Source organism: Triticum aestivum, chromosome 3A, assembly GCF_018294505.1.
Source record: "Triticum aestivum cultivar Chinese Spring chromosome 3A, IWGSC CS RefSeq v2.1, whole genome shotgun sequence".
NCBI lineage: Eukaryota > Viridiplantae > Streptophyta > Magnoliopsida > Poales > Poaceae > Triticum > Triticum aestivum.
The window spans coordinates 725,307,421-725,379,509 of NC_057800.1; the positions used below are offsets into that span (position 1 = coordinate 725,307,421).

At 44.9% G+C, this 72,089-nt stretch overlaps 2 protein-coding genes and 1 pseudogene across 2 annotated transcripts; 2 read left to right on the forward strand and 1 right to left on the reverse strand.

Moving 5' to 3' along the window:
• Positions 1–5,289: 5,289 nt before the first annotated feature.
• LOC123063901 (uncharacterized) lies at positions 5,290–5,392 on the reverse strand (annotated as a pseudogene).
• A 242-nt stretch (positions 5,393–5,634) lies between these two features.
• Positions 5,635–8,376, forward strand: LOC123057271 (uncharacterized). The gene has a single exon (XM_044480340.1). The coding sequence runs from the start codon at positions 5,635–5,637 to the stop codon at positions 8,374–8,376; it is 2,742 nt and encodes a 913-aa protein (XP_044336275.1).
• A 27,708-nt stretch (positions 8,377–36,084) lies between these two features.
• Positions 36,085–43,687, forward strand: LOC123059473 (protein DETOXIFICATION 40). Its single transcript, XM_044482039.1, has 7 exons — positions 36,085–36,450; positions 39,858–40,489; positions 40,588–40,644; positions 40,745–40,983; positions 42,652–42,770; positions 42,874–42,960; positions 43,268–43,687. Exons 1-7 carry the CDS (start codon positions 36,175–36,177, stop codon positions 43,346–43,348), a joined length of 1,491 nt encoding a protein of 496 aa, XP_044337974.1. The 5' UTR covers positions 36,085–36,174; the 3' UTR covers positions 43,349–43,687.
• Positions 43,688–72,089: the final 28,402 nt, after the last annotated feature.

A 72,089-nucleotide genomic window follows, 5' to 3' on the forward strand; every position in this document is an offset into this window, starting at 1 on the left:
ATGTACGGTTAATCATATTTGTATGATATTGACACGGGACTGTTGTTTTTTTCAATTACAGTCACAGACACGGCGTGATGCCTGACGAACGAGCGGCTAGTGCAGATAGGATTAGTGCACTGGAATTAGCATTTAGAGGATTCGCTTAGAGGAAAGGAGATGCAATTGTTGTGGCTTCTTTGGGCTTGACATTTGATTCGCTAGGAGAGGCTTACGACTACTACAACATGTATTCATGGGAGTGCGGTTTCGGAATCAGGTACGGTAAGAGCCGTACAAATGTCAAAGGTGCTAAAAGCATGCAAGAGCTGCTTTGCAACTGCGGGGTAATCAAACAAACTATATAATCCCTGTTTATCTACACCTTTCCAGACATTTTGATGGTTATTGAATTTAGTTTTCTTTCTCATTAGGGGAAACCAAAGAAGGCGAACTCTACCTCTTCGAGAACAGAGTGTCCAGCGATGATTAGATTGCTGAGAACTGAAGATGATGGCTAGTACATATGTGAGTAAAGAGTCTATCACAACCATGAGATGTTACACACATGCGCAAAGAAACTGCACTTCCCTTCACACCGGCACATTGACAAATACACCAGAGAGCTGGTATCTCAACTGCGTCAGAATAATGTCAACCTCAGCAAAGTTTACAGCATAATTGACACTTTTTTTGGTCGCATAGAGAATGTTTCTTTCACCAAGAGATGCCCGAGGACCTTGTGCGCGAAACTAAGCAGATACAAGGCAGATGAGGATGTTAAGAAGACAATGGATTATTTTGCTGAGCTGAAGCAGTCTAACCCTGAATTCACTTATACAGTTCGTGTAGACAGTGAGAGTAGAGTTAGAACACTGATATGGACAACTGGGAAGAGCAAATTACAGTACCACTACTTTGGTGATGTTGTTATGTTTGATACTACCTACAGGACAAATCTATACAACATGCCATTCGGACTATTCGTTTGTGTCAACAACCATTTCCAGAGTGTCATATACGTAGGCGTACTTATGCGTGATGAGAAAGTAGAGAGCTTTAACTGGGTTTTTTGGTAATACATTTCTTTGAATTAAAATTGCTTGGATCTGATAGTTTCCCATATTAATGTATTATCCACAGACCAAGCAAGAGCCATGGAGCTAGCTATTGAGCAAGTTTACTCAGATGCAACACATCGTTGGTGTAAGTGGCACGTTTTAAAGAAAGCAAAAGAATCACTCGGGACTTTGTACAACAAGCGGAGTGAATTCAGGGTTGAATTTCACAAATTAATACATGAAATGTTGACTGAAGAAGAGTTTGAAAAACAATGGAAAGAGTTGATTGAAAAGTATTCACTGCAGAAGAATACTTTCCTTATACAGACTTATGAAAAACGACATATGTGGGTGAAACCTTATTTTGCAGGGAAGTTCTATGCCAGAATGACTAGCACACAGCGCAGCGAAAGCGCAAATCACATGCTCAAGAACTACATACCTCCAGGCTGCCCTATGAATCTTTTTGTGAAACAATATAGCAAGCTTCAATTCGACAGAGACCAGGAAGAAGGTTTCCAAGAAAAACGGACTAGACTGGTAAAAGTTTCAGTACTGATTTCTGTATTACTCTGCTGTTGAACATAAAATTTATCAAACCAAATTCATTTTATAATAACAATATAACTAAATTTTTCAGGGAGGTGTTGTACCGAAGGCAAACACTCCACTGGAGAAGCACGCAAGCAAAATATACATGAGGACAATGTTTGAAATGTTTGGGTCTTATATGTATGCAACTGGCTCGTACACTGTATCGAATATAACACCGAAGAAATTGTACAAAGAACTCATGTGAATGCAGAGAAAAGGAGAAAGTACTGTAAGACTGATTTTGAAATAGAAATATCCGATGATGGGGAAAAGTATAGATGCCAATGCGGACTATTCGACCACATGAGTATGATATGCTGCCACATAATCAAGGTATTTTCGTTGCAAACTATGAAGTACTGAAAATGTAACAATGTTCTATGATTGCTAATGTTGATTGACATGTTATTCGTTGTATTGTTAGGTGATGATGGTATTGGATGTTAAAATGATCCCGGCACACCATATCATGAAACGATGGACAGTAGATGCACGTGACATCCTACCAGACCATCTTAAACATTACCAGAAAGACATGGGTCCTATTGAATCACCAACATACAGACACTCGGCTTTGTACAATGCCGCACTCCAGCTAGTCAGACTCGACGACACAAATGTCAGACTCGGCTTTGTGCAATGGGTAACAACATTAGTATCTATGGCACCAACACCAAATGAATGGGCCAAAGTTTGGCCGTAACTAAACCTAAGTTGAGTTCCAGCAGAACAAAGGTACCTGCAACTTTTCCTTTCCACAATATGATAAATCGGACATGGTGCATACAGCCTCATGGGATCTTTGAACATAGCATCTTCAGGTGTGCAAGTGCCCTTCAAACATCTCAAACAAAGGAGACATGGCAGACTACCCAAGAAGAGAAGATGGTCCAATTTTAAAAGCTGGAAGTGAATAATCACATTGCATTCAACAAGCTTGATCATAACATATCTTTTACAGTAAACATAAACCAGAAATAAAAAAAATATAGATTAGAAAACAAAGCTACATTCGAATTCCTTGCCAGTGGTGATCGATGGTTGATGGGTTCGCTTGCAACTTATTGATGCAAGGGATGTTATTTCCTTTCCATAAGTCATTTTATAATAGAAAAATACATTTGGTTTCTGCATGCATTCAAATACCTTGCTATTTTGTTAAAAGGATAACCTTGATACTGGCCCATGACCGAGGGTTGCCGTATTGACTTATGTATGATGTTGCTTACTAGTTTGAGCTAATTAAAGCGGAGTTGATTAACCAACGTTTGGGGGTGACAAGAGAAATAGTGGGGGAAGGGAATCAAGGTAAACAAGAATAGTTTGTAAAATAGGGCTAAATTAATTGGAACAGTGATTAGCATCAAATAATGTCGAGAAGCAAGCCCAAAACACTAGATTTCAATTCAACAACAATGCCTTATGATGCAACTAAACAACCCTACATCCATCAAAATCAGATTAACAGCCAGCACATGCTTAATATTTTTTGAAACATAAAATACACTAGACTAGATAAAGTAGGGGTGGCATCTCATATTTTATATGACTAAAATAAGGACTTTGATGTTCTGCATGGAAAGGTTTTCCGTTTGACATTGATTACCTCCGACAGAAACTAGTGATTCTACTATAGTATATGGCCAAAAAGCATTATGGCAGAATAAGAGAAATAGGGAAAATGACCCCCCCCCCCCCTATGTTTTTATAGTATCTCTCCAAACCTCCGCTCTTCTTTCTATCTTCTATCTATATTTAAATGAGAGATTTTATGGTACATCATACTACCTGAAACAATGTGTAGTATATAATAGATCCAATGGTCGGTATGAATTCTTCAAATTTTTGCTATAGGACATTTCGTAATTAACTACTGGTGTTGATTTTTTTTCTTTTTTAATTTTATAATAATGCAATTAATAACAACGCGATGTCATTGCCATCTCGACGACACAGCCATCTCAGTTCGTCTGGCATTCCTCACTCGACGGCTCGACGCAGCCGCCCTGCGGCCGTCTCCTCGGTTGCATAGGGTCGACCGCTCTGCATTGAACGGCCTCCGGTCGCTGCTCCCAGATCTTCCTCCCATGCATCCCAGCAACGACGAAGCCGCCTCGTCCCGCACAGCGGCCTTCTCCCCGTCTGCACGTCCTTCGTTCCGTGGCCTGAAATGGCTTCCCCTCTGGCCCTCTCTCCGTCACGCACGTACATCAGCTGGCGCCCACTAATCTAAGCACGCTGCATGCACGCATGCAACACACGTCGGCACCGGTACGGGACGTGTGGTGGCCTCCGTGTGGTCGTGGGAGGCTCAGGCCGATGAACATGTCATGGGGCAGCGCTTGAATCAGGGTCCGTGGTGACGGACGAAATGGGCACCGTTGCAGCGTCCGTGCGCTCTGGGATGGGAGAGACGGCGCCGGACGAGCTGGGCGTGGGCGATGGCAAAGGGTTGGCTGACAATGGCCGGCTGCAGATAACAAACTCTACTGTACATACAAAGGTGCGGTAGCCGCTGGCAATGGCGATAGAGCAGGATGTGCCAAAGGAACGATGATGACTCCGTGAAATTACAGCTATGCCCTTCACTTGATTTGGAAGGGAATCTGCCCGCGGGATGGATTAGTAGCGAACTACCCAAAACGCCCCTAATTTCTCAATATACTACTGAAAACTTTGTGTAGTACTAGCAAAAAAGACCGTGCGTTGCAATGGGAGAAAAAACATAACACACCCTCTTAACTCAACAACCATCACTCAAGATCACAATAGGTCCATCTCCTTTATTTTTGCGAGGCATCATATTTGCGATGGCCTCGGTGTTCACACTAAACAACAAAAAACGTGTGTTGAATATGGTTAATCCTAAGACGTCTCTCTCTCTTTTTCTCTCTATCGCAATGGGAAATCTGTTGTTTTCCCCTGTGACATTTTTCAGAGGTATGCATGTGTAGTTATCGATATTTTCTTTTCCCTATATGGTTATAGTGGGGTGTTTATTTGCAATCTGCATCGCCGCCGGTATGAAAAAAAAACAGATCTTGCGCTATAAATTATAAGTTTGCTTCCATAACAATATTTTAAAAATATTTAACAGGTAAAATTAACATCATATTTAGATTCCACACATTTTTCTAATAAAATTTCATATACAATATGTTAAAATCGAAGTTACGGTTTAAAAGATACAGATAATTTAGAAAATCATTTGGTTTGCCTCAAATATATTCCAAAATAATATTTAAAAATAATTAAAAGGTAAAAATAATCTCATATTCATATTCTACATATTTTTCTAATCAAATTTTATATATAACATGTTCAAATCGGAGTTACGATTTAAAAGATATGGATGATTTTAAAAAGCATTTGTTTGACTTAAATATGATCCGCGGATGAATTACCTAAAACATTAGAAGGGGTGTAGAAAAATGTAAAATAACTGTTTGGGTGTGCCTTAAATCCGGAAGCCCTCCTCCCCGCCCGCGTCTGTGTCGGCACCGGTGCTGGATACTTAGGTGGTTCCTCCTGACATAGACACAGGGTTGGCTGAAATGAGATGGACACAAGGTCGTTCATCAACAAAATAATTTAATCCTCATTTCACCCAAAGGAATCAAAATAGAGAAAAACACAAAGAAAGAGAATATAATAGAGAATGCATCAGATCTCCAAGGCTAAAAGAGTGACATCTGACATCACAGAAACGCCTCAGACGCAAATTACCCATCTAACTTGTATCTCCTTGTCGGCATGAGCACAGCTCTTCCAAAACTGCTCAACAAGAAATAGTGTCAAGAACAAGGAAAAACTGTAAATTCCAAAAGAAACTGCAACAAGACCAAACGTCGCAGCCGGCCGGCACTGGAGCGTCCAAAATTGCCGGCTAACTATATACTACTAAACACAGGGCCGGCTAAGCAGCTCCACCCCTCTAGGCTGTAGTGTTCTTCTACTAAGTAGCAATACAGGGCCGGCTAAGCAGCTCAACCAACCGAAAATGGAGCCACCAGCGAGGGATCGCAGCATGCTCCACCTCTGCTTCCTTCTTGCGTCCACCGCCACCCTCTCGGCTGCCGTTGCGGCTTCCCCTTACTCCTCTGCCTGCTCCTCCCTGCCACCGGCTCACGACCGCCACACGGACGGCGACGACGCCATTGCGCTCATCCGCTCCTTCCAAATCTCGGCTGGCCAGTTCTCAGGCGGCGCCGACGGCTTGTTTTCCCCCGACGATGACCCCTACGACCCCCGCCCGTTCCACTTCTTTCCACACCGCGCCTCCCGCACGGACGAACCCGCTCTCGTCCACCTCACCGCCACCTTGACCCTCATTGGCCCCCGCAGCTGGCGCAGCGGAGGCCGCCACCATTACAGCGAAGCCGCGTCCATCGCCTTCGTCCTCGACGGTTACCACTCCTCGGCCTCGCTCGAGCTCTGCATGGTCGGGACTGGCACCGAGCACGCCGCCGACGGTTCTCTCAAGTTGTACCCTGACGTCGTCCTCCGCCTCCACGTCCCCAGCCCTCCCAGCCTCGCCGACCCCTTCGTTTCGGGCAGCATGGAGGGCTCCTCCGACCTCGGGACCATGAGCCTCCTCGCGTACGCCGAGGGCGATCACTACAAGTACGACTCCGAGCGTGCGGCCTGCAGCCCCGGAGCATCGAGCCAGCCGGCCGGTGGCTCGCTCCGGGCGCTCGGCGGTGTCAACTCCGTGTGCGCCCACCTGAAAGAACAGCTCACGATCTCCTACAGGCTGGACCATGGTCGCGCCCCGTTTCCGCGGATGCGCATCAACCAGATGCAGTGCGCCGCGGACGGCGCCGCCGTGCGCGCATACGCGGTGCTCTCCAACGACACCGAGCCGGACGAGAGTGGCAGCCGTCGACGCCGCTTCTTGGTCGGCGACGAGGCCTTGGTGGCTGACGGGCACTGGGACCAAGCTCAGCGCATGCTCTGCCTCAGGGCGTGCCGGGTTACGCTACGGGCGCCGCCGTCTGCTCCGGTGGTGGTGCGAGAGGTTGATTGCGGGATCGGGATGAGCTTCTGGTTCCCAGCAGTGTGGACGATGTGGGACCGGAGCGTGGTGGCCGGGATGCTCTGGAACTCCAGCCATGCCGATGCCGAAGCTGAACCGACCCACCGTGTGATAACAGCGTGGAGCATCGACGACCTGAGAAGCACCACCAACCTCTCTGACGTGAAATATAACTACAACGACACGATGCTCGAGGAGGCCAAGAAGCATCATCGGGAGCTCAGCAAAGGGAAGAAGGTCAGGGGGTCGCACTCTTTCCCGGATTTCAACTCTGCTAACGCCGACTCCGAGTTTAGTTTCCACGGCCTGAACTTTGCGGGTGGACGGGCCTACCCAGTCACAATCGGCTCGGCGATGGTCGCCCGCAATATTCTGGCCGCCAACGATTTCTTCTCCGGGCACTGGGCGGTCCACGGGGGTACGCGCGCCGCCGCCGACGCCATCTCGCGGCGTGCAGCGGTTGACGACATGACGCAGACCCTGCTGAATGTCAGCTACGTCATACGCTACTCCTCTCCACGTGACAAGATCAGGGTACGTCCTGCCAATGCGGCCTCCTACTCAAACGACTACTCAGATAGCTTTGAGGAAAGAAAGATCATGGCAGAGGGAATTTATGATCGGAAGAGGGGCATCCTGTGCATGGTCGGCTGCCAGGAGCGCAACGGCCGCTCGACGGACTGCCAGGCGCTGGTAACGGTGCAGTTCGCTTCCCTTGATTCCAAGGCGCAGGCGCACGGAACTGGAGCCATCATCAGCCTCAGAGACAAGACCGATCGCCTCTTCTTCGACAAGATCAACTTCATCTTGCACGGGATGTACTCCAGGCAAGCGGCCATGGCTATATCGAGGATGGACATGGAGAGCATCATGCTTGTGGCCTCCACAACTCTGTCATGTGTCTTCACCATCCTCCAGATCCTCCACACCAAGAGGAACCCGAAGGTGGCTCCGGCGACATCGGTAACCATGCTCGCCGTGCTCAGCATGGGGTACCTTGCCCCTCTCGTGCTCAACTCAGAGGTCCTGTTCGCGAGCAGGAGGAGCCAGTACTATGATTCGTACCCCACGAGACGGAGGCTCGAGATAAACGAGGTCATGATGAGGGCGCCTACACTGATCGCCTTCGTGCTACAGCTGCGCCTTCTTCAGCTGGCGTGGTCTGGCCGCCGCATATCCACCGTGTCGGAGAAGGCCGTTCTGTGGATATGCCTGCCGCTGTACATTCTCGGAGGAGTCGTGGCCGCGGTCGTCCATACGATCAAGGCACGCGCCGCCGCGCGTAGTGACCCATGGGCCATGAACATGGGGGGTGGGCCGGCGGCGATCTGGAAGGACCTTGTGTCGTATGCGGGGCTGATACAGGATGGTTTCCTGCTCCCGCAGGTCATCCTGAACGCATCCTTGGGAGAGACCAGAGCTCGAGCAATCTCACCGTGGTTTTACATCGGGGGCACCATGATCCGCTTGATGCCTCATGTGTATGATGCAGTCAGGTCCCAGATCTACCAGCTGACCATGCGCTCCTCCAACCTATACGCGAGTCCCCGCGGCGACCTCTTTGGTGTGGCTTGGGACGTGGTTATACCGTGCGGGGCGGCCCTGCTGGCCTTGTTGTTGTTCTTGCAGCAGCGACTTCCACGCACCGAGTCGCTTCCGTCGCAGAGGAGGAGATTGGGTGGGTATGAGATGGCCTCTAACAATTAACATAAACCATGAGAGTTCGCCGCAAACAAAGGGTGCAGTTGTGGTTGATTGATAACATGTACTTTCTCTGTCCCAAAAACAATTAGTATAAAGTTGTGTTAAATCAATAACACTTATACTGAGATGGGTAGAGTATTATTGTTGGTTGAAAGAAAAGAATGTATCTTATGTATCATTGAAGGTTTCTACATTTGCATTTCAATATGAGATAGTACTTTTTTTTTATTTTAAGAATACAAGGAATACACGCACATGCAGCCAGATGAAGAAGGCTGGTGCCTACTAAAATAAGGGGGAGTAAATGACGGAGACTGAAATAACGATTTAATGTGACATCGTTCATCAAGAAACCATGGCAAAGCCAAGTCACGGTGGTATGAGGCTAGCTAAGATTGTAATTACTCTTGCTTCCCAAAAGCACATCTGACCCCAAGGTGGTATGTATCCTATAAAAGTTGTCAAAATCATTAGTAGGAATATGATAACTTCGAGAGACCGAGCAAATTCCCTTGGACTGCTATAACTCGCATGATATGGACCATGAAAATTATGAAGCCAGTTAGCCACGTTCTGTGGTGGTCGTCGTCATCTTTGGTGTGAAACCGGACATCTTGGATATGTAAAATGGATTGTTTTCACGTGTGAAACTAATTACTTCAAATATATGACATAACTTTTCAAAGCAAAACAATCTTATGTTTTATGGAAGTGCTTTCAAAGATAACTGAAATATATTAAATAAACTGTAGTTCAAACATATCCATTTTTTAGTGAAACCGATGCTTTGAAATAAGTGAAATTAGTGCTTTTAAGCACTGTTCAAAAAACCGTCTGATTCAACGATTTATCGCTACTCGGCCAATTTTCACTATTTATCGTTTGTGCCAATTTATCGCTCTGACAAGCGATTTATCGGGAATCTACCGATAAATCGGGCCTATTCCTAGCATTATGTTTGGAAAAACTATGTTTATTTGTGTTTTGTGGACCTAGTTATACAATATGTACTATTGTTTTATTTTGTTTGTCATTATACGAGGATTTAAAGGCTAAGGATCAAGGTAACACTTCAGTCTAATGTATTTTTTCGTGTCGAATATAGCATATTGTAGTGTTGGGAGCCTAGGATTTGCAAAAAATAGTTGATTAATAGCAGATCGACAAAAATGATTAGTCGGCCAATTCCTGATTAATCTCTAATTCCCAGCTGGCCGAAACGCTAACGATAAGCGATATCCGCAACATTGCTTTTAAGTAAGTGAAATCAATGAAACATGTTTTAAATTTGAAGTTAAAGAAATCAGTTTTTCTGCATTGACTTAATAAAGTGTTCTTGAAATACGCAAAATAGTTTCTTCGAATGAGTGAAATGTGCTTTTTAAATTATTGAAATATACTGATTTTTGAACGTGTGAAATTGTATTCATTGAAATGAGTGAAACATTAAAAACTAAAACTAGTTCAAATGTATCCTTTATTACGTTTTCTGAAGATCTTCTCCCACCAAATTATTTTTTTTTCAAAAACAGAGTTATGGTTCAAAAGATATGTGTCATCCAAATTTGAGTGAGGTATTTTGGAGGCCGAGCTCCATGGAGTCCTTTATTTTTGAAAAATTCAAATTCAAACTTTTGTGGTTCAAAAAATTGTACGAAAAATATGCATGTATGTAAGGATGTAACCCACGTGTGTGTAAAAATTCATGATGAAATACCTTGAGTTACGACATGTACAAAAAAAGACAAATTCATGGCCTGAGAGGATGAATAGTATCATGTGTTAAATATATTTGTTTCTTTTTGCACAACCCTCATTTCAATGTATTTTGAACCGAAAATTTACACACATGTGTGTTATGCCTGCATGTGTATCTTTATTTTTTCAGAATTTTTTTAAATATACAAATTTGAATTTAGACGAATTTCATATTTGAATTTGGAGGCCTCACCGGAGGCCGAGCTCCAAAAGGGATTTCCGTCCAAATTTTTACTATCAAATTAAAAAGAAGTTATTTGCATGGGGGAAGAGAGAATACTTTAGAATGCATGTTGCGCTGCACATCCATGGTCTCTCTTGTAAAATAGTTGCACACTGATGGGGTCCACATCTGTATTTGTACGATTTGTCAGTCTTATCAGATGTATTCCTCAGGTATAGGAGAGAAAGTTGGCTTACAAGTTTATACTAGATCAGACTGCACGGATCTTGAGAAAACCGACAAACGGTGCATTGCCAACCGGTAGATACCGGTTCCGGTAAATTTACTTATTCGGCTTTGTGTTCCTCTCTTTGTAGGCCGCCCAGCCTCGTTGACGAAAAATGGTCTTAAAAATTTGCTGAAACGGACAAAAATGATTTTAAATTTGCTGCATTTATTTATGTCCGGCTTGTGTTCAAATCTTTGTGGGCCACCCGGCCTCAGTGTGCCGCGCAAAAGGCACAGTCTGCCTTTGTTTCGCTCTGTTTCTACGCAGATCCAGCCGGACTTGGACACGACGAGGATTCTGATTCCTCCATTATATACCTACTAAGCATGGCGGGGATCAGCCTAGCAAGAAGAGAACTTGACTAGATGGCGGCGGCTCTCAAGAACATGACACCGCTGGCGGCGGCGGCTACGGAGTGCCGGCTCAGAGGGCAAGGGGCCGCCAAAATAACGACCAGCCCAGATGCCGGCCGCCCGTGCTCCGTCCGCATCCACGGCGACGTTGTCGTCAGCTACGTGCAGCGCGAGGTGGGGGGCTTCAAGGTGCCCAGGCTCGTGCACGAGGACCCGGCCCAGGCGTTCGACTAGGCGTTCCATCTCCACGACCCGGCCGCCTTCTTCCGGAGCTACTCGTCCTGCCACGAGACCCTCCACCGGATGCTCATGCAGACCCTCGTCGTCCGCGAGTTCGACCTGGCCGCCGACAACTGGGAACACGGGTTCCTGCCCCACGTCATGGCCGGGCTCATCGTTGGTAGGTGCCTGCGCGACATCGACCAGCACGGGAGCGTCGCCCGGGCGGTGCACTGCGACCTCGACATGTCCATCGACGTGTCAGTGATGGCCGTCTACAACGAGCCGAGGGCGTTGTTCCTCGCGTGCGAGGAGGCCGAGAGACGTGATTCAGGATCATGGTTGAGCCGAACCTATGGTTTATGTCGTACGATTTAACATCCTACTACATGTGGATCTGTGACATGCATGCTAACTGCATTTTTAATCAATCATGTATGGATCCTCATCAATAGACATGTATGTCAACTGCATTTTTTAATCAACCATGCATGGATTCTTATGAATAGTATCTAGAAATCAATTGTGTCGAGCTTAGGTTCGGCTGAACCATGGTTTCGTAAAACATTTTCGCGATGAGGCTGCAGCGGTGGCTCAGTGTGCCCAGGCTGTCGAGTGCTGCTGCTGCTGCATATGTATGGAGGATTTTGCGTCGGTTGTGGTGGCAGCCGACACCATGAGCCTGACGTGCTCTCATGCCTTCCACGCCCGGTGCCTCGTACCGTGGTTCTACAAGCCGGCGACGTGCCCAATGTGTCGCCACGATCTGTCCGGGTACCTCACTGCCGCCACCCACACCCCAGGGGGAGCTTTCTAGGTCTCCGTTCATGATCCTTGGTCCATTGTACGTCGTTGGAAGAACACCTACATGTGAAACCAAATCTTATCGCTTTCACAAGACAAAGAAGGCTCAAGATACTGATGCAGAGGCCGACATCAGTGTGTGTGCATCATTCGATGCAGAGGCCGAGGGCGTTTCACCTTTTTTTTCAAAACAAAAACAAGACAAAGGCTCAAGATATTGATGTAGCTTGCCTTACTGCCAAGTTCCTGCGTGTTGTGTGTTTTGCAACTGAAAATCTTCCAATCTCTGTCCTTCCTTGTGGAACCTGTAATGCTCTCTTCTCAAATGATGATGGATTACAAGAGAAACAAGTGATGTTGTATTCTTAATTTGTTATGCTTCCCCCTTCATTATTACATCTTTTGTTCCAAATTAATTAAATACTAGCTCTGTTCTAAATCAAACTTGTACATATTTGATCAAGGCCTTCAACAAATATATCTTAATATCAACAATCATCGAACATATAGTTTTTTGGTTAATCTGAAAACACTAATTTGAAGTTATACATGTTGACATATTTTGTCTATAGGCTTTATCAATTCTAAAGATTGACGTAGGACAGCTATTAATTCAACTGATTCGGATCGGAGTGAGTACCTAACTTTTATGTACTCACCCGTTATCCTCGCGCCACTGCCTCATTCCCCCTTCTCCATTAATGTAGGTTATTGACCAGCCTCTCAAGGTATTGAGTTTATGTGAAAGACCAGTTCCATCGCAATAGACTAATACATGCGCATACAATTTTAGCCAAAGCCCTGCAAAACAAAAACATTATGAAGAGGCACACATCGTGCCTCTATTTTATTTTACATATTTTCACAACTCTCACTATCTGGTTACAGGGTGCATGTGTATAAATACATAATAGCCAGGTTTGCTACATGACTCAGTCCTAGATATGGACTCACCAAAGACTTACGGTCACTGGTTCGATCTCCTCGCTGAGGCATGCAAATAGCCACCTGTCATCTTGTCTTCACGCATGGTCTTCGCCCACGATGACACGCTGCACTGGACAATCCTTCAACAATCCCACACTTCAACTACAGCGGATACTCCACACGCCCATGGAAACATGAGCAAAAAACACGTCTCTTCCCTTTATGCTTCTCTTTAGAGGTAATATCACTATTGATACTCAAACTTATCATCAATGTTCATTTTAGTGTCTAAACTTGAAAAATACGCCGAACTGGTTCTAGAACTTGGTATAAGCGTGCAAATACGGTGGTCATCCAATCTGCAGGCATATAATGCACTGACGTGGCACCATATTTTAGAGTGCTTATCCAATCGGCAGACGTATAATGCGCTGACGTGGAACAATATTATGATTAGCATTAATGTATGTCTCCATGACCAGTGGGCCTTACATGTCAGAATAAAGAGAAATTAAACGATAAAAACAGTCCCAACCAGAAATCGAATTTACAAAGTCAAGCTAACTAACGCCGACCCGTACCAATGAACCACTCATGCTTTCTTGTCATCTAAAGATTATGACGGTTTATAATATAAAGAACACGCTTATGTGGTTTAAATAGGTTGCTGTCTGTGCCGTCCATGTTGCACTTGTTAGATTTTTTTCAGTATTTGTAAAATGTAAGTAAATTATAATGATCGTAATAAAAATAAGGTTCAAATATTCGTGTGTTATAAATATTATACATTCAGAATATAACTTATTTAGCAAAATATTCAAGTACTTTTAAAAAGTATTGACGTCTTATTTTAGAAAAAAATCATATAAATAAAATAGTATTTCTGATTATAAAAATGCTTTTATAATTTACAGTAATACAAATATTTTCAAAATTACAATTTATTATTATTATTTGGACGCCAATAACTACCGAACGTTCGGGCTGGGAGACCCCCAACCCGAACGACTCGTTCGTACTGGAGGGGAGATCGATGCAAACGAATCCGTTCGGCAGGAGAGCCCCCCAACACGAACGCCCCTCCCCATCGACCCTACAGCTCGGTAGCGAAAAAAAAGCCCAACATATTTTTTGCTGTGCCAGATTAAAGCCCATATTTTTCCTGTACTATGAAACAAAAATGTGATCAACTTTACAAGCACAAAAAATGCCATGGGTAAAAAGAATTTTCTTTTCTATGCAATGACCCAGAAGAAAAATAGCCATGGAATTTCCATCATATAAATAAAAAACATTGCCATGGAAGATTCATAGTAAAAAATGCCATGGTATTTTAATTAAATTTTCATATATTGTATGCACAATTTGAACACAAAACTGTGTGCGAGGAATTTGCCATGGTGTGGTAGTATAAATTGCCATCTTTAACAAATACAATTGCCATGTCACTCAAGAATAAAGTTTCCATCATGAAAATTAAAGAAAAGAAAGGAATTTGCTATGGTCCATGATCTCATACATAAATTTCCATGATCTCAAAATATAAGTTTACATTTGTTTTATAAAAATTAGCAAACTATAATGAAATGTTTACACATGGAAAATTTAGTAAGTTTTTCTTCAGAAAAAGATGGCAAATTTAGGAGACTTTTCACTAAACCACATGGCAACTTTTTGGGAAAATGTAAAAGGTACATGGATTATTGTTGGAAAAGATGGCAAAAAAACACTCATGAAAAATAATCTAGGAAACCCGTCCTACACGACAAAAAATTTGCCATGCTATGTAGTGAATGAACTTTTTTTTGCCATGGAAATAAAAGTTAAATATTTTCCATGGCGATTTGGGTAAATTTGCCATGGAAATAAAAGTTAAATATTTGCCATGGCGATTTGGGTAAATTTGCCATGGCAAAAAGAAAAAGAAAAAATTGCCATGGCGATAAAAGTTAAGAGTTGCCATGGCGATTTAGGTAAATTTGACATGTCAATTAAGGTAATTTTGCCATGGCAAAAATAAATAATTAATTTTATTGCCATAATATTTTACTATATGCATGAATAAACAAAAAAATGTGGATTGAAAAATGCCATGGCAAATAAAAAAGTAAAATTTTCCATGGATGTAAAAGTTAATATGCCATGGCAAGTAAAGAATTAAATTTGCCATGAATAAAAGTAAAAGTAAAAAAAGTTTCCATGTATGTAAAAAAGTAAATTACCATGTATGTAAACGTTAAGTTGCCATGGAAAAACAAAAAAAAGTTTAATTAGGCATGGCGCTTTAAAAAAGGCAAAAATTGACATTGAAGAAGGAAGCTAAAATTGCCGTGGCAAAAAGATGGTAAAATTGCCATGGCTATAAAACTAAATTTGCCATGTTGCAAAAAGAAATAATTTCGCCATGCCATTGTTCCAAAAATTTGACATGGTCCATGCACTAGAAATGCCATGATGCATAATAAATAAATTTGCCATCACAATGAACTCTATTTGTCATCGTCCCATGAAAATGTAATTGCCATGGCAAAACATTCTTTGGATGGACTTTGTAAAAGAGAAAAAAACGAACCATGGCAAACATTGCTTTTAGTTGCCATGGCTAAAAACACATCCATAAAAAACTGACTTTAGTTGCCATGGCAAGTTTGCCATGTTTTTGAACATCCTAGATTGCCATGTTTTTGAACATCTTAATTTGCCATGTTTTTTAACATCTTAAAAATAAAGAATTTTGACATGTTTGCCATGGCAAGTTTTCCATGTCAAGTTTTCCATGATTGAAACAGGCCATGATATTAGGACAAAAGAAATCAAAAATATTGTCATGTGAACGAACCAACAAATTATAAAGTTGCCACGGTCTGAGAATTTGTAATAATCTAAGAAATTGCCATGTATTGTAGGACCAAAAAACTAAATTTGTGTACTACTCACATGGCAAAGTTAGTAACTAAATAAATCACAGCAGAAAACTGTGTTCTACTCAGATTTAAGTGTAGCATGGCAAATTTAGGGACTATTTCATATACAAACCGTGGCAAAAAATGTGTTAAAAAAAGCTCATAGTAGCATCTACCAAAAAAATCATCAGACATCAGTAAAAATGGGAGGCAGTACAGGTGTACACACAAAAAATACAGAAGGGAGCGGCAGCGCATCGACCTATCGGATCCCTTCGGCCGTGGTGTTGCTCGAGCTCGATGAGCACCTCCCCGCCGGGCTCCCTTCTTAGAATGGACGCCGAACGCTGTCGGTGAGGAGCCCATTGCCCCCTCCACGGACACATGGCGCTGTCCCAGGGAACTCGTCGCAGGGCACCCGCCTCCGCTCTCCGCCTGGTGCACGCCGGGAACCCGTCGCTGCCTCCCCCAAGTCACCCCTGACGAGAGCGAAGATGGCACGATGCTTCATTGCTCCGCCGCCGTTGCTGCTCCTGTATGGCCTAGCCACCGACACGCCCGCCCTCTCCGTGTGACCGCACCTCGAGCCGGTCGGTGAGTTTGAGGAGGGGAGACGACCTAGATGCCCGCCGCCGCGGCGCAGGCGAGCAGGCAGCGCTCTGCCTCCGCCACAGCCGCACCTCTAGCCGGTGGGCGCGGACCAGTCATGCCGCGCTCCAGTCAGCATCGCCTATGGAGGGGAGACGGCTGTCGCGACAGCGTAGCGAGCGGGCGGAGCTCGCCCTTTGCCACGACCGCGCCTCTACGCCGGCGAGGATCACACGGATGGATACAGTCTCGACCACCCAACGCGGCGGCGCGAGGAGCTGGCGACAGTGACGATCTAGCTCACAGATAAGTTGTGGAGAGGAAGAGTGGGTGAGAGAAAGAAAAGGATAAGGCTGGGAGGGAGGGGTGGGGGCGAAGGAGACGAGGTCGTTCGGTCGTTCGACGGAAAATCCCGAACGAATTTTCTCTGTCACCTGCTCTAAGATTTGTGCAAATCATCTGAAGGCAGTCGAGGCGTTCGGGTCCAAATGCCAAAATCCCTGATGTTCGGGAGTTATTGATCCCATATTATTTTAAGTTCACAAATATTTGAATAATTATATGCACATGTTTATAATTCGGGTGTCACTTCACAGTGCGAGGGCTCCGGGGTGAAAACCCTAGTCCGTCTTCTCGGGCCCGACGACGATGGCGCTTGACGTCATCACCATCTTCAGGGCGTCGTCGTGGAGCCCCGGTCCCTTTCGGTTGTGTGTTCGGTACAATGGAGTCCGGTAGTTTCTCAAGGAGGCGCGGTTCAGTTCTTTCAGTAGTCTTGGTTGTCTCTTGTTAGCTGTGGTGTCTCGTGTTTTCATGGTCAGTGTTGGTTTGCTGCATTGTCACTTGCTCAAATGCCATTCTATTTTTCTTTGACATGTTTGTATGAGGATTTCCTCATCATATTATATTGGTTTGGCAGTTTGTGCTTTATATATAAAGCGAGGCAAAAGCCTGCTTTGAGAAATATAATTACTGTTTGTAGTTGTACAAAAAGGAAAAGAGTGAATTCCACTTTTTACCCCATATTTATACATTTGTGACACTAATTACCCCTTCGAGTGAAAATTCGTCTAGAATACCCCTTTTGAAATCTTTGGACCCTTGTTTTTTGATGCGTGTCCATCAGGTAAGGTGTGAGGTGACGCCCTGTATCCAAAAACATGTGGACGGCCACAAGGAGTGGAATAGATAGACAAGAGAAGCTTGGACAAGATCGTCAATGATGCCCTCCGATCCTTACAGTTTTTTTTACAAATCAATGACGCAACATGTCGATCCTATCGACCATAAACAGACAAAATGTAAAACTGGGGTAAAACCGTGTTAAAAGTCTCCAAAATCTGACATTTCGATAAAAGTTCCGCTAAATAGGGTAATATGTGTCACAAATGTACAACTACAAGGTAAAAAATGGAATTCACTCAAAGGAAAACACCAATCAAGCCAAAAGAAAAAATGATGTGGAAGTGCACGCGTTCCACTCCACGTCAAACAGCGACACCCCTCCATGAGGCCGGTCTGGTACGAGGCTGGTACGCCATGCAACCTATCTGCATTGTGATTTTGCCGCTGAGTATATATATAGGAAGCTAATAAGGTATTTGGCGGAGTTGGAGATCACATCATCACATAGAGTAACTAAGAAGAGCATTGACGAACTCCAACCGCAGATCAACGGTAGAAGAAGCTACCAGGCAACCGTCCATCCATGGTGGCTTTGCTTCGGTTTGCAGCGAGGAAGGTCTGCAGTCGCGCCACCGCCAGCCTTGAGCGATCAACGCAGGCCAGCTTCACTGCGACCATGTCGCTGGCCGTCGTCAAGGAGCTGGAACAACAGCGGACACTGCCCTGGACGATTCTTTTCCATGGCCGGGTGAGCTCGCTTCGCTGGTTCAGCAGCTCCTCTGAATCACCAGCAGGACGATGCGTCGTCGTATGTTTCACCAACTACTTTGATTTTTTCAATGATGAAAAGATTTTAATTGATTAAGAAGTCGCCGGCGAGATTTTAATTGTTGCTCCTGAACGAACTAGTCGAAGTTATATATGCCCTTTTTCTTACATGCTTTTCGTTTGCAGTTCCAATCGTGGGTACCCTGCTTATCATGATCTTGGCAATCCTTGCCACTTTACTTGTGTGTGAGGAGGATTATAGGGCTTCAAAAAAGTGTGGGCAGACACGTCAACGCCCACCTTCTGTGTAAGATGATGAGATCAACACGTCAGATGGTGGAGGCAACATGCAATGGGACTATGCATGGAAGCGTGAGGTGGCTATTTGAACTTGTTTCTAGGTGGTAGCTAGTTTGCGGCATCATCCTGACGGACTTGTGTGTTTCGTTACCCCGTTTGAACTTGTCTTCTTGACTGCATTGGGGAGGAGTACGTAGCTAAACGGTGGAAACAGAAATCTGTGCACATGGTACCGAACATGCAGAATAATTGGTGTTGCATAACATGCAGTGAGCATGATGCTGAACAATGATAATGATGATTGTTTAGTATCTAGAGCCTCTGTATTGCGTATTAAGTATTGACTCATGTCATGACCACACAGAAAAAACCACAATATTTTCCGCTAATTTGTCACCATTCACACAAACAACTTAAGGGTTGTATGCATGAACCGAACGATGCAGACATGGGGGTGATGTTAACCCTCTTCCCGAGAGGAAAACTCACACAAACAACTTGCCGAGCAATGCTACACCTACGTAGGGAGTCTTACGTACCCTACGTAATTTCTGATTTGGCAGTTATTGATTGGACATTAGTTGAGGGCACGGGCCCACCCTAGAAATGGGGGGGGGGGGGGGGGCGGTTTGATTAGCGCTTCAGCAATTTACGTAGGTTACGTAGCAGCTGTTCGTAAGTCTAGCATTTTCGCCAACTTGCCTCAACAGGTCTAAGATAATTGTTGCTCATAACAAGGAAACCTAGCTACGTACGAGTCCCACATGCACATACAGTGTTCATGGCCAAGATAACCAACCCACGTCAGCAACTCGCAGTCTTCTCATTCCACCAATTCATGCTCTCCGTATCAATCTCAGGCCAGCGCCTGCGAGCTATGCCGCTGAGAGGCTGCACGGTATAAAACGCGTTCCTCTTGGCTGCTTATTTGCTGTCCAATCCTCTTTGCAAATAACATAAGCATATATGCTTAAGTGAAATAGCATCTCTTGACGTATAATGTGATGCCTAGTCTTTTCCATCAGATCAGTCTTTTGGTTGCATTGGCTAGAGCATGCACTTCTACATGATATCAGAGCTAGAGCATACCGTCTATCAGATCTACAGAGGGACACCTTGGCCGAAGCCGGGAAGATCACCCGAGAGAGTGACGATGTGGAACAAAACAGCAGGTGTGCAGGACATCACGGGAGATGCAAGCCACAAGATCCCCGCCCAAGGAGCACCAGGCGCTGCGCTGAGGAGCCCCCCCCCCCCCCCCGCCCCGGCCGTCGGCGTCCTCCGGCCGCGCCGCCAGGGGTGGTTGGGACAGAGGAACGTGACCCTAGGTTTTGCGGCTCGCTCGCGAGTTGCCTAGATGTGCTAACTCTTAATCGGCCAAACATTGCAGCCCATACCTAATCTATTGTTTGTTCTCTCACTGCTAATCAGTGTGCAACATCCTATGGTGGACAAATGTGTGTCTAAAAGATGGCACCATGTAGCTGGTGTAACCCATTTGTATTCTGTTGCTAGCTTACTTTTGGATGGGTAGAGACACATTGATTCTTGTATCAATATTGAAGTTTTATTATACTTGTACTATGATACCAATTGCGGATGCACAAATAAACTATTTGCTTGAGCACATACATTTGTTTTGCACTTTAGGATGTGCTATTATTCATTTTATTTTTCCTTTTTAGTTAATCACTTAAATATGCTTTCTACATGAGTTACTAATTATGAGGATAACTAATAATAGTAAAATTATGGGACGCTACAACCTTCCCCGTCACCATGTGCGCATCCCCGCGTACCAGCAGTGAAAACCAAGGCACTGCGTCGTTACTCTTCGTGACCTATGATTGCCATCAACAAAATAGTTCGTGTCTGCTCACGGCAATGCCCATTGCAGTTGGTAGCAGCGTCACTCGGCTCATAAGAAAGCCCGTCACCGCTCACAGTAGCGTCCGTGGCCGCTCGCAGATGCCGTCGCCGTGTTCACAATTGCTTCAAGTGATTCTTGGATATCATTGTAGCAGCTTCAACTTTGGAGGTACTGAGAGAGCTAGTTGTACACGTAATAATAGAAGGGCGATTAGTTCTACTTGTATGAACCAAACAAAACAACAATTAAAGCAAATAAGCAATCAAGCTTCAAGTTACTATACATGATCGTCTACTTCACTTGTAAGTACGTGTGCGTGTGTGGATGAGTGCATTCATACACCCATATTCTTCTCATGTGCTGCCACGCGAGAGACGTACTTGCATCATGCGTCTCTCTATGTGAGATGGCCAGCTACCCCTTCCGTTCCAAATTACTCGTCGTGGTTTTAATTTAAATTTAAACTAAAACCACAACGAGTAATTTGGAACAGAGGGAGTAGTAGCTAGTACTCCTACAAACCAAGCTGGGAAGCATGGCTAACACGGGAGCTGGAAGATAAGGATAACGGAGCTATAGCGATGAGTGAGACAAGTAATAATATCTTGCCATAAACCGTTATTTTGCTTTCTCAAGTCCTTAACATCGAAGCCCCATTTTATTAGAATTGTGTCGAATATTATTTCATAAGGTAGGTTACAGTTGGACTTGGTTTTGGACTGTGTATAGACAGGGTGACATGTATCCTAGGCCTCTCATATATATCGAGGGTAGACACACGATGTAACCTATGCCAACATAATAGCACGGGCACGCGGGGGAGCCGGCGGCGTGTGCCGGCGCCCGGGCGGTCGGGATGCGGTATTGTGACGGTGTCATGCGGAGGAGCGTCCGTAGTCATACCCCGGGGATGTAGCCATATCGGTGAACCTCGTTAACAAATCTCGGTGTCGTGCTCGTGTGATTGCTTGGTCCTCGAATGATCAACGGTATGCCTTGGATTTATTCTAACAAGTGGTATCACGAGAGGCGGCAGATTTTTGATCTAGAGGAGCTACGTCGGAGGCCGGAAATTGATCGGCGTGTGGCTGAGAGATCGAAAGTTGCGGCCATGGATTCCCCCCCTCCCTCGTGTCGCCCCGCTCGGGCGACCCGAGGGGCGAAAGCCTACCCCCGCCGCCTCCCTCCCCTGCTCGCCCTTCCCTCGCCGCCGCCGGAGACTGCTGACGCCGAGCAAGCTTGGCGCGCAGTCGATGAAGGTGGCGGCGGGGCCCTCGCCGCCTCGCCTCGTCCGTGGGGGGCTTCTGGATCTGGGGCGGCGGCCCCGGCTGGTGAGGCGTCGCCGGCTTCGGCATCCGGTGGCACGGGCGCAGGTCGGCGGTTCTCGGCCATGTGGACGGCAAGATCCCCGAAGAATGCGGGCCAGCGCGCGGCGGCTGCGTGTGCTCCGGCTGCGTCAGATCTGGCCGTCCCCACTGCCCTCCCTCTCCAGCAAGCTCCTCCCCTCCCCAGATCCGGCCTGCCTCGTCGAGGGGCCTCGGTCTGCCCGGGTGGGAGTGGGTGTCCGGATGCAGGACCGGGGGAAACCCCAGCCAGCCTTGCCGGCGGCGACGGCGGCGATGCCCGCGGGCGCCGCGCACCTTCCCGGAGGCGCCATTTCAGGTCTTGCTCCCCATCCCCCTCCCCTTTGTCTCCCGGGAGAAATCCTCAATCTTGTTGGGCAGCGGCGGCGCCCTTGGCGCCGTAACCTTCTTAAAGGCGCTGTTTTGGGAACAAAGATGGGTTGTGGGCTTCGCTGTGGTGTAGGTGGAGTGTGTCGGCGGCGGCAGTGTGCGTCCAACGGTGGCGGTGTCTTCCTTGGTGCTGGGTCAAAGTGTTATGGTGCTCTTCGCCGGGCTGCAGTTTATTCCTCCGGTGCCCTTGGATCTTCCAGGACGGGAGGGGATAGGGTTCCCCTCCTACGGTGGCTGAACTTCAGCTCGTCGAGCAAGCCGAAGCTCCCAATTTGGTATTGGCCCTAGCTGTTGCCCAGTTGTGCATTCTGACCGCTCGTCCTCTTCCAAGTCAGAACTTTGGCATTCGGTGTTGCTCTGCTCTAGGTGAGTTCGTCGTCGGCATGTCGGGAATGCCTGGTTCCGCACAAGTGGTTTCTTCGAGGCCATCCATCTAGGCTCTAGGGTGAGCATGTCCATCGCTCAACGGTGCGGCGCCTTCGAGCCAGGCGAGGAGGCAGGGGCCTTCTTTGACGATGGATCTGGATGGATGTGTCTTTCTTCAAGCCCAGGTTTTGGCAACGGCGTGCCTTACATTGTCGTCGGTGCACTCTCCTGACCAGGTCTTCGCTTTCGCCTTGGTTTTCGGCGTGCAAGAGGATAGTGGCATCTCCAAGCTATATGCTTTTCGCCAATCTTTCTTACTAGCTTGCTGTATGTGCATTGTGAGCTGTTCCCTGGCGCCCATGTATCTTTGCTGTTTGTTTTATTTTTCTTTAGTTGGTGATTGGTGTTATTTGGAGTTGTAATCCTGGCCAGTTGATGGCTTTGTTAATTCAAAGCCGGGCTCCTCTTGAGCCTTCGTTCCAAAAAAAAAAAGTTGCGGCCATGATGGATAGCGACTGGTTTGATCAGGATCAGCGTCGTGATCAAGCGATCTGTGCGGATTGGCGGCAAACGAAGAAGCGATCGGGCAGAATTCTGGGCGGATCGCAGGCGAGCGTACAAGCAAGGCGTGTGCGTCAGGCGAGACGTGCGGCAGTCAATGACGTGATCGATCGGGCGAGCGTCAGCGGCGCGTGTGTGTGCTATGACTGCTGGAGACGGCGGCTGGTGCGTGCAGCAGTGGAGGTCCATGGCTGTGCGGCTCATGTGGCTGCAGCAGGGGCAAGGCCGAAGCTGGCCAGAATCGAGTATTGCGCACAGGTGCTGCCCAACAGTATGCGCGCAGGAGGACTCGTGGCGTGAGCGAGTGGCCCACGGCGCTGGTGCAGCCAGGAGCTGTGACTCAGGGTCAAGTACGTATGGGGTGCAGCCGAAGGATGCAAGTGCATGCGAGATTTGTTAAAGGAAAAAAGGCTGTGTGTATATTTCTATCAGAAGCAAAGAAAAAGCAGGAAAGGAGAAGTTTTGGGGCTGCACGTGAGCAAGGATGAACGGGGATTTTTTGATCTTGTGCGCACGAGAAGGCTACTGGAGGGATTCTTCAATTGGCTCTATTTGCTTGGTACATGTGCATGTATGTACGGGATGGTAGAAGTGCACGATACAGAAAATAAAGGCGCGGCCGCATGTCCATGGAAGATGGCGTGTGCGGCAAGGGCGGCGTGCTTACAAGGCTTGTGGAGTCTGGAGCGCGTCGTGGTAGAATCATGCATACACAGAGCGTCAAGCAATGCACGAAGATGTGCGGGGCGGACACGGCGCAGGGTGGAGCATGGTTGCAGTCGGATAATATCGACTGAGTTGGACTAGACAGTCTGACGGATCGACGGGGATGTCGGTCAAAGCAGAAGATGGCAGTGATTTTAGCAACGACGACACAGGAGCGTGATGCTGATAGTGGCCAACTTCTGGGGCGTGAAAACACGTGGTGCAGGCTTGAGGGCTTGTGCGGCTTCGACAAGACAATGGCGCAGGGTTGATTCAAGGCAGTGTACACATAAGAGCTTGAAGTCGACAGGGCGTGGGGGTGGCACGTACAATCACCATGGAGTCATGTTGAAGGTGGAGCTGGAGTCTGGCGGAAGACTTCACTCTGTGCTGATGGAGGGGCTATGGCGTAAGAATTCGGAGAGTCGAAGCCTATTTCATTGGGATAGCGAGAGACACGTGGACCGGACTGGGTACCAGTGGTCTGATGGAGGCGTGATACTCGGCATCGGTCGGTGATGATCGATGGTTCTCTGCAGTGGGGGGGGGGGGTTTGAGGCAGTGTGGGCTAACTACCCGGGAGACTCGACCAGGACAGCAGAGGCTCGACGCAGTGATAGCGGCAAGGCGTGACCGGCCAAGGCACTGGTGGTCAGACATGTGGTCAGACAAAGTGTGCAGGGGTGCTGAAGCAGTGTTGACGAGTACCAGATCCGAGTTGGTGACTGGGTCTATCGGTGCCGGTTGATGGACAAGAGTTGACCATGAAGAATCTGAGAAAGTGGCAGAAAGTCTAAAATTGTCAAAACAGAGAGAGTACATGGCCGTATATTCTGTGGTGCTTGGTGCACATGGCAAAGTGCGGATGACAAGACAGAAAGAGGCGGAGTGCTATAGCTGCTTACAAGGCTTGTGGAGTCTGGAGCGCGTCGTGGTAGAATCATGCATACACAGAGCGTCAAGCAATGCACGAAGATGTGCGGGGCGGACACGGCGCAGGGTGGAGCATGGTTGCAGTCGGATAATATCGACTGAGTTGGACTAGACAGTCTGACGGATCGACGGGGATGTCGGTCAAAGCAGAAGATGGCAGTGATTTTAGCAACGACGACACAGGAGCGTGATGCTGATAGTGGCCAACTTCTGGGGCGTGAAAACACGTGGTGCAGGCTTGAGGGCTTGTGCGGCTTCGACAAGACAATGGCGCAGGGTTGATTCAAGGCAGTGTACACATAAGAGCTTGAAGTCGACAGGGCGTGGGGGTGGCACGTACAATCACCATGGAGTCATGTTGAAGGTGGAGCTGGAGTCTGGCGGAAGACTTCACTCTGTGCTGATGGAGGGGCTATGGCGTAAGAATTCGGAGAGTCGAAGCCTATTTCATTGGGATAGCGAGAGACACGTGGACCGGACTGGGTACCAGTGGTCTGATGGAGGCGTGATACTCGGCATCGGTCGGTGATGATCGATGGTTCTCTGCAGTGGGGGGGGGGGGGTTGAGGCAGTGTGGGCTAACTACCCGGGAGACTCGACCAGGACAGCAGAGGCTCGACGCAGTGATAGCGGCAAGGCGTGACCGGCCAAGGCACTGGTGGTCAGACATGTGGTCAGACAAAGTGTGCAGGGGTGCTGAAGCAGTGTTGACGAGTACCAGATCCGAGTTGGTGACTGGGTCTATCGGTGCCGGTTGATGGACAAGAGTTGACCATGAAGAATCTGAGAAAGTGGCGGAAAGTCTAAAATTGTCAAAACAGAGAGAGTACATGGCCGTATATTCTGTGGTGCTTGGTGCACATGGCAAAGTGCGGATGACAAGACAGAAAGAGGCGGAGTGCTATAGCTGTGGGACATGTCAAAGACTAACAGGGAAAAAAAGGATGAGACAACTGTGAATTTGACTCAGGGTGACACAGGGCAACGGTGAAATTCATTCAAGTTTCAGAAAGGTGGTCAAGGAAGAGCGGTGATGTTGAGTTCAGGTAACTTTTATATGTGACGTTCAATACATGAGTTGTTCACTTTCACGCAGACAGTGGGCGGTGTGTGATGGCGTTGAACGAAAACTCCGAAGTTGGGAGCACAAAATAGAGTAATGAGAAACTTAATTTTGCTCAAGTATTGACTGTGAAGAAGACGAGAAGGGACTACAGTTGCAGGTGGAGTCATATGGAGTCCGGGAGTAGCAGCGGTGCTCATGACGTATCTCAAGTCCAATGTACATGGAGGTTCGACGCATGGATGAATTCAAGGTGGTGAAGAATATTCGTCAAGGTGGAGTTTGTTAGAATTGTGTCGAATATTATTGTACAAGGTAGGTTACAGTTGGACTTGGTTTTGGACTGTGTATAGACAGTGTGACCTGTATCCTAGGCCTCTCATATATATCGAGGATAGACACACGATGTAACCTATGCCAACATAATAGCACGGGCACGCGGGGGAGCCGGCGGCGTGTGCCGGCGCCCGGGCGGTCGGGGTGCGGTATTGTGACGGTGTCATGGGGAGGAGCGCCGTAGTCATGCCCCGGGATGTAGCCATATCGGTGAACCTCGTTAACAAATCTCGGTGTCGTGCTCGTGTGATTGCTTGGTCCTCGGATGATCAACGGTATGCCTTGGATTTATTCTAACACATTTGGTCTTGGATCGGCAACTCTCCCCAATTTGACTAAGCGACATCTTCTCTTAATCCTGCAATTATGACAAACAAACCTTCTAATGCGCTTATTCTTACTGATTGAAAAGCAAACTTCTGCCAATCGGTGCACATGATAGCTCATTTGCCCACATGCACATGCACATCTACAATTCCTGTGCATCGTCCGCTCACAATTGTGTTCTGAAGAGTGTCAGCGCGGCAAAGGTTTCGTTACCGGGCGATAAATCCAATGTGGCGTAAGTGATCGCGATACCTTATGAGCTGTGTGCCCCGCCCCCTATGGCCGGCGCTAGTTGGATCCTAGTGTGAGCTGAGCTGGAGTCCCACTTATTAGTATGTTGCCAGGCTAGCCAAATTTAGGCACTTAATATGTGTTTCTAGTGCAATGCGTAGTTGGTATGGACCATAGCATCACCGTGAAATTGACGGTGATTGTGATGTATCGTGGGGACGATCGGGCAAATAAATGTCCGGATATTTGAACCTGCCTATCTACGTCAGGACCATGCATGCATCGCCATGAGATGGGTCACGCGAGTGGCACCCCGACACCAACTAAAGGCATGCATGGCCGATGCTCCACCGTAGACAGAGATCTAGAGATGTGGTGCTCCCCTTTATAGTAATCTACGTAGTCTTGTAAACAAAGCATATGCAGGTGAATCAGTGGCGGTGCCAGGATTTTAATCATGTGTAGTCAACTCAATGTTGTGTAGTCAAGATCTATGTATTTCTACAAATTTTGTATTATTTTTTGCATGGTTTGTGCTTATATATGATGCTTTTTTCACAAACCTGTATAGTCAGTTGACTACACAATCAACATGTGGCTTCGCCACTGAGGTGAATGAGATGGGCTTTATGTAATGATTGACGTGGAACAATATTAGTGGATCGTTGCTGGAGCATGAGGCCCACTCCTGTTAAAATCAGGGGCCCCGATAAGTTTAGACGGAAAATTTATATAGCCCTTCGAAGCTTGTTTACGTAGGTGTAGAATTATTGATAATAGATAGGGTCCGGCATCATTGTCGGTGGAAGGATGCTGGAGCCTAAATGTCCGGCTATGTGAACGTGCCGACCTACGTCGGGACCATGCATGCATGGCCGTGAAAGGGGTCGCGCGAGTAGCCAAAGCTACACCCGGGACACTAATGCATGAGAGAAGGTGAGGGGGAGAGAGATGGGTGCTCCCGTTTCTAGTAATCTACGGTATACTGGTCTTGTAAACAAAGCATGCAGGAGTACCAGATAGAGGCCACCAGAGATTATGATAACTTGAACCCGGGTTGGAAAGGTGACAGGTCCGTCGTTCCTTGGTGGAGGCAAATGGGAGGGCGATGCCCTCAGCTGCTATCTTCGCGCCTGCATCGCGTCGATGCGGACGACCGCCAGGTAGAGCCACAACGACGTGGGTCCAAACTGATAGTGTACCGCCAGGTCATCGAGATTTCAGCCAGCCAAGCCGTGTGGAGCAAGCATACTGTAGAGCTGTTAGAATAAAACGCTAATGTAAGATCATAGACGACACACCGAGACATGATATTTGTTAACGAGGTTTATCGATATGGCTACATCCCCGGGGCATGACTACGGGCGCTCCTTCCCAACATACCGCAACACCGGCCGCCCGGGCGCCGGCACAAGCCGTCGGCTCCCCCGCGTACCTGTTGCTATCAAGTCGTCATGATGGGTTACAACCTGTGATGCCCCTCCGTATATAAGAGGCCTAGGATACAAGTGTCTGACTCCTACATAACTCGTACCTAACCACACCAATTACAACTTCAAGTCCACGTAACCTCTTGCATACATAATAGGAGTGTGATATTTGGCACACGTGTGCCACATAGCTAAAACTACCACACACACCTTACCCATTTCCTTCTAAGTACAAAACAACTTCCCCTCTCTTCGATCCCTCCTCCTCCCGAATAACCCCGCAGGCTCGCCCGAGAAACCTGCTTTTCCTGCACATCTCGCGCGCCCATCCCCAGGAAAACTGTCACTTCTTCTCGTCTCCCACGTGATAATTTTTTTTGCACATGTGGGATTCGAACCCACAACCCCCAGGCACCAAAGCGCACCATCACAACCAACTCACCCTTAGGGATTTGTTGCTCAACTAAAGAAAACTATTCCTTTTGACGCTTTTTTTACAATCGTGTTATTACAGAAAATTACCACGATTTTCCCTCGGGTCAAAGTTACCATGGTATTCGTATGCAAGTTATCAGGCCTATGTTACGTAACTTATCATGTTATTTACATAGAACTTATCAGGTACTATGTTTCAACAACTACACCCTCTTTCAAAGTTACCACTGTGTTTTATACACAAGTTGTTCAGCTTCTCGATGCGTAATATACCGTTGTACTAACACATAAATTATCAAGGTATGTTTACATCAACCTTCTCCGGTCAAAGTTACCATGGGGGATTGTACATGAGTTACTGATTCTACGGTTCGTATATTATCATGGTACTTATACCTAAAAACCCGGGTGTGTTTCAGTAGCTTTTTCCATACGTAAAAAATTACAACAAAATTTTTGCGTAACTTAACTTATCATGCCTATAGCGGGTCAAAGTGGACCTTTTTTTTCGGCCAACTCACAAGCACGTGTGCCCCTCATGACACTAAACATTATGTGACGTTCTCGTGGCACACCATGTGTTGTGTTCATCCAAGAGCCCCCGCGAGGCGAGTGTATGTTTTTAACAACTTTCTTTTCCTTTGGTAAAATGTTACCATGATGCTTATATGTAAGTTATCAGTTATGGGTGCTTGTATTATCATGTTATTTACACAAAAATATTTATCAGGAATGTTTTGAACAACTTTTCCCCGGATCAAAAAGTTATCATGGTGATTCTAGGTAACCTATCAAGCCCGCCATGCTTAAAAAATCATGCTATTTAAACAAAATTTATCAGGGGTATATTTCAGCAAAAATTTCCCCCACGGGTCAAAATTAATCATGGTGTTTAGTTATCACAATGCATATGTTTTCATGCTATTACACAGAAAAATACCAAGGGAGGGAGGTATACTACCGTGCTATTTACACATAAGTTACCGGAGTATCTTTTCAATAATTTTCTTCCCTATGGTCGAAGTTACCATGGTGTTTCTATCTCAGTTATCAGATGTGCGCTACGTATATTATCATCTATTTACACAGAAATTATCGGGTATATTTTCACGTTTTTCTTCCCCAATGTTTAAAGGTACGATGATGTTTGTATCTAAATTATCAGGTCTATGGCGTGAAAGTTATCATGCTATTTACTGAAATTACCGAAGGGTTGGGGGGGGGGGAGGGGTGTTCAACAAATTTCTTCCCCAATGATCAAAGTTACCACGATGCTTTCACCAAAGTTATCACGCCTCCGGTGCTTATATGACCATGCTCTTACACATAATGTAATGTGTGGTATACAAAAGTTATCATGTTGGTGGTGCGTTAGTTATCATGATGGTGATGGAGAATTTACCACGAAAAAAGTTTATGTGTCGGGTTTGATAGGTGAAACGAAAAGATTTTCTGTGCTAACATATTAAAGGCAAAACATGTCAAAACCGTATTTTTCCTTAGCTTGTTCAACAATGAGTTGTAGGTGAGATGGTCAACTCCCTTCATTGATTACTTGCAGACCAGAGATCAAATCCCATTGCAAGCACTATTTTTGCCCAAAAATTAAAAACTAAAGAAGGAAGGAAATCGGAAGGGCGAGGCGGGCGTGCGCGATCGGATCTCCTAAAAATCGGGAGGCGCGAAAATTAGGGAGGTACATGCGGGTGCGGATGCGCGATAAAAATCGGGAGGACGTGCGGGAAAGCTATAGAAGGAAGGAAATCGGAATGGCGGGGCAGGTGCGCGCGATCGGATCTGACGATGCTGGATACGTGTGGTAGATTTTACAATCTACCACACAGTTGCCACATACATATTTCATACATAATATATTTGACACAAATATAACAAGAGCCGCGAACGACCCAATCCCAACTCGCAACTCCGTGTGGTAGCTCTCGCATTGAAGGAGCAAAAACCAATCCAACTCCACACCACACCACGGCCATGCACGAGCAAGCCGTTATAAAATGCATCGCCCACGGCCCGGACGGAGGCACGTCCACACGCAACAGCAGCCTACAACGTCTCTTGACCTAGCTCCTTCCTGCCAAGGTAGCTAGCTACAGTGCGAGCATGGTGGCGCCGAGGACGCACCGGGCCGGCTGAAGGCAAAATTTCATGTTTTGACCCTTTTTTAAAAGTGGATCGAGATTTGACCCTAGTTTATAAAAAATTTGAGATCTGACCCTTTTGCTACCGTTAAGGTCCATGGTGGTAGGGTGTAATAGCCTCAGGGACCCTGGCGGTAGGAAACACCCCTACCGCCAAACAGGCTGGCGGTAGGTTGTACAACCCTACCACCAAGATGTTCGACTGTAGATGCGAGCATACACTGTGTTTCATATTTAGAAAAAATTTACGATAGGGCATGTAACCCTACCGCCAGGGTCCTTGACGGTAGGTTGTTATACTCTATCGTCATGACCCTTGATGGTAGCAAAAGAATCAAATCCTGAATTTTTTATAAAATACGGTTAGATCCCAATTAACTTGTAGAAAATGGTCAAAACACGAAATTTATCCTCGGCTGAAGAGCATCCTCGCGGACACGTCGGCTACATTGGCGGAGCACGCGTGAGCGGCAGGGGCGGTCGAGTTGCAGCTGCTGTCGCGGCTGGCGGCGCCGGCCGTGGCGGTGTACATGATCAACTACGTCATGTCCATGTCCACGCAGATCTTCTCCGGCCACCTGGGAAACCTGGAGCTCGCCGCCGCCTCGCTCGGCAACACCGGCGTCCAGACCTTCGCCTATGGCGTCATGGTACCTACGCTACGCACGCTCCCATGCATCTCATCTCTAAATCATTCGCGTGTGTACCTTTTCTTGATGACATGTCCCACTTTCGCTTTTGATCGATCGAGTAGAGCAAAATGTGTAATCAATCCTCGACAAAATGTGTAATCAACCCTCGACAAGCACTGGAGTGTTTGTGTTTCGCCGCCTGCTAGGTATACTTCGGTTCCAGGCCGGCATAACCCACAGCCTGGACGAAGCGTGACAAATCATCAACTGTAGATTATGACGTGTGCAGGGGTGGATTAGTGACCTCCGGCTCTACGTAATCTTTCACGTTTGTTTATTGCCAAGCGTCAAGCTCGTGTGTCATGTGTCGGATTTGTTTATACGGAAATGTTAACGCCCACACGTGTGGGCGTTTGCATCTCGCCCACACGCGTGGATCCGCGTCCGTTTATGAGCGCATGAATCTTGGCATGTTTTTAGTGCCACGTAGGACTGGCCTGGTGTGTGGGCGTTCAGCCGGTCGCCCACACGGCTGTTCACCACACAGGAGGGGCTGGTGTGTGAGCGTACAACAGTTCGCCCACACGCCACTTTACACACACACACAAGGGCTAGTGTGTGGGCATTTGCCATCTCGCCCACACGCCCGTCTCCTCTCCCGCACCCAAACTGCTAGTTGCCATGTGTTTTGCAGTGCACATGGCAACTGCCCCTAGTGTGCTTTATAAGCAGGTGGCAACTCTCTTTTTTTATCCGAGTTTGACATGTGTTTTGCAGGGTACACGGCAACTGCCTAGTGCGCACATAAGCAGATGGCAACTCTCTTTTACCGAGTTGCCATATGTTTTTACATGGTACATGGCAACTGTCCTAACGTGCACGTAAGCAGAAGCAACTCTTCCTTTTTACATGGCAACTGCCCTAACATGCTTGTGAGCACATGGCAACTGTCTCAACTGCCTAGCGTTAGTATGTGGCAACTCCTAATGTTATGAAATCATGACAACTACATTAGATCAGACCATACATGGCAACTGCAGTTGAGCAACCATGGCAACTGCAGTTGTCCGACATGGCAACCGTAGTTCAACGACATGGCAACTGCAGTTAAACGAACATGGACGAGGGTCTGGACCATGGCAACTGCGGGCGCGCGGTGACCGTCACGCGTGGTGTGTGGGACCAGGAGGTACGAGGCCTGACATACGGGCGTGTGGACGTTATCAACTTCGCCCACACGCATGCGTGTGAGAGGAATCGGGGGGGGGGGGGGGGGGGGAAGAGGCGTGTGAACGATAGTTGTTTTGCCCACACGTAAATATGTGGGCTGTTCCTTTTATACACCACACAAAATGTGTGGGCGGACACTCTAACACCTACACGTGTGGCACTTATCGGCGTCCTTATTATATGGAAATAAGAGGTCGATGGATTGCAAAACGACACACAGACGTCGACATTGTTTGATCTAGTCATAACGCCAGATAGTGAGTTTTCAACCAAGGACATCTGTCAACCGGCGACGCAACCGCATCTACAGCCACATATGACCCCTCAAACGCGCGTAGGCACGCGGGGCACGTCCATGAGCAATGACCGGCCTGTTCTCAACTTTACACAACAGCACCCAGACACCTCATACTAGAATTCTTATATCTATACAAAAGCATGCAAAGATAAAAACCTACATACTAGTAGATCACTCCACTCCTTGTGGGAGATGTCGACTATCTCCATGCCCGGTTCTGGGTACATGGACGGCAACAGCAACTCCGACTCCTTCGGTTGCTCCACTCCGGCATCCTCCTCTCTGTGTCAAGTTCGACGAAGAGCGCATCGGTCACCGCCCGCTCCTATCGGAGGAACTTTCGGTTGGCCTCCACATATGCCTCATCCTAAATGAACTTCAGGATGGTCTATTGCCTCGCCATCTCCATGACCTGGGCGATGGTGAACTCCGTCTCCGCGTCCTCCATGTTGAAGCCCGGACCAGGCTGCGCTGCCTCGTCCTCCTTCGATTTCGCCACCTCCATCGACTCCGGTAGCTACTCTCCCTTCTCCTCCTTCGGGTGCTGCTGCTCCTCCTCCTCCTCATCCACTTTCTCGAGTCCGGAAGCAGCCCAGGAGCAATGCGCGGGCGGCGTTCCTCGCACGGATCTCCTCCGCGATCTGGCACCGGCGCTCTGGCGTAAGTATAGCGTACGTTGTTGGGACAAGCCCTAGCCTACCTTGCTCTCACACTCACTCGGACGAAGGTGGAAGAAGGAGACAAATTATTCCGATGAAAAACGCCTCGCCGCACGAACGGCGCTTTCTTTTCCTTTCGAGCACAAACTCGAGTTGGTGGCACATACCAGACTGATCATACATGGGAGACTACACATCATAGAGGCTAACTCCGGCTGCTACTCCTCATGGTGAGCGCACACACACACACCTGAAAACTACATTTCTCCTCAGGCTCCTCTCTCCTGACCTCACAACCGAGTACACTTTATATAGCACATCCACGCACACAGGCCAGTGGCCACACACACCACTAACTCACGCACGCATGCACCACACCGGCCACTAACCAACTAACTACATGCACGCCCACGCACAGCATGCATTGACTGAATGGCTAGACGACCCCTACGCGCGTGCAGCTATTTGTTGCCCGCTCCCGCGGACGGCTAGGCCAAGACTAACCGGCTGTGATCAACATTAATGCTTATATAGGTGGTGATCTTCTGTCGGACCATGACGATGTCCGAAAGCGTGGGGAGAGCGGGGGAAAGGAGGCGGATGGGGGTTGCGGCATAGAGAGGGAGCTGGATGGGCTAGGTTTGGGGGACGTCTGCCCGCTTACATAGCCGGGTCTGGCCTCGAGCGGCGAGCGAGGACGGCACCACGCGGTGTTCACACCGCGGTGACAGACGAGACGTCTGTCAGAGTGCTGGGTTTTCGAGCGATTCCGCATGGGACCCCATCGTCGGTCCTACGTGGCGGACGTGCCCAGGCCCAGGCGCCCCCAAATCCGCCCCATATTTAGGTTGAATATGAGAGGTGCCGTTCAGCTCAGGTGTCTGAGGTCCATTTGAGACGCCAGGCTGGGTCATATTTTCATGACCGCTCAGTGATCGGGCAGGCTGTCAAGACGTTTGAGACCGGTTTGGGACGTCCGGCTGTTGTTTCAACCATCGACCTCCCTCTCAGCCTGTCTAGCCACCCAAAGAGCAAACACTGCCGAGTCACTTTTGGGTGCAACCCTGCACTCGTTGTGCAAATCTCACCACCTCAAGGCTCAAACCACGGATGCTCGCCACCATGACGTGTTACTATTGGTTGATGACCCGTGACTTAAATCTCAATCCAGCGTGGCTGCCCCTACACCAGATCAAGCTGCGCAGATCCCCAAACTGCTATTGTGGCCCTCGCTGCTGCAAACTAGCAACGCCACACCATGATCTCCTCGCCCACCACTGGTGGATCAGGATGCCATGCGCAGATTATTCGAGTTAGATTGAGCACCACCATGCATGCCATCGGTGGGACGAGGGGAAATATTGTCATCGAGCCTTGAAACCACTAATTATTGCATCCATTCCAATAAATAAAACAATTTAGCTACACATTAGTCAGCTGAGTTTCGAATTCGGGGTTAGTTGATTTTTTAATGAAGGAAGGAGAAGGCTAGAGGGATGGCCGGCGGCGGTGCAAGACCGGCGGTGGGGGGTGGTTTCGGGAAGGGCGGGGCGGCAAGGTGGCGCGGGTCGGTGGTTAGGCTGGTGGTGGTTGGCGGCTCAAGGAAGAAGATCCGCCGTGAGGTTGAAGAAAAACCGTGAGCCGTTGATTTTGCATCCAACGATTCACGGAATCGACTGACCCCAATTTTTTTCGAGCTGACTGATATCTAGCAAGTAGCAACGCCCGATGTTGGGTGCTCACTTAAATCAATGTAGACTTATTTCTTATCAGTTTAACATTTTAGGAGAAGAGATTAAGAAAATAATCCGGATAAGATGAGATAGATAGAGGAAAGAGAATAATATATTTACTGAGATGCAATGTACAAATAATATCATGGAAATTTACAAGGTCAGCTAATAGCATGATGAGCAGATTCTACTGATATAGAATGTCGATGTATGTGCAATCATCATTGCTATCGAAACTACATTTCTCAAATAATATGTCCTAACCAAAGAAAGATTCTAGTGATATACTACTACGTAGTTAACATAAGATCCATCCAATCACTTAATCAGGGTTTCCAGTGGGATGTATGCCCAGCTATAATTGCTATGGAAACTACGTTTCTGGATGCAACATCAAGTTGGCTAAAACGAAGACCATGTTCGTCCCCATGTGTGCGCGCATCATATCGCCGCCCATCACATGCATGGTGTCCATACACACTCACGTAACCTACCAACTCCCACACGGATCGGGTGATGAAGGAGAGCCACTGGACTAGCTAGGTCTGGACCGGATCCCCCATCGCCTTAAAAGGGCCGGCGCCGGTGTGGGAGAGGCAGTCACCACCACCAGCTACCATTGTCAGCAAGTGACCGCGCGAACCTCGTGGGTGTGCGTGGACGGCGACTTGCAAAGCAGGCAGGCCGTAGTGATGCCAGAGCCAGAGCCGGAGCCGGAGCCAGAGCGTGGGGAGTCCCACTGTCAGCGCGAATCCAGGCAATCCACTATTTTTGTAGTAGGTATTGGCGACCGGGGCGTCAACGCCGAGAGAGAGCACACGCACATACTCCATATATACGAGCTAGCTAGTAGCTACTGGCCATAGTCTCTCTTGTCCTAGCTAGCTACCAAACCTCACGAGCATCATGGCTGGCGGGGACGAGCATGAGCATAACGCGCCGGCTCGGCTGGAGAGCATCCTGACGGACACGTCGGCGCCGCTGGCGGAGCGCGCGTGGGCAGCGGGTTTGGTCGAGCTCCGGCTGCTGTCGCGGCTGGCGGCGCCGGCGGTAGTGGTGTACATGATCAACTACGTCATGTCCATGTCGACGCAGATCTTCTCCGGCCACCTGGGGAACCTGGAGCTCGCCGCCGCCTCTCTCGGTAACACCGGCGTCCAGACCTTCGCCTACGGCCTCATGGTACGCGCTGGCACTCCTCCGCTCACATCTCTACGTCGTTGGTTTGAGATAGATGCACGCAATGCTTGGATCAGGACCGCGGGTGGGTTTCTCCGGCCGGCCGCCGGCGTGCATGGATCCCATGCTCGTTGAGAGTTGAGAGCAGCACATGTTGATGCTCGGTAGGTCTTTGAAAGTTGACGCTTGACACAGCACATGCTCCGACGGTCGTGGATCTTGCAGGCATGCAGTAGTCCCCGGCTCAAGCTGGTGGCCACAGATCAAACCCACAGCTTAGATTAGACCAAGTAGTACTATTATTGTTTCCTGTTACAGTAAGTAGCAATGTTTTAAATAGCCGGCTATAGCTCCGCTATAACCCGCTATATAGCCTTTTCACTAGGGCCGGGTGCCGCTAAACGGTTCCATGTACAAATAGCTCGCTATAGCCTGCTATAGCCCGCTATAGTTCCGCTATAGCTGATTTTGAGGTCCGCCGCTATTTGACAATAACCCGCTATTTAAAATATTGGTAAGTAGTGGATTAGATTCTGGTAAGCCGCAGATTAGATTGGTGGGAGTAGATTCTTGTCGATCGTTATTAGTAGGGCTGGATCAGGAGTACACTAGTGTCTTTCGCGAGAGATCTATGGCACATGGCAGGCCTACTTGGCACAAGCCAGTCATTCATTCATGGCGACTTGGCACTGCCCCCGTGGCCCCGTCCTGCCTACTCACTTTCTAGCTGGGCCGTCTCCTTGCCGTGCACATGGCGGGGACTGAACCTGGTCGAATGCGACGTGTGTGCCTCTCCATCCATCCATCCATCTCGTTGGTCACAGGGCAACCTGGTCTAGCATCGGCGAGGGCATGGGAGAGATAATGTCGATCGGGAATTCGGGATGTACACTGACGACTGTGACCACGCTAAATAAATGCATGAATCGCCGGTCGATATGAGGGTTAGATATGGATGGTTTGGTTTCTAGCGGTCGCTCGCTAGCAGCCGCAACAATTATAACTTAGGGAGGATATTCTCCTCTCTTAATTAATGGCTAGGTGATGGCCACAGCCCACCCACTGCTTAGATCGACGGAGCGTGACATAGATGTTTCCTACGTACTACAATATATTGCATGGTTATTAGTGGGGTTATGGATAGAGTAGGGTCTCTACGGTTGGCAGGCCTATTGGGCACAAGCCACTGACTCGTGGCTTGTACTCCATCCGTAAACTAATATAAAAGTATTTAGATCACTACTTTAATGATCTAAATGTTTTTATATTAGTTTACAGAAGGAGTATTACGGATTTGAAGGTACCCCGTGGCCCGTCTTGTACGTGTGATGTGTGGCAGGTGTGAAATGACCAAAATCGACTTGCCACCTCCCATACTAGTTCCGTCTATGATAATTGTACTGCTCTATAATTTTTTATAAGACGTTTTAAGAGTGCATGACAGTGTCAAAAAACATCTTATATTAAGTTTGGGAGGGATAGTTTTCTTTAGAAAAACTGTAGGAATCTGTTGTGCAGATTTTATTAATTTCTAGATAAGTACTTCCTTCGTTCCAAAATTCTTGTCTTAGATTTGTCTAAATACGGATGTATCTAGTTAAGTTTTAGTGTTAGATACATCCGTATATAGAGAAATCTACGACAAGAATTTTGGGATGGACGGAGTACTAGTGTAGTGTGTTCAGTTAAGTGAAGGCATGACTTTTCTTTTTGCGGGTGAAGTGAAACCTGCCATATCAGCCCCTTCATTTTTCCCAAATCCTAAGCTGAGCACGCCGTACGCGAGGTGAATATATATGGTTTTTCATGATGGTCTATTTCTTATTTCTAAGCAGAGCATACATATGCTTGTCTAATGACGTGACATGTCCCATCAATCTTTGACTCTTGTCGTCCTGTTTATATATTCTCCTCTCTCTCGATCAATCAACCAATCAATTGATAGCGTATGTAGGACAAGAGCCAATCTCATTTGATTATGGGTGAGAGGTTGATGGATTGATATGCCTCGTCGGCACCTATACGTCGCCCTACTTTAAAAAGGTCTCATGTCATTTTCGATAAAGGCATTTTATTATAACTTAAAATTTAGCATTGGACGGATTCATATCCCATGTCATTTCGAATGTTTGTCCTCTAATCTGAACTCTAAAGTACTATTTCGACCCCACTTAGTTGTAGTACGAATCATGATGCAGTAGCTGTCAGCTCATTAATTTTCCGAGGACGCTGCACATAAAAGGGAATCTGGACTCAGGGACCGGATGCACCTACTCTGCAATCATGCGAGACACAGATTATATGTGGCTTTGAATTTTCAATGTGCTTACTCTCTTGAGATTGATAAGTCACCTTGGTTGTTGATCAACAGTTTCACTGTTTAATTTCCATTTTTTTTCCTTGAATGTTTTGGTGTTATTTATCTTATTCCTTATTTGTTAATTCATTAGTCTTAAAAGCTATTTTGTTTGTTTCACATATTATTGTACAGTTTACTTAGTGTAATACTACTGCTATATATAAGAATCTGCCTGGAAACCGAGCAAATCAATCATAACGGTGAACCAGTTGAAAATCTTTCCTTGTTTTCTTGAAAGCACTTGCACATGCTGTTTTCCTAAGAAACATACAAAATCGTTCTGCAAGTTATGTAAGAAGAATAATTAGAGGACATGGAGGGAGCAATATGAAACTCATAATGATGAACTTGATTAAGAGCGGTGAAGCTCCATGAAACTCTATTAAGTTTGTCATGAGGCTGTACCTAAAAAAAAGTTTGTCATGAGGCACACAATATAATAAGCCGCTTTGAATTTCAGTGAGCTTCTTGAGATTCATAAGTTTCCATTCTTGTTGCTCAACAGTGTTTCTTCACTGTTTAATGTCCATATTTGTGTTATTCAGTACATTTTTCCATATTTGTTAATTAATTAATTTTGTCAGCTATTTTGTTCGTTTCACATGTTTTTGTACATTTTACTTAGTGTTACACTGCTAGTATAAGAAGTCTACCTGGAAACCTGGAAAATCAAACATGTTTACATGCTCTTTTCTATGAACATAGTACTAAACTGTTTTGCAAATTATCTAAGATGAAAAATTAGAGGACATGGAAGGAGCAATATGAAACTCATAATGATGAATCTGATCAAGAGGGATGAAGCTCAATGAAACTTCAAATGAAGACAAAAGAGGAACGGAATTAATGGTGTAGTGCCACAACACATTGGACGTGGGTAGATCATTGTGAACCATAATCACATTCCATATTCTGAAAAATAATAAGCTCATTTCAGTTGTCCCCTTCCTTTTTTTTGCATGTAGTCCTAATTTATCCTAAATCTAAGGTACAAGTTAGCTAGGACGCAGTTTGTGACAATCCTAACAATTATGACATTACGTGTTTGCAGCTGGGCATGGGCAGTGCAGTGGAGACCCTCTGCGGTCAGGCCTACGGTGCACACAAATACGACATGCTCGGAATCTACCTACAGCGCTCCATCATTCTGTTGGGCTTAACCGGCATACCACTTGCTGTGATGTATGCCTTCTCGGAGCCACTCCTCTTGTTGATGGGACAGTCACCGGATATAGCTCGTGCCGCGTCGATCTTTGTGTACGGCTTGATTCCTCAGATCTTCGCGTACGCCGTCAACTTCCCCATTCAGAAGTTCCTACAGGCACAGAGCATCGTCCTGCCAAGTGCTTACATCTCCACGGCAACGCTCGTTCTACATGTGCTGATGAGTTGGGTGCTCATGTACAAGGTTGGCCTTGGGCTGCTCGGTGCCTCTTTGGTGCTGATCGTGAGCTGGTGGATCATGGTTGCCGCGCAATTTGTGTACATCGTCGTCAGCCCGACATGCCGACACACGTGGACGGGGTTCAGTTGGCAGGCCTTCTCCGGTTTGCCGAGTTTCTTCAAGCTCTCCGCTGCGTCTGCCGTGATGTTGTGCCTTGAGACATGGTACTTTCAGGTGCTGGTGATCATTGCTGGATTGCTCCCCAACCCTGAGATTGCCCTGGATTCCCTCTCTATATGGTGAGTATCATTGGACATTAAGTCTTACTGTTGTTCCCAGTAATCAATCTTCAGAGTTGGCGCTGATTAAATTTCATGTGTGCGTTTGGCCGGTACAGTATGACGATTTATGGTTGGGTGTTCATGATCTCCGTTGGGTTCAATGCCGCTGCAAGGTTCGCAAGTCTATACTCAAAGGCCTTGATAAACATTAGCATTACTTACTTACAACTAGGTAAGTACTCTAACTAACGAATTGATACGTTTTCACTTCAGTGTAAGAGTGAGCAATGAGCTTGGCGCTGGCAACCCCAAGTCTGCATTTTTCTCTGTGTGGGTCGTCACCGGGCTCTCTGCAACAATCTCTACCATCCTTGGTATCGTGATTCTCTGCCTTCGCAACCACATCAGCTACTTGTTCACAGATGGTGAAGCAGTTTCAGGTGCGGTGGCGGATCTCTGCCCATTTCTCGCCGTCACGCTGGTTCTCGGTGGCATCCAACCTGTACTGACAGGTAATTTTAGACACTTTCTACATGAAGAACAAGTGATTTCTTGATTCTCGACTAGTCTGTTAGTACAAAATTATGGAAAGAGTAGATGGCAGGTGCATTATTAGAAAAATAGGAGCCCATTTCTGTTTTGTTTAACGTTACAATTCATGTGCACTTTCACTTTTTTAATTCAATCTATATTTCTTTCATATACTATATCACTAAGCTTCCTAGGATTGGAGGCCTCACAATCAATTGAGGTCTCCAATTGGGATTTGGTCACCCAATTTTGACCGGGTCAACAATTTCTCAAAACTCTATCATTTTTTATACAATACGCTATGTTTTCTGGTTTTTAAATCTTCACAATTAATTGAGGCTACAATTTGAAATTGGGTCACCCGATTTTGACTGGGTCAACAATGGGGCTCTCCCATTTAATTATTTTAATTCTCTATATTTCCTAATTTTAAAGCTCTTTCATTCAATTGAGGTATTCAATTTTGGATTTGATTCACAATTTTGATCGAGCCAATAATTTTTTCAAATCAATCAGCAACAACCGGCCTATAAAAACATATCAACCCCTCGCAAACTCCCATTCCTTAGAAAAAAGCACCACCATGTGATACTATAGCGCCAATGCAATACATGCAACCACTGATGAAAAAATATCCCCGCATAAATATGGGTTGATTAGCGGATAGCACAGAATTACACCGCGAAAGGCCCACCAAATAACCGCATTCCACCAGTTTCAAAATATAAGGGTTATTACGTTTTTGGAAAGTCAATTTCTTTTAACTTTGACCAAGTTCAGAGCGAAAAATATCAACATCCACAATATTAAACAAAAAAATGTAAATTCATTTCATGATGAAGCTAATAACACCCATTTGATATTATGAATTTTGATATATTTCTCTATAAATTTGATCAAACTTAAAGAGGTTAGACTTTTCAAAAAAAATACACCATATATTTTGAAATGTAGCGAGTAAAGAAATTTAAGAATCCCAACAAATTCAACGGCGCGGCAAAGCGCACCCAACCCTTCTAGTAGTTACTAAATTAGAACGTACAATAGTATTGCGAGATGACCTACACCTATATTTGAAATGACTGTAGACTCTTTCATATTTGTGGGGCAACTACGTCATATGTGTTAAACATATCTCCAATTCACTTATAGTGCAAAATTCTCTCCCAAGTCCAGGCTAGTCCTTTATAGTTCTATCATGTTTTTTAGGACTATAGTAGGTTTCCCTCCCGTGGTTTTACTAGTTTTTGTAGTATTATGTACAAGAAAAGAATGTGATACTATCTTTTCGCATAGGAAAGGGAAATAGAAAGAATTGATACTACAAGATGTAGGCCCTTAGGAAAAAGAGAATGAAGGTACAAATGAGGGAAACGTGTCTATCATGTTTTGAGATGCAAATTTTTCCATACTGAGATAACACATATTTTAGGGATATAGTAGGTTTTCATACCGTGATTTGATTAGTTTTTGTATTACCAAAATACAAGAAAAGAATAGGGTATTACATGGTGTAGGCCATTGGTGCAAAAAGGTGAAGGTACAAATGAGGGAAACAATTCTACTATGTTTTGTGATGCATATTTTCTCTCTTGAGATACCACATATTCAGAATGATTATGATTTACTAACATGTATGGAAACATCAGGTGTTGCTGTTGGATGTGGATGGCAGAAATTTGTTGCTTACGTGAACGTCGGCTCTTACTACATAGTAGGTGTCCCACTTGGTGTTGTTCTTGGTTTTTTCTTCAATCTCGGCGCAAAGGTGATTGATCTATCTACGAAATTTTTCATATATGTTCCGTGATGGCAATATATTCAGTTATGTGTTCTAACGTATGTTGGTGGAATTGTATGCCTACTTGCAGGGTATTTGGGGTGGTTTGATTGGGGGAACGGCCTTGCAGACAACCATTCTGTTGTGGGTCACCATAAGAACTAACTGGACGGAAGAGGTATTCCTTGTTATTAAACCTTTTGTGCAGAAAGTTGAATTTACATTTCCATTATTTTGTACAAAAGTGTAAATGATGAATCCTAAATTAACTCCTTGATGACCATGGATACAATCTAGCTTTCATTGTCCCCATATATGTTGTCATTAATGTAACATGCACACATGTTGCTTGTTCATCACCATTCCTCCATCACATGATTAAGAACCTTCTTGAGAGTATGTGCTTGATGCAAACTGATCAAAGATATGTGTTGAAAAAAAATACACTACATTACTGTATAGGTTAATTTTTCTACATTCTCCAGGTAGAGGAGGCACAGAAAAGGTTGAACAAGTGGGATGAGAAGAAAGAGCCCCTCCTTACAGGCTTCAAGGACAATAACTAATAAGTAGGTCAGTCTAGAGATGTGTGTTTCCATCTCAACAACACATAAGCATGCTGGTTTCGAGACTCGTTGTCGGTGTGGGGTGGGAGGGACTGATTTCAGGTGTTTTAAATCTCACATAAATTTATGTCCTGATTTGGATGACATGCCAATTATAGGCTTTTCAGTATATATTGTAGTCTTGGTTGGCATGTTACAGCTTTCTTTACTTCGATTGTATCTATGTTCTTGGTCTTTCCCTCTTTCTTGTAAGGCCATTATTTCGTGACTTTGTAATACATTTTGTAATTAGCTGGACTATATGCATACATGACATTGGACAAGCAGGTAATGAAAAGAGTGAAGTTTTGAAGACTGGGCTCCGATGAGCCTGGAATTTGGATATCTTGAAAAAAGACTACATTATATTATTTTCTTCTTCCTATGCACACATGTTGGGAGACGCCTTACTTGACATTGCGTGCGTAACCCTTCATCACACATATGTACGTGCACTACCAGCCAGGCTGCAGACAGTGTGATTAACCGGCTAGCTACCTCCCACGATTGCAACTTGCTAATCCAGCAGTTTCACTTCCCAAATCCAATAGCACACAAGGGGAGGGGTGATTTGCAAGTCACATTCTCGCACTGGCAGAAAAAATAATCTCTCATGCCGCAAAGGTCTATGGTCAGTTTCATTAGGCTATACTAAGTGGTAGCTCTTTATTGCATTTGCTTCGATACAAATTGTTTTTCTAGCGCCTTCTATAGTGTTACATGGTCGTAGCTATGAATTTAGGGCAAGGGCATGTAAAATAGGGTCACATTTATTTAATATTCATATCACCAAAGAACTGACATGACTATAATATTCTCCCTGATGGCTTCATGAGTATGGACGATGGTGATCAGGTGGATCCGAATCATGAACAGGAGGGCGTAGAGTCTCCACACGATGCACGAACGCACAAGGTGACAAATTCAAGAAAAAAGAACAGGCTTGGCGCCATGTAGTTCTCGTGGGCTACACACGGGGGAAGGGGGGATAGTCACTGCCACATCTCGAGCTTTATCCTCAACATCTCCCGTCGTTGCCGTGGTCGGCTCCATGCAGGCCATGCCCTAGGAGGCACCACGCGATGGTGGGGCCTCTCTTTCTCCATCGCCCGTTGATGTTTCCTTGCTATATTACGAAAAATATTGTTGGACCCACAAGATCAAGGATTTGTGGCAATTGGCAAGAGAAGGATTATCCCTCACCGGGAAGAAAGCATATCAATTTGCAGAGTTCTTCTATGAGTCCAATGATCAGCCTTGCTTTCAACTAAGAATCTTTGTCATTGGTCCCTGACTTGTCTAGCGAGGGTGTCAACCTCACTAGATTCGCTAGTTACCAGGATTAATGTATCCGCGTGTGCGAATGAATTTGTATGCAAATGTAACCGATTTAGAATATCAAAAAACAGAAAATGTTAAAAAGATATTGTATTTATGAGGAAAAAAGGACCGAGATCCATACATTCACTAGTGACATTTCTCCAAATAGCATAGGCATGGTAATCAAATTGCAATTTCGTATCGGTAAAATTGCAGTGTTTATGGTTAATTATACATGTCATGATTGCATGTGGCCATTACGTCCTTATATCGATAAACTGCTTAAAAGCATGCACCTATAGCTAATACTCCATTCCAAGACCAAAATTCTTCATACATCTGAAAGTATTAGCTCCACACCGAGGCAATTAGCTAACTATCTTTTTATTCTCAGTGACAATAACACAATACAAAACCCTTATCTCTTACTTTCACCGAGATAGACTACTTGCAAGGTTAAACCCCAACCAATGCACATGACTCCCTCTTCAAGATTATCCATCTAAATGGGTCAAGAAATAAACTAATAGACCGGAGAGCATGCACATCTTAAAAATGCAGCACAGAACCGAAACAAAGAAAAAAAATCATATATAATCAGATCATAAAAGTGACAATTCATCACACCGCAATAAACATACCAAGATTACATCAATCTGATCACAATCATGTTACACCGATCTTTGCATTGAAGAACCTGAGGTAGTAGAAGCCACATAATTACTATTATGGACACATAGTCACATAACTATTGTTATGGACCCGTAGTACACGGATGACTACTCACATGGTCAAACTTAAAGGTGTTGTATATGTATATACACAAGGTTGATGAAGAAAGCTCAATGATGACATTAGGTGTTGTATATGTTAGCATATTTTTCTACCAGCTTAGTCAAACTTAAAGGTGTTTGACTTAGCACAAACCTTGTTGCACCTTACGTTTCATGTGTGCATGTGGCGAGAATATTCTACTTAAAAATATCTCCTAACTTAAAAAAACACTAAAGTTCTGTCATTTGGTTTTCCTTCATCTAGCCTTGTAAATTCCACACTCCTTCTTTCTATTTTGATTTTCTTTCCTTCCATCTCTGCTTTGTCCATCAATATTTTTTCTGAAACCGCCTCAATTGTCACACCTATTATTGACTTATCTAATAAACTTGAGTTTTATTTGGTATGTCAATAAAGTTACTAAATGAGTGTTTATCAAATAAAATTCTACTTTTTTACACAATCACAATAATATGGGCAGGCTACTATAATATTTATAACATATCACAATGCAGGAATAATTATTTATCAGTCCCTCTTATCCAAAATAAATTTCATATTTTTAATTCAAATTTTAAGTAAAACCACGACACTTATTTTGGATCGGAGGGAGTATAAAATAGCATTTTGACATGGTTTCCAAGTTCCAAATTCTGGGCTCCTATCCAAAACTTCACACCTGTTTCTTTACCTGATTCAGCATCATGCCAAGCTAATTACAAATGTATTACAAACTCTCCAAATAATGGCCTTCCAAGAAAGAAGGAACAACCAATAACTTCAAGACAATTCGATGAAAGAAAGATGTGACATGCTAACCAAGACTACCGTATGTACTAACAAGCCCATCACTGGCGTGTGACGCGTGTCATCCAAAAAATGAGGCATAAACTCACAGATATCTACGTGAAAATAAATAGACCTGAATTCAGCCCCTCCCACCCACGCCGACGGCGAGTCTCAGAGCCAGCACACTTCTGAATCGGATAACTGGAAACACAAATCTAGACTGTGATACGTCTCCGTCGTATCTACTTTTCCAAACACTTTTGCCCTTATTTTGGACTCTAACTTGTATGATCTGAATGGAACTAACCTAGACTGACGATGTTTTCAACAGAATTACCTTGGTGTTGTTTTATATGCAGAAAGCAAATATTCTCGGAAAGTCCTGAAACTCCACGGAATACCTTAGAAAAAATAAAATAAAAAATCCTCGCCAAATATGAAGACCAGGGGGCCCACACCCTTTCCACAAGGGTGGGGGGCGCCCCCCCTAGGGCGCGCCCCCCTACCTCGTGGCCCCCCTGTTGACCCTCCGACGCCAACTCCAACTCTATATATTTGCTTTCGGAGAGAAAAAATCAGAGAGAAGAAATCATCGCATTTTACGATACGGAGCCACCGCCAAGCCCTAAAACCTCTCGGGAGGGCTGATCTGGAGTCCGTTCGGGGCTCCGGAGAGGGGGATTCGTCGCCGTCGTCATCATCAACCATCCTCCATCACCAATTTCATGATGCTCACCGCCGTGCGTGAGTAATTGCATCGTAGGCTTGCTGGACGGTGATGGGTTGGATGAGATTTATCATGTAATCGAGTTAGTTTTGTTAGGGTTTGATCCCTAGTATCCACTATGTTCTGAGATTGATGTTGCTATGACTTTGCTATGCTTAATGCTTGTAACTAGGGCCCGAGTGCCATGATTTCAGATCTGAACCTATTATGTTTTCATGAATATATGTGAGTTCTTGATCCTATCTCGCAAGTCTATAGTCACCTACTATGTGTTATGATCCGGCACCCCCGAAGTGACAATAATCAGGACCACTCCCGGTGATGACCATAGTTTGAGGAGTCCATGTATTCACTATGTGTTAATGCTTTATTCCAGTTCTCTATTAAAAGGAGGCCTTAATATCCCTTAGTTTCCAATAGGACCCCGCTGCCACGGGAGGGTAGGACAAAAGATGCCATGCAAGTTTTTTCCATAAGCACGTATGACTATATACGGAATACATGCCTACATTACATTGACGAACTGGAGCTAGTTCTGTGTTACCCTATGTTATGACTGTTACATGATGAACCGCACCCGGCATAATTATCCATCACTGATCCGGTGCCTACGAGTTTTCCATATACTGGTTTATGCTTATTTACTTTCCCGCTTTTACTGTTACAATCACTACAAAATACCAAAAACTTTACTTTGCTGTCTTTACTTTTGTTGCCGCTACCACCACTATCATATTACTGTGCTACTAAACACTTTGATGCAGATACTAAGTTTCCAGGTGTGGTTGAATTGACAGCTCAGCTGCTAATAGTTGAGAATATTCTTTGGCTCCCCTTGTGTCGAATCAATAAATTTGGGTTAAATACTCTACCCTCGAAAACTGTTGCGATCCCCTATACTTGTGGGTTATCAAGACCTTTTTCTGGCGCCATTGCCGATGAGCATAGCTCTATTCTTTGAGTCACTTGGGATTTATATCTGCTAGACACTATGAAGAACTTGAGAGATCCAAAAACTAAGATCTATCCCTCAACTACGAGGGGAGATAAGGAACTGCCATCTAGCTCTGCACTTGATTCACCTTCTGTTATGAGTAAGTTTGCGACACCTACATCTGCTTCCGCTATTCGTTCTGATATGTCGCATGTTATTGATGATGCCACTTCTACTATACATGATACTTATGATGAAACTGCTTCTATGACTGATACTACTGTGCCCCTTAGTGAATTTCTTGAAGAACAAATTGCTAGGGCTAGAGAAAGAGAAATTGATGAAACTGAATACGATGATGATAGTGATGATGAAAATATGCCTGTTATTCCTGAAGGTTATCTTTTTGATAAAGATGCTTCTTTAGCTATTTTAGCCTGCAAAGATAGATATGAGCTTAAAAGGTTATTAATTAAATGGAACAAAGAATCACTTAAAGATAAAATGAAACCTGATCCTGCTTTTGCTACTTCACCTATATGTGTTCCTGATAAATATTATGAATTCTCTGTTGATCCTGATATAATTACTTTGGTTGAATCTGATCCGTTTTATGGCTATGAATCTGAAACTGTTGTGGCACATCTTACTAAGTTAAATGACATAGCTGCCATGTTCACTAATAATGAGAGATCACGTTACCTCTATTTACTCAAAATATTTCCGTTCTCATTAAAGGGTGATGCTAAGATATGGTTTAATTCTCTTGATCCTGGTTGTGTGCGTAGTCCCCAGGATATGATTTATTACTTCTCAGCTAAATATTTCCCTGCTAATAAGAAACAAGCTGCTTTGAGGGAAATATACAATTTCGTGTAAATTAAAGAAGAGAGTCTCCCACAAGCTTGGGGGAGGCTTCTCAAGTTACTTAATGCTTTGCCTGATCATCCTCTTAAGAAACCTGAAATACTTGATATCTTTTATAATGGACTAACTGATGCTTCCAGAGATTACCTGGATAGTTGTGCTGGTTCTCTTTTCAGGGAAAGAACACCGGATGAAGCTGAAATTCTATTGAATAATGTTGGGGAACGTAGCAATAATTCAAAATTTTCCTACGTGTCACCAAGATCAATCTATGGAGTCATCTAGCAACGAGGGAGGAGTGGATCTACATACCCTTGTAGATCGCGCGCGGAAGCGTTCAAGAGAACGGGGTTGATGGAGTCGTACTCGTCGTGATCCAAATCACCGATGATCCTAGCGCCGAACGGACGACACCTCCGCGTTCAACACACGTACGGAGCAGCGACGTCTCCTCCTTCTTGATCCAGCAAGGGGGGAGGAGAGGTTGATGGAGATCCAGCAGCATGACGGCGTGGTGGTGGAAGTAGCGGGATTCCAACAGGGCTTCGCCAAGCGCTGCGGGAGGAGGGAGATGTGTCATGGGAGGGAGAGGAAGGCGCCAGGGCTTAGGTGTTGCTGCCCTCCCTTCCCCCACTATATATAGGGCCAAGGGAGAGGGGGGGCGCAGCCTTGGCCCTTCCTCCAAGGAAGGGTGCGGCCAAGGGAGGAGTCCATCCTCCCCAAGGCACCTAGGAGGTGCCTTCCCCCTTTAGGACTCTTCCTTTCCCTCATCTCTTGGCGCATGGGCCTCTTGGGGCTGGTGCCCTTGGCCCATATAGGCCAAGGCGCACACCCCTACAGCCCATGTGGCCCCCCGGGGCAGGTGGACCCCCGGGACCCTCCCGGTGGTCCCGGTACGTTACCGATAAAACCCGAAACTTTTCCGGTGACCAAAATAGGACTTCCCATATATAAATCTTTACCTCCTGACCATTCCGGAACTCCTCATGACGTCCGGGATCTCATCCGGGACTCCGAACAACTTTTGGGTTACCGCATACTAATATCTCTATAACCCTAGCGTCACCGAACCTTAAGTGTGTAGACCCTACGGGTTCGGGAGACATGCAGACATGACCGAGATGACTCTCCGGTCAATAACCAACAGCGGGATCTGGATACCCATGTTGGCTCCCACATGTTCCACGATGATCTCATCGGATGAACCACGATGTCAAGGACTTAATCAATCCCGTATACAATTCCCTTTGTCTAGCGGTACGATACTTGCCCGAGATTCGATCGTCGGTATCCCGATACCTTGTTCAATCTCGTTACCGGCAAGTCTCTTTACTCGTTTCGTAACACATCATCCCGTGATCAACTCCTTGATCACATTGTGCACATTATGATGATGTCCTACCGAGTGGGCCCAGAGATACCTCTCCGTTTAGACGGAGTGACAAATCCCAGTCTTGATTCGTGCCAACCCAACAGACACTTTCGGAGATACCTGTAGTGTACCTTTATAGCCACCCAGTTACGTTGTGACGTTTGGCACACCCAAAGCACTCCTACGGTATCCGGGAGTTGCACAATCTCATGGTCTAAGGAAATGATACTTGACATTAGAAAAGCTTTAGCATACGAACTACATGATCTTGTGCTAGGCTTAGGATTGGGTCTTTGTCCATCACATCATTCTCCTAATGATGTGATCCCATTATCAATGACATCCAATGTCCATGGTCAGGAAACCGTAACCATCTATTGATCAACGAGCTAGTCAACTAGAGGCTTACTAGGGACATGGTGTTGTCTATGTATCCACACATGTATCTGAGTTTCCTATCAATACAATTATAGCATGGATAATAAACGATTATCATGAACAAGGAAATATAATAATAATCAATTTATTATTGCCTCTAGGGCATATTTCCAACAAATAATATGTTGACAAATGAAAGTAATTGGGCACCTCCTGAGCCAGCTCCTGAGCCAACTCCTGCTCCAATTACTGAGCCTATTCCTAAAACAACTCCGAAGAAGAGAGGTGTTCTATTCCTCAGTCCCGAAGATATGCAAGAGGCAAAGAAATCTATGAAAGAAAAAGGTATTAAAGCTGAAGACGTTAAGAATTTACCTCCTATTGAAGAAATACATGGTCTTAATATACCGCCTGTTGAAGAAACATATGATCTTAATTATTTATTTACTGAAGAACCTCCCGATATCCGGACACAGGTAGTAAAGGTAAATTCTCTCTATAGATTTGATGAAGGTGATATCCCTCACTATAAGTCTGCTAGGCAATGCTTTGATGAGTTTGATAATTTTACTGTCAAATAAGAAAATTTCAATGCTTATTTTGGTAGACAATTGAAATATGATTCCGATATAATTAAATACTTGGGTGATTATTGTTGGGGAACGTAGCAGAAATTCAAAAATTTTCCTACGAATCACCAAGATCTATCTATGGAGAGACCAGCAACGAGTAGAAAGAGAGTGCATCTACATACCCTTGTAGATCGCTAAGCGGAAGCGTTCAAGTGAACGGGGTTGATGGAGTCGTACTCGTCGTGATTCAGATCACCGATGATCAAGTGCCGAACGGACGGCACCTCCGCGTTCAACACACGTACAGCCCGGTGACGTCTCCCACGCCTTGATCCAGCAAGGGGAGAGGGAGAGGTTGAGGAAGACTCCACCCAACAGCAGCACAACAGCGTGGTGGTGGTGGAGGAGCGTGGCAATCCTGCAGGGCTTCGCCAAGCACCTACGGGAGAGGAGGAGGTGTCACGGGAGGGAGGGAGGCGCCAAGGGCTCAGGTATAGATGCCCTCCCTCCCCTCCACTATATATAGGGGCAAGGGAGAGGGGGGAGGCGCAACCTTGCCCCTTACTCCAAGAAAGGGGTGCGGCTAAGGAGGGGGGAGGAGTCCATCCTCCCCAAGGCACCTCGGAGGTGCCTTCCCCTTTAGGACTCTCCCCTTTTTCCTTTATCTTGGCGCATGGGCCTCTAGGGGCTGGTGCCCTTGGCCCATGTAGGCCAAGGCGCACCCCCTACAGCCCATGTGGCCCCCCGGGGCAGGTGGCCCCACCCGGTGGGCCCCCGGGACCCTTCCGGTGGTCCCGGTACAATACCGATGACCCCGAAACTTGTCCCGATGGCCGAAACAGGACTTCCTATATATAAATCTTTACCTCCGGACCATTCCGGAACTCCTCGTGACGTCCGGGATCTCATCCGGGACTCCGAACAACATTCGGTAACCACATACAAGCTTCCTTTATAACCCTAGCGTCATCGAACCTTAAGTGTGTAGACCCTACGGGTTCGGGAGACATGCAGACATGACCGAGACGTTCTCCGGTCAATAACCAACAGCGGGATCTGGATACCCATGTTGGCTCCCACATGTTCCACGATGATCTCATCGGATGAACCACGATGTCAAGGACTCAATCGATCCCGTATTCAATTCCCTTTGTCTATCGGTATGTTACTTGCCCGAGATTCGATCGTCGGTATCCAATACCTTGTTCAATCTCGTTACCGGCAAGTCACTTTACTCGTTCCGTAACACATCATCCCGTGATCAACTCCTTGGTCACATTGCGCATATGATGATGTCCTACCGAGTGGGCCCAGAGATACCTCTCCGTTTACACGGAGTGACAAATCCCAGTCTCGATCCGCATAAAACAATAGATACTTTCGGAGATACCTGTAGTGCACCTTTATAGTCACCCAGTTACGTTGTGACGTTTGATACACCCAAAGCACTCCTACGGTATCCAGGAGTTACACGATCTCATGGTCAAAGGAAGAGATACTTGACATTGGCAAAGCTCTAGCAAATGAACTACACGATCTTTTGTGCTAGTCTTAGGATTGGGTCTTGTCCATCACATCATTCTCCTAATGATGTGATCCCGTTATCAACGACATCCAATGTCCATAGCCAGGAAACCATGACTATCTGTTGATCACAACGAGCTAGTCAACTAGAGGCTCACTAGGGACATATTGTGGTCTATGTATTCACACGTGTATTACGATTTCCGGATAATACAGTTATAGCATGAATAAAAGACAATTATCATGAACAAGGAAATATAATAATAATACTTTTATTATTGCCTCTAGGGCATATTTCCAACAGTCTCCCACTTGCACTAGAGTCAATAATCTAGTTCACATCGCCATGTGATTAACACTCACAGGTCACATCGCCATGTGACTAATACCCAAGAGTTTACTAGAGTCAGTAGTCTAGTTCACATCACTATGTGATTAACACTCAATGAGTTTTATGTTTGATCATGTTGCTTGTGAGAGAGGTTTTAGTCAACGGGTCTGAACCTTTCAGATCCGTGTGTGCTTTACAAATCTCTATGTCATCTCCTAGATGCAGCTACCACGCTCTATTTGGAGCTATTCCAAACAACTGTTCTACTTGGAGCTATTCTAAATTATTGCTCCATTATATGTATCCGGTCTCTCTACTCAGAGCTATCCGGATAGGTGTCAAGCTTGCATCGTCGTAACCTTTACGACGAACTCTTTTACCACCTCCATAATCGAGAAAATTCCTTAGTCCACTAGTTACTAAGGATAACTTTGACCGCTGTCCTGTGAGCCATTCTTGGATCACTCTTGTACCCCTTGACTGACTCATGGCAAGGCACACTTCAGGTGCGGTACACAGCATAGCATACTGAAGAGCCTACGTCTTAAGCATAGGGGACGACCTTCGTCCTTTCTCTCTATTCTGCCGTGGTCGAGCTTTAAGTCTTAACTTCGTACCTTACAACTCAGGCAAGAACTCCTTCTTTGACTGGTCCATCTTGAACACCTTCAAGATCATGTCAAGGTATGTGCTCATTTGAAAGTATTATTAAGCATTTTGATCTATCCTTATAGATCTTGATGCTCAATGTTCAAGTAGCTTAATCCAGGCTTTCCATTGAAAAACACTTTCAAAATAACCCTATATGCTTTCCAGAAATTCTACGTCATTTCTGATCAACAATATGTCAACAACATATACTCATCAGAAATTCTATAGTGCTCCCACTCACTTCTTGGAAACAAGTTTCTCATAAACTTTGTACAAACCCAAAATCTTTGATCATCATCAAAGCATACATTCCAACTCCGAGATGCTTACTCCAGTCCTTAGAAGGATCGCTGGAGCTAGCATACCTTTTAGCATCCTCAGGATTGACAAAACTTTTCTGATTGTATTGCATACAACCTTTCCTTACGAAAACTAGTAAGGAAACTTGTCTTGACATCCATCTGCCAGATTTCATAAATGAAGCTAATGCTAACATGATTCCGACGGACTTTAAGCATCGCTACGAGTGAGAAAATCTCATCGTAGTCAACTCCTTGAACTTGTGAAAAACTTTTCGCCACAAGTCGAGCCTCATAGATGGTGACATTACCATCCACGTCCGTCTTCTTCTTAAAGATCCATTTATCTTAATGGCTTGCCGATCATCGGGCAAGTCCACCAAAGTCCATGGATCCGTTCTCGGATTTTATGGCCTCGAGCCATTTATCGGAATCCGGGCCCACCATCGCTTCTCCATAGCTCGTAGGTTCATTGTTGTCTAGCAACATGACTTCCAAGACAGGATCACCGTACCACTCCGAAGTAGTACGTGTCCTTGTCATCCTACGAGGTTTGGGAGTGACTTGATCCGAAGTCTCATGATCAATATCATAAGCTTCCACTTCAATTGGTGTAGGTGACACAGGAACAACTTCCTGTGCCCTGTCACACACTAGTTGAAGAGACGGTTCAATAACCTCATCAAGTCTCCACCATCCTCCCACTCAACTCTTTCGAGAGAAACCTTTCCTCGAGAAAGGACCCGATTCAAGAAACAATCCATATTGCTTTCGGATCTGAATTAGGAGGTATACCCAACTGTTTTGGGTGTCCTATGAAGATGCATTTTATCCGCTTTGGGTTCAAGCTTAATCCTGAAACTTTTTCACATAAGCGTCGCAGCCCCAAACCTTTAAGAAACGACAACTTAGGTTTCTCTAAACCATAATTCATACGGTGTCATCTCAACGGAATTACGTGGTGCCCTATTTAAAGTGAATGTGGTTGTCTCTAATGCCTAACCCATGAACAATAGTGGTAATTCGATAAGAGACATCATGGTACGCACCATATCCAATAGGGTGCAACTATGATGTTCGGACACACCATCACACTATGGTGTTCCAGGCGGTATTAATTGCGAAAAAATTTCCACAATGTCTTAATTGTGTGCCAAAACTCGTAACTCAGATATTCATCTCTATGATCATATCATAGACATTTTATCCTCTTGTCACAATGATCTTCTACTTCACTCTGAAATTACTTGAACTATTCAATAATTCAGACTTGTGTTTCATCAAGTAAATATTCTCAACATCTACTTGAATCATCTGTGAAGTAAGAACATAACGATATTCACTGCATGCCTCAGCACTCATTGGACTGCACACATCAAAATGTGTTGCTTCCAACAAGTTGCTATCTTGTTCCATTTTACTGAAACCGAGGCTTTTCAGTCATCTTGCCTATGTGGTATGATTTGCATATCTCAAGTGATCCAAAATCAAGTGAGTCCAAACGATCCATCTGCATGGAGTTTCTTCATGCGTATATACCAATAGACATGGTTCGCATGTCTCAAACTTTTCAAAAACGAGTGAGTCCAAAGATCCATCAACATGGAGCTTCTTCATGCGTTTTATACCATTATGACTTACATGGCAGTGCCACAAGTAAGTGGTACTATCATTACTATCTTATATCTTTTGGCATGAAAATGTGTATCACTACGATCGAGATTCAATAAACCATTCCTATAGGTGCAAGAGCACTTATTCAGGTTTAATACTAATCTTGATGGTAGAGGGAGCGTGCGATGCTTGATTATATCAAACTTGGAAACACTTCCAACACATATCGTCAGCTCTCCTTTAGCTAGTCTCCGTTTATTCCGTAGCCTTTTATTTCGAGTTACTAACACTTAGCAACCGAACCGGTATCTTATACCCTGGTGCTACTAGGAGTACTAGTAAAGTACACATTAACATAATGTATATCCAATATACTTCTATCGACCTAGCCAGCCTTCTCATCTACCAAGTATCTAGGGTAATGCTGCTCCAGTGGTTGTTCCCCTTATTACAGAAGCACTTAGTCTCGGGTTTGGGTTCAACCTTGGGTTTCTTCACTAGAGCAGCAGCTGAATTGCCGTTTCATGAAGTATCCCTTTGTTCCCTTGCCCTTCTTGAAACTAGTGGTTTCACCAACCATCAACAATTGATGCTCCTTCTTGATTTCTACTTTCGCGGTGTCAAACATCGTGAATACCTCAAGGATCATCTTATTTATCCCTGATATGTTATAGTTCATCACGAAGCTCTAGCAGCTCGGTGGCAATGACTTTGGGAAACATCACTATCTCATCTGGAAGATCAACTCCCACTCGATTCAAGTGATTGTTGCACTCAGACAATCTGAGCACAAGCTCAACGATTGAGCTTTTCTCCCTTAGTTTGCAGGCTAAGAAAATCGTCGGAGGTCTCATACCTCTTGACGTGGGCACGAGCCTGAAATCCCAATTTCAGCCCTCGAAACATCTCATATGTTCCGCGACGTTTCGAAAACGTCTTTGGTGCCTCTACTTAAACCATTTAACTGAACTATCACGTAGTTATCAAAACGTGTATGTTCGATGTTCGAAACATCCACAAACGACGTTTGGGGTTCAGCACACTAAGCGGTGCATTAAGGACATAAGCTTTCTACTGATCGCATAATCGCTACTATCAACTTTCAACTATATTTTCTCTAGGAACATATCTAAACAGTAGAACTATAGCGCGAGCTACGACATAATTTGCAAAAGGTCTTTTGACTATGTTCAGGATAATTAAGTTCATCTTATGAACTCCCACTCAGATAGACATCCCTCTAGTCATCTAAGTGATTACATGATCCGAGTCAACTAGGCCGTGTCCGATCATCACGTGAGACGGACTAGTTAACGTCGGTGAACATCTTCATGTTGATCGTATCTACTATACGACTCATGCTCGACCTTTCGGTCTCCGTGTTCCGAGGCCATGTCTGCACATGCTAGGCTCGTCAAGTTAACCCTAAGTGTTTTCGCTGTGTAAAACTGTCTTACACCCGTTGTATGTGAACGTAAGAATCCATCACACCCGATCATCACGTGGTGCTTAGAAGCGACGAACTGTAGCAACGGTGCACAGTTAGGGGAGAACACTTCTTGAAATTTTGTAAGGGATCATCTTATTTACTACCGTCGTCCTAAGTAAACAAGATGCATAAACATGATAAACATCACATGCAATCAAATAGAGTAGTGACATGATATGGCCAATATCATATAGCTCCTTTGATCTTCATCTTCGGGGCTCCATGATCATCTTGTCACCGGCATGACACCATGATCTCCATCATCGTGTCTTCATGAAGTTGTCACGCCAACGACTACTTCTACTTCTATGACTAACGCGTTTAGCAATAAAGTAAAGTAGTTTACATGGCGTTCTTCAATGACACGCAGGTCATACAAAAAATAAAGACAACTCCTATGGCTCCTGCCGGTTGTCATACTCATCGACATGCAAGTCGTGAATCCTATTACAAGAACATGATCAATCTCATACATCACATATATCATTCATCACATCCTTTTGGCCATATCACATCACATAGCATACCCTGCAAAAACAAGTTAGACGTCCTCTAATTGTTGTTGCATGTTTTACGTGGCTGCTATGGGTTTCTAGCAAGAACGTTTCTTACCTACGCAAGACCACAACGTGATATGCCAATTGCTATTTACCCTTCATAAGGACCCTTTTCATCGAATCCGTTCCGACTAAAGTGGGAGAGACTGGCACCCGCTAGCCACCTTATGCACCAAGTGCATGTCAATCGGTGGAACCTGTCTCACGTAAGAGTACGTGTAAGGTCGGTCCGGGCCGCTTCATCCCACAATACCGTCGAAACAAGATTGGACTAGTAACGGTAAGCATATTGAACAACATCAACGCCCACAACTACTTTGTGTTCTACTCGTGCAAAGAATCTACGCAATAGACCTAGCTCATGATGCCACTGTTGGGGAACGTAGCAGAAATTCAAAAATTTCCTACGAATCACCAAGATCTATCTATGGAGAGACCAGCAACGAGTAGAAAGGAGAGTGCATCTACATACCCTTGTAGATCGCTAAGCGGAAGCGTTCAAGTGAACGGGGTTGATGGAGTCGTACTCGTCGTGATTCAGATCACCGATGATCAAGTGCCGAACGGACGGCACCTCCGCGTTCAACACACGTACAACCCGGTGACGTCTCCCACGCCTTGATCCAGCAAGGGGAGAGGGAGAGGTTGAGGAAGACTCCACCCAACAGCAGCACAACGGCGTGGTGGTGGTGGAGGAGCGTGGCAATCCTGCAGGGCTTCGCCAAGCACCTACGGGAGAGGAGGAGGTGTCACGGGAGGGAGGGAGGCACCAAGGGCTCAGGTATAGATGCCCTCCCTCCCCTCCACTATATATAGGGGCAAGGGAGAGGGGGGAGGCGCAGCCTTGCCCCTTACTCCAAGAAAGGGGTGCGGCTAAGGAGGGGGGAGGAGTCCATCCTCCCCAAGGCACCTCGGAGGTGCCTTCCCCTTTAAGGACTCTCCCCTTTTTCCTTTATCTTGGCGCATGGGCCTCTAGGGGCTGGTGCCCTTGGCCCATGTAGGCCAAGGCGCACCCCCTACAGCCCATGTGGCCCCCCGGGGCAGGTGGCCCCACCCGGTGGGCCCCCGGGACCCTTCCGGTGGTCCCGGTACAATACCGATGACCCCGAAACTTGTCCCGATGGCCGAAACAGGACTTCCTATATATAAATCTTTACCTCCGGACCATTCCGGAACTCCTCGTGACGTCCGGGATCTCATCCGGGACTCCGAACAACATTCGGTAACCACATACAAGCTTCCTTTATAACCCTAGCGTCATCGAACCTTAAGTGTGTAGACCCTACGGGTTCGGGAGACATGCAGACATGACCGAGACGTTCTCCGGTCAATAACCAACAGCGGGATCTGGATACCCATGTTGGCTCCCACATGTTCCACGATGATCTCATCGGATGAACCACGATGTCAAGGACTCAATCGATCCCGTATTCAATTCCCTTTGTCTATCGGTATGTTACTTGCCCGAGATTCGATCGTCGGTATCCAATACCTTGTTCAATCTCGTTACCGGCAAGTCACTTTACTCGTTCCGTAACACATCATCCCGTGATCAACTCCTTGGTCACATTGCGCATATGATGATGTCCTACCGAGTGGGCCCAGAGATACCTCTCCGTTTACACGGAGTGACAAATCCCAGTCTCGATCCGCATAAAACAATAGATACTTTCGGAGATACCTGTAGTGCACCTTTATAGTCACCCAGTTACGTTGTGACGTTTGATACACCCAAAGCACTCCTACGGTATCCAGGAGTTACACGATCTCATGGTCAAAGGAAGAGATACTTGACATTGGCAAAGCTCTAGCAAATGAACTACACGATCTTTTGTGCTAGTCTTAGGATTGGGTCTTGTCCATCACATCATTCTCCCAATGATGTGATCCCGTTATCAACGACATCCAATGTCCATAGCCAGGAAACCATGACTATCTGTTGATCACAACGAGCTAGTCAACTAGAGGCTCACTAGGGACATATTGTGGTCTATGTATTCACACGTGTATTACGATTTCCGGATAATACAGTTATAGCATGAATAAAAGACAATTATCATGAACAAGGAAATATAATAATAATACTTTTATTATTGCCTCTAGGGCATATTTCCAACAATTATATGGCTAATATTAGAGGTGAACTTAAACTTGTTGGCAAACATGCTTCTATGGTTACCACTCAAGTAGAACAAGTACTTAAGGCTCAAAAAGAATTGCTCAATGAAATGAATAGTAAGAAAAATGATTATCCTGTTAGAGTGGCTACTAGAACTGGTAGAATGACTCAGGAACCTTTGTATCCTGAAGTCCACCCTAAGAGAATTGAGCAAGATTCTCAGAGAAATAATATTGATGCACCTAGTTCTTCTAAAAAGAAGAAAAAGAAAAATGATAGAACTGTGCAAACTTCTAGTGAACCTATTGCTGAACCACCTGATAATCCAAATGATATTTCTATGTCTGATGCTGAAACACAATCTGGTAATGAACATGAACCTAGTAAAAATATTAATGATGATGTTCATGATGATGCTCAACCTAGTAATGATAATGATGTAGAAATTGAACCTGATGTTGATCTTGATAACCCACAATCAAAGAATCAACGTTACTTTGTTGCTAGGGAACATGGGAAAGAAAGAGAACCTTGGGTTCAGAAACCCATGCCTTTTCCTCGAAAACCATCTAAGAAGAAGGATGATGAGGATTTTGAGCGCTTTGCTGAAATGATTAGGCCTATCTTTTTACGTATGCGATTGACTAATGTGCTCAAAACAAATCCTTATGCTAAATATATGAAGGATATCATTACTAATAAAAGAAAGATACCGGAAGCTGAAATTTCCACCATGCTTGCTAATTATACTTTTAAGGGTGGAATACCAAAGAAACTTGGAGATCCCGGAGTACCTACTATACCTTGCTCCATTAAAAGAAATTATATTAAAACTGCTTTATGTGATCTTGGAGCCGGTGTTAGTGCCATGCCTCTCTCTTTATATCATAGACTTGACTTGAATAAGCTGACACCTACTGAAATATCTTTGCAAATGGCTGATAAATCAACTGCTATACCTGTCGGTATTTGTGAGGACGTGCCCGTTGTCGTTGCAAACGTTACCATTTTAACGGACTTCGTTATTCTTGATATTCCCGAGGATGATAATATGTCTATTATTCTTGGAAGACCTTTTCTTAATATTACAGGGGCTGTTATTGATTGCAACAAAGGCAATGTCACTTTTCATGTTAATGGTAATGAGCATACGGTACACTTTCCGAGGAAACAACCTCAAGTTCATAGTATCAACTCTATTGGAAAAATTCCATCAATTATATTTGGAGGTTTTGAATTCCCTCTTCCTACTGTCAAGAAGAAATATGATATTCTTATTATTGGGGATGTGCATATCCCCGTTGAGGTAACTTAGTGTTATTCTAAATTTCTCCGGTTTCATGATTATCGGAATGAGTTTGTTAACAAGACTTGATCAACCTTGTTAGTGGATTCTTTTTTATGAGCATGAGATGGATGAAACTAGAAGCACAAACTTCTGTACCCTCTTTATATTTTCTGTAATTTAGTAGAAATAAAGTAAAAATAGTATTTTTTCTGTCTGTTTCCTGACTTATCCGTGCAATATAAAAATATCCTAAAAATAAAAGTCCTCAGAAAGCCATGCCAATTTAATATGATTTTTTCGGGAATATTTGAGGATTTACTGTGCAAAAATTACCACGGGAGGAGCTGCCACCTGGCAACGAGGGTGGTGGGCGCGCCCCCCTCCCTAGGGCGCGCCCCCTGCCTCGTGGGCCCACGGTGTCCCTCCTCCACTTATCCCAGCATCCATCTTCTTCCTCTGCCTCACACAAACCCGAAAAACCAACTCAAGCACGAGTTTCAGCCACTTTTGCTGTGATTTTTGATCTCCTTGCTCAAAGCACCTCTCGCAAAACTACTTGGGGAGATTGTTCCTTGGCATGTGACTCCTCCATTGGTCCAATTAATTTTTGTTCTAGTGCTCTATTCTTTGCAAATTTGTGCTGCATAGGTGACCATGTTCTTGAGCTTGCATGTCAAATTTATATGGTTCCAAGTAGTTCTAATGCTTGATATAGGCTCTAGGCACTTGTAGGAGTAGTTACTATCAATATTATTGAAGTTGGTTCACTTTTGTTTGAAGTTACTAAAAATTTCAGAATTTTTCAGAGAAAAACAATATGCTTAGGAAGATGTTCCAAGGTGGTTCCTCTAAGAAGCAAGGACCCAGGATTGCTATGCGCGATGCTGACGAGGATCCACCAAGAGACGCTCCAGTACGGCCTTGCGAATGGCCGTTGGAAAATTTTATGGACCGTGCGGGACTTAAAGAAGAATTCAAAGCATATTTGCGCAATGCCGGTCTTGAGGAATTTGAGGCCAACAAATGCCCCCAATATCATGATCTCACAAGTTCATTTGTGAGGAGGTTTGAGTATTCATCTTCGCGTAATTCTCCTTCAGTCATGTTTGATCTTTATGATAAATCTTATAGAATGGACTAAGAGGATTTCACTCTTGCGTGCAAACTTTCATCATGGGGCAGTATTAGGGATCCCCCTAAATCTGAATTTAGAAACTTTCTTGCTAGTATAACTGTGGGGGAATCCAGAGACATAACGCAGGCTACCATAGGGAGCATTCACCTTCCTGCTATACATTATTTTGCTCTCTTTATCGGTAGATGCATAAATGCTAAGGATGAAGCATGTCACATGTGTGTCCCTGATCTTAGCATTCTTAGGAGTGCTGTGTTAGGAGACCAATCTTATCATATGGGAGCCATTGTAGCTCGTATGTTGCATCATAATAGACATAATGGAGATTTCTTTGGAGGAATTTACGCAACCCGCTTAGCTCATTTTCTTGAAATAGACATTCGTGAGGGTGATATGGAGTTGCCTCTTGCATATTTAGATTATAACTCTATGGCTTCGCACCAGTTTGTCGAGAGGCCTGAATCACCTCTCTTATATCGCTTAATTTTTGATAAACGACGTGTTTTCCGTATTACTCTCCCTGCTCCTGCCTTCTTTGATTCACAGACAAAAGGAAGATATGTTATTACCAGAGAGGAGGCAGAAGAGTACGAGAGGAGAGCGGAAGCAGCTCGACTCCACGCTGCAGCTCAGCAGGCGATAACCGCTGCACAACAGTATGATCCCAACTATTCTTCCTCATCACAGTACGACCCCAACAATTATTATTATGGATATCCGCCAGGCCAGCCGTGGCCATATACCAACTTAGGCCAAAAGCCTAAGCTTGGGGGAGTACGTATTTCTCACCGACATTACATTTATGTTCACACACACTCATTGCTAGATGTCGGTGCTCATACTTTTTCACTGTAATATCCATGCTAGTTTATTTTCCTTTTCATGCTTTCTTCTTGTGTGTTTGTTAAACCTTAAGGAAAAAAATTAGTAGTAATTTACTTTCCTGTTGTAGTAGTAATTGAAAAGAAAACCAAAAAAAATATTTACCGCTCTTCTTTTGCTTGTTGGGAGCTTTCCCGTGTAAATAGTTTTCTTTTCTTTTCTTTTCTTTGGGGGTCAGTAGGAGAAGACCATAATTAAATTGTTGAAGTGGCTCTTATATGCATTATTGTTGATTTAACCAAGAGCCCATATTGCCTTGTCTCCCCCTGTTTATTGAATGCTCGCAGATTCCAGCTTAGTCCAATGCACGTGCACTCTTATTATTATTCACACCATTCAGTCGTGCAAGTGAAAGGAAATTATGATGATATATGATGGACTGACTGAGATGAGAAAAGCTAGTATGGACTCGACCTCTTTTGTTTTTGTAAATATGATGAGCCCGTCGTTCTTGATTTAGCTTATTATGAATAAACTTGTTTGCAATGACAATTAGAGATCATAGTTGCTTGTGCCATGCTTGATTAGCTATGAGTTATAATGATTTACCTCGTGTGCCAACATGCTATTGAGATGATTATGAGGTGGTATGATGGGGTGGTATCCTCCTTTGAATGATTTAAGTGACTTGACTTGGCACATGTTCACGCATGTAGTTGAAACAAAATCAACATAGCCTTCATGATATTTATGTTCATGGTGGATTATATCCTACTCATGCTTGTATCCAATGTTTATTAATTTTAATGCATGTACATGGCTGTTGTCGCTCTCTAGTTGGTCGCTTCCCAGCCTTTTGCTAGCCTTCACCTGTACTAAGCAGGAATACTGCTTGTGCATCCAATCCCTTAAACCCCAAAGTTATTCCAGATGAGTCCACTATACCTTCCTATATGCGGTATTTACCTGCCGTTCCAAGTAAATTTGTATGTGCCAAACTCTAAACCTTCAAATAAACATTTTGTTTTGTATGCTCGAATAGCTCATGTATCAACAAAGGCTGTCCTTATCTTCCATGTTAGGCGGGTTATTCTCAAGAGAGTGGACTTCGCTCCTCACTCACGAGAAAATGGCTGGTCACCGGGATGCCCAGTCCCATGCTTTATGCAAATTAAATCAAAATTAATTGCAAACAAAACCCCCCCTGGGACCTAATGTATGTTGGAGGCACTCGTTGTTTCAAGCAAGCCATGGATTGATGCTTGTTGGTGGAGGGGGAGTATAAACTTTACCATTCTGTTTGGGAACCGCCTATAATGTGTTTAGCATGGAAGATATTGCCATCTCTTAGTTGTTACGTTGACAATGAAAGTATACCGCTCAAAATGCAATTTATCTCTATTTCAAAACCAAGCTCTGGCACCTCTACAAATCCCTGCTTCCCTCTGCGAAGGGCCTATCCATTTACTTTTATGTTGAGTCATCACCCTCTTATTAAAGAGCACTATCTGGAGAGCACAGCTGTCATTTGCATTCATCACTATTAGTCTATGTTGGGTATGACTATGATTGGATCTCTTTTACTATCAATTACAATGTCTAGTCAGTCCTTGATCTTTAAAGGTGCTCTGCATTTATGTTTTGCGGTCTCAGAAAGGGCTAGCGAGATACCATCTTGTTATATCATATTATGATTGTTTTGAGAAAGTGTTGTCATCCGAGATTTATCATTATGACTTGCTAGTTGATTATGCTATTGATACGAGTAATTGTGAGACCTGAGAATCATTGCAAATGTGGTTACTTATGATCTATGCTGAAAACTTGAATGCTGGCTTGACATAGTCACAACAACAAGAGCAAACAGAGTTTGTAAAAGTTTTTCTTTCTTTCTTTCAGTTTGTCAACTGAATTGCTTGAGGACAAGCAAGGGTTTAAGCTTGGGGGAGTTGATATGTCTCCGTCGTATCTACTTTTCCAAACACTTTTACCCTTGTTTTGGACTCTAACTTGTATGATTTGAATGGAACTAACCTGGACTGACGCTGTTTTCAGCAAAATTACCTTGGTGTTGTTTTATGTGCAGAAAGCAAATATTCTCGGAAAGTCCTAAAACTCCACGAAATACCTTAGAAAAAATAATAAAAAATCCTCGCCAAATATGAAGACCAGGGGGCCCACACCCTTTCCACGAGGGTGGGGGGCGCCCCCCCCCCCCTAGGGCGCGCCCCCTACCTCGTGGGCCCCCTGTTGACACTCTGACGCCAACTCCAACTCTATATATTTGCTTTCGAAGAGAAAAAACCAGAGAGAAGAAATCATCACGTTTTACGATACGGAGCCGCCGCCAAGCCCTAAAACCTCTCGGGAGGGCTGATCTAGAGTCCGTTCGGGGCTCCGGAGAGGGGGATTCGTCGCTGTCGTCATCATCAACCATCCTCCATCACCAATTTCATGATGCTCACCGCCGTGCGTGAGTAATTGCAGCGTAGGCTTGCTGGACGGTGATGGGTTGGATGAGATTTATCATGTAATCGAGTTAGTTTTGTTAGGGTTTGATCCCTAGTATCCACTATGTTCTAAGATTGATGTTGCTATGACTTTGCTATGCTTAATGCTTGTCACTAGGGCCCGAGTGCCATGATTTCAGATCTGAACCTATTATGTTTTCATGAATATATGTGAGTTCTTGATCCTATCTTGCAAGTCTATAGTCACCTATTATGTGTTATGATCCGGCAACCCCGAAGTGACAATAATCGGGACCACTCCCGGTGATCACCATAGTTTGAGGAGTTCATGTATTCACTATGTGTTAATGCTTTGTTCCGGTTCTCTATTAATAGGAGGCCTTAATATCCCTTAGTTTCCAATAGGACCCCGCTGCCACGGGAGGGTAGGACAAAAGATGTCATGCAAGTTCTTTTCCATAAGCACGTATGACTATATACGGAATATATGCCTACATTACATTGACGAACTGGAGCTAGTTCTGTGTCACCCTATGTTATGACTGTTACATGATGAATCGCATCTGGCATAATTATCCATCACTGATTCGGTGCCTACGAGTTTTCCATATACTGGTTTATGCTTATTTACTTTCCCGCTTTTACTGTTACAATCACTACAAAATACCAAAAATATTACTTTTGCTGTCTTTACTTTTGTTGCCGCTACCACCACTATCATATTACCGTGCTACTAAACACTTTGCTGCAGATACTAAGTTTCCAGGTGTGGTTGAATTGACAACTCAGCTGCTAATACTTGAGAATATTCTTTGGCTCCCCTTGTGTCGAATAAATAAATTTGGGTTAAATACTCTACCCTTGAAAACTGTCGCGATCCCCTATACTTGTGGGTTATCAGACTGATCCACTTATTTGTCATTGTCCTTGAACCCTGCAAGGAGGGGCTCTTTCTTCTCGTCCCACTTATTCAACCTTTTCTGCGCCTCCTCTATCTAAAGAATGTAGAAAATACACAGTACAGTTAAGTAGTGCATCTTTTTCAACGCATATATTTGATCAGTTTGCATCAACCATATACTCTCAAGAAGGTTCTAAATCATGTGATGGAAGGAGGGATAACGAGCAAGCAACAGTCTGTATGCTACAATTAGACAACATATAAGGCGACAAGAAAGGTAGGCTGTATCCTCGGACATCAGGGAGTTAATTTGCTATTCATCATTTCAAATTTCTTTTAAAAGAACGGAAATGTAAATTCAAATTTTTGCTCTTGTAGTAATAAGGAATATCTCTTTGGTCCAGTCAGTTCTCATGGTGACCCACAGTAGAATGGTTATCTGCAAGGTCGTTCCCCCAATCAAGCCACCCCAAATGCCCTGCAAGTAGGCATGCGATTCCATCAACACAACTTAGAACACAAAACTTAAGACTGTGTGATCATTGAATATGCATGAAAATTTCACAAACAAATCCATCACCTTTGCACCAAGATAGAAGAAAAACCCGAGAACAGCACCAAGTGGAACGCCTACAATGTAGTAAGAGTCGACATTCACGTAAGCAACAAATTGTTGCCATCCACATCCAATGATGTTTCCACGCATGTTAGTAAATTTAAATCACCATGAATATGTTGTATCTCAAGAGAGAAAATATGCAACAGAAAACATGGTAGACTTGTTTCCCTCATTTGTACCTACACTTTTCTTCCCTAATGGCCTAAATCTTGTAGTAGCCTATTCTTTTCTTGTACTTGACTACAAAAACTAATCAAATCATGGTACGGAAACCTACTATATTCATAAAATAACATGCTAGGCATAATAGTTTGTGCACGGCCGACAAGGTACGTTAGAGTTTAGTAACTATGAACAAAAAATATAGATTGAATTAAAAAACTAAAATTGCATAAGAAGTGTAATCTTAAACAAAACATAGATGGGCCAGGGATACAACTAGCTCCTGCTCTTTGAAAATTGCATCTGGCATGGACATTCTCTAGAAAGGTGTACTAATGGACCGGACAATAATGAACATAGCACATTTCGTCATCCAAAAAGTTTCTAAAAGTTACCAGTCAGTACAGATTGGATGCCGCCGAGAACGAGTGTGATGGCGAGCAACGGGTAGAGATCTTCCACCGCGTCCGAAATTGCTTCACCATCTATGAACAAGTAGTTGATGTGGTTGTGGAGGCAGAGGATCACAACAACAAGGATGGTAGAGATTGTTGCAGAGAGCCTGCTCATGACCCACATAGAGAAAAATGCAGACTTTGGGTTGCCGGCACCAAGCTCATTGCTCACTCTTACACTAAAGTGAAAACGCATCAATTAGTTAGTTAGAGTACTTACCTAGTTGTCAGTAAGCAATGCTAATGTTTATCAAGGCCTTTGAGTATAGACTTGCGAACCTTGCAGCGGCATTGAACCCAACGGAGATCATGAACACCCAACCATAAATCGTCATGTTGCACACATGCATCACAAGTTAATTAGCACCCGCACATGCATTAAAACTCAATTAGCACTAACTCTGCTGACTTATTACTAGGAATAATAGAAAGGTTCAAAGTCCAATGATACTCTATATGGAGAAAAAAATTACTAGTAATTAAATAAAAAGTCAAAAAAATTGAATATATTTTTGAAATAAAGTTGACCTTCCATTGTATTTGTAAAAAAGTTCCACAAAAAGAAAACTCTTGTTGACATCTTGGAAAAAAGGGGCCAAAATAGTGTGAGTAGTGACTTGTAATAGTAATATTTTTGTTTTTTTTACCCTGAAGTCAACGGTTTGTTTTATACATGAAAATTATATACTAGTGCGAGAGAAAGTCAAGTTTATTCTAAAAATACTTCTAGACTTGTTTGACTTTTTTTAAATCGCACTATATCAGGCATATATACACCCAGGAAGCAAAGGGCATTCCCTCCATTCTTCTCTCTATAAAGCTGAAAGAGGGGAGACAATAGTGATTAGGGCGTACAAAATATAATGCAACATCCAACCCATGCATGTTTTCATGCTAATACATGATGACAAAAAGAGCAGAATGCAACATTTTACATGCCAATTGAATGAAGACTAGAAATGTTAACTAGTAAACAAGAGCTCAACAATGACGAATTTGGCTTCCATTAGTTTGTGTACATAAAGTATACTAGTTGTCACCTCTAGTAAATAAAACACATTCATGTTGAAGCCGATGCGACGGGGGCAGTTTTAGAAGCGAAGTCATACACTACTTTTGACCTTGGCACAAAGTGAATTGTTAGGGCATGTACTATGCGTAGCCTTAAACCTAGTGCCCCAGATGCCAGTTAGGTTCGGATGCCATGGTAGCTAAAAAAGTATAGCATGCATATGCCAGGTGAAACCTATAGAAGAGGTAGGTGAAGGAAATATGCCCTAGAGGCAATAATAAAGTTATCATTTATTTCCTTATATCATGATAAATGTTTATTATTCATGCTAGAATTGTATTAACCGGAAACTTAGTACATGCGTGAATACATAGACAAACTAAGTGTCACTAGTATGCCTCTACTTAACTAGCTCGTTAATCAAAGATGGTTAAGTTTTCTAGCCATGGACAAGAGTTGTCATTTGATGAACGGGATCACATCATTAGAGAATGATGTGATTGACTTGACCCATCCGTTAGCTTAGAACGATGATCGTTTAGTTTGTTGCTATTGCTTTCTTCATAACTTATACATGTTCCTATGACTATGAGATTATGCAACTCCCGGATACCGGAGGAACACTTTGCGTGCTACTAAACATCACAATGTAACTGGGTAATTATAAAGGTGCTCTACAGGTGTCTCAGATGGTAATTGTTGAGTTGGAATAGATCGAGATTAGGATTTGTCACTCCGATTGTCGGAGAGATACCTCTGGGCCCTCTCGGTAATGCACATCACTATAAGCCTTGCAAGCAATGTGACTAATGAGTTAGTTGCAGGATGATGCATTACGGAACGAGTAAAGAGACTTGCCGGTAACGAGATTGAACTAGGTATTGAGATACCGACGATTAAATCTCGGGCAAGTAATATACCGGTGACAAAGGGAATAACGTATGTTGTTGTGCGGTTTGACTGATAAAGATCTTCGTAGAATATGTAGGAGCCAATATGAGCATCCATGTTCCGCTATTGGTTATTGACCGGAAATGTGTCTCGGTCATGTCTACATAGTTCTCGAACCCGTAGGGTCCGCACGCTTAACGTTCGGTGACGATCGGTATTATGAGTTTATGTGTTTTGATGTACCTAAGGTTGTTCGGAGTCCTGGATGAGATCAGGGACATGACGAGGAGTCTCGAAATGTTCGAGACATAAAGATCGATATATTGGAAGGCTATATTCGGACATCGGAAAGGTTCTGAGTGGTTCGGGTATTTATCGGAGTACCGGAGAGTTACGGGAATTCGCCAGGGAGTATATGGGCCTTATTGGGCTTTAGGGGAAAGAGTGAGGGGAGGATGCGCGCCCCCCAAGGCCTAGTCCGAATTGGACTAGGGGGAGGGACGGTGCCCCCTCCTTCCTTCTCTTCTCTTTTCCCTTTCCTTCTCTCCTACTCCTACTACATGGAAGGGGCCAGGGGGGAATCCTACTCCCGGTGGGAGTAGGACTCCCTAGGGCGTGCCATAGTAGAGGGCCGGCCCTCCCCCTCCTCCACTCCTTTATATACGGGGGGCACCCCATGGACACACAAGATGATCAGTTGATCTTTTAGCCGTGTGCGGTGCCCCCCTCCATCATAATCCACCTCGGCCATATCGTAGCGGTGCTTAGGCGAAGCCCTGCATCAGTAGCATCATCGTCACCTTCATCACACCGTCGTGCTGACGGAACTCTCCCTCGAAGCTCTGCTGGATCGGAGTTCGTGGGACGTCACCGAGCTAAACGTGTGCTGAACTCGGAGGTGTCGTACGTTCGGTACATGGATCGGTCGGATTGTGAAGACGTACGACTACATCAACCGCGTTCTCATAACGCTTCCGCTTACGGTCTACGAGAGTACGTGGACGACACTCTCCCCTCTCGTTGCTATGCATCACCATGATCTTGCGTGTGCGTAGATTTTTTTTTGAAATTACTGCGTTCCCCAACAGTGGCATCAGTGCCAGGTCTATGCGTAGATGTTATATGCACGAGTAGAACACAAAGAAGTTGTGGGCGTGGGTATATACATATTGCTTGCCGTCACTAGTTGATTCTTGATTCGGTGGTATTGTTGGATGAAGCGGTTCAGACCGACATTACGCATACGCTTACGCGAGACTGGTTCTACTGACGTGCTTCGCACACAGGTGGCTAGTGGGTGTCTGTTTCTCCAACTTTATTGAATCGAATTCAATGAACAGGGTTCTTTCTGAAGATCAAAAAGCAATCACTATACCGCATTGTGGTTTTTGATACGTAGGTAAGAACGGTTCTTGCTCAGCCCATAGCAGCCACGTAAAACTTGCAACAACAAAGTAGAGGACGTCTAACTTGTTTTTGCAGGGCATGTTGTGATGTGATATGGTCAAGACGTGATGAGATATAAATTGTTGTATGAGATGATCATGTTTTGTTAAAGTTATCGGCAACTGGCAGGAGCCTTATGGTTTTCTCTTCATTACATAAGATGCAAGCGCTATATAATTGCTTTACTTTATCGCTATGCGATAGCAATAGTTGCAAAAGCAATAGTTGGTGAGACAACCATGTGACAACACGTTGATAGAGATCAAGATGCTGGAGATTATGGTGTCATGCCGGTGACGATAGAGATCATGACGATGTTTTGGAGATGGAGATCAAAGGCACAAGATGATGATGGCCATATCATGTCACATATTTTGATTGCATATGACGTTTATCCTTTATGTATCTTATTTTGCTTAGTTCGGTGGTAGCATTATAAGATGATCTCTCACTAAATTTCAAGGTATAAGTGTTCTCCCTGAGTATGCACCATTCCGACAGTTCGTCGTGCCGAGACACCACGTGATGATCGGGTGGGATAAGCTCTACATTCACATACAACAGGTGCAAGCCAGTTTTGCACACGCAGAATACTTGGGTTAAACTTAACGAGCCTAGCATATGCAGATATGGCCTAGAAACACCGGAGACCGAAAGGTCGAGCATGAATCATATAGTAGATATGATCAACATAGTGATGTTCACCATTGAAAACTACTCCATCTCACGTGATGATCGAACATGGTTTAGTTGATTTGGATCACGTGATCATTTAGATGACTAGAGGGATGTCTATCTAAGTGGGAGTTCTTAAGTAATATGATTAATTGAACTTTAATTTATCATGAACGTAGTCCTAATAGTATTTGCATACTATGTTGTAGATCAATAGCTTGCGATGTAGCTCCCCGTTTATTTTTTTTGATATGTTCCTAGAGAAAAATAAATTGAAAGATGATAGTAGCAATAATGCGGATTGGGTCCGTGATCTGAGGATTATCCTCATTGCTGCACAGAAAAATTATATCCTTGATGCACTGCTAGGTGACAGACTATTGTAGGAGCAGATGCACACGTTATGAATGTTTGACAAAGCTCGATATGATGACTACTTGATAGTTTAGTGCACCATGCTTTATGGCTTAGAACCGGGACTTCAAAAACGTTTTGAACGCCACGGAAC

Bases quoted from the DNA above. Each gene is read 5' to 3' on its own strand.
- LOC123057271 (XM_044480340.1), top strand. From the start codon at position 5,635: ATGGAGCCACCAGCGAGGGATCGCAGCATGCTCCACCTCTGCTTCCTT.
- LOC123059473 (XM_044482039.1), top strand. From the start codon at position 36,175: ATGGCTGGCGGGGACGAGCATGAGCATAACGCGCCGGCTCGGCTGGAG. The intron at 42,771-42,873 runs GTGATTGATCTA...GCCTACTTGCAG, and splicing joins TCTTCAATCTCGGCGCAAAG to GGTATTTGGGGTGGTTTGAT. The intron at 42,961-43,267 runs GTATTCCTTGTT...TACATTCTCCAG, and splicing joins GAACTAACTGGACGGAAGAG to GTAGAGGAGGCACAGAAAAG.